Source organism: Thermobia domestica, chromosome 4 (assembly GCF_964235325.1).
Source record: "Thermobia domestica chromosome 4, izTheDome1.hap1.1, whole genome shotgun sequence".
Taxonomy (NCBI): Eukaryota; Metazoa; Arthropoda; class Insecta; order Zygentoma; family Lepismatidae; genus Thermobia; species Thermobia domestica.
In genome coordinates, this window is record NC_137457.1 from 200,633,118 (window position 1) to 200,705,206 (window position 72,089).

Genomic DNA, 72,089 nt, shown 5'->3' on the forward strand with positions numbered 1-72,089 from the left:
GGGGATTTCCCCCTCATCTCCTTTGTAATTCGTACACTGTCAACAGATGTAGACACGAAGCGTCAAGAACATTTATTACACAAGGACTGTCGTAACCAGTGGCGTATTTATTGGGGGCGCTTAAGCCCCCCAGAAATGTTATTTGCTATATTAAAGTAAATGAAATATCTTTGAGAATTTTCACATTTCCAGGACTAAAGTTGGCAAAGCCCCCCCCCCCCGAAATAAAATCGCAAATAAGCCACTGGTCGTAACCATAATATAACTCGTGATATCAGTATATTTACGGAATAGATTAAATTTTGTTTGCCAGTTAACATGGGACATTGAAAGATTTTACAAGTGATTTGAAAACTTCTATTGTTTTATTCATTATAAACTTATGATGAATTAATATTTTACTTACAGTTACAAATGCCTACTTATTGGTTGAAGAAAAAAAAGATGTGTGACTCGAACAGGAATCGAACCCAGGACACTTTACACGTAAGTTATAGATTTTACTCACTCTGCTACACCATCAGTTGGTAAGTTCGTACGTCGTACGATATATGAAGCGAGTAGAAAACTTTAAGACGGTTTTTCTCCGTTATTTTTGGCCATTGCGCTCTCTCAGTTTGTAATATTAACTCTTTAAATGTGCACTACCACCTCGCCAAACATGGCTCCAAACTATTCCGGAGGGGGGGCCATGTCAGAGCTTGTCCGGAAGAAACACTGAGTGAAAGATAACGTGTTAAGTATGAAGCGTTTAAGATCAATCCTTCAAACACTACTGAAGGGGGAGTTCTAACTTAATTTCATACACATATCTTAAAATAAAAGATTTCGACTAAAATTGCCACTTTAAAAACTTCATTTCAGAGAATGACTATGAGAAACAATAAAGTCACTGTAAAATACATTATAAAACACACACACACTCAGGACTCTATCTACCTTCAAAATGACATTTCCAAAAGTTCAGACGCAACTGAATAGGTTTTCCAGACCTGAAAAAGTTAACCATTCTAAAGTTCATGCAAATATTTAATCTTTCTTTCGAAATAAACTCTTTCAAGTCACCTCCGATTGGGATTTCTCCTTGAAGTGAAAACTGTTCCTTCGTGTTTATAAGGTTCACGTACGCCTTTCGACGCAAAAGATCCAGTTCGGATTCTCGGTGAGAGCGCATGTGTTTCGGAACCCACATTAAGCTGTAGATCTTCGTCTGATATAGCCTCAGTGCCCAAAGAGACGACAAACTCAAGATCAGCCATCAAGCCGAAAACTTATTTACGTCGCCTTTTTACACTCATCAAAGAGTACTAAGGGCTTTTTTTTTTTCAAAAATATTACATTTACAATCAAGCAAATTAACTTGGAGTGCTGTCTTTAAAAATATTTAATTTTAATTTCACATATATAATAGACAACTTCGCGTAAAATGATACTCGTAGATCTTCATGTTGACCAACACTACTTTTTAATCGCCAGTAGATATATGTTTTTTTATATTATATTAATTATTTCAACCACATTTACTTATAACTTGCAGTGCATATGTAGAGTAAACAAAGAAAAGCAATCCTATTATGGTCATTTTTACGCAATAAAACATTGAATGATGTTTTTAAAATATTCTGCATTCAATTAGAAGAAATTTTCGATAAAATAATTTTGATACTTTCATACTTGTTTATGTAGTAATGTAACGATTTATCACATCATTGTGCATTGACGTCTCTGGCATGTAAATTTTTTTTTTTGGGGGGGCATTAAAGGAAATGATCTAGTGAGTATCTAAATAAATTAAATTAAAATAAAATATTGAATATTTCGTATTTCAAAATATTGGGGGGACGCGTCCCCCCGTCCCCCGCCAGTGACGCCCATGTCATTGTGTACAAAAGGAATTAACAAATGTAGTTACTTTTTCTAGAATTTTTAAATTAATATGTATTGTAAAATTATACAACAAATACAGTTAGCACTACGTGATGCATAATAAATAGGAAAGTAATGTTTTATTAAAGTTCCGGGTGTGTTGGCTAAACTTTTATTAAAGTTTCATTTTCAGGTTGTGACAATCAAGTTCCTTTTTTTTTTTTTTTATTGAAATCTTGCTAATTGTAATATTTGATAAATATAAAAGTTTGAATTATACTTTGCGCACATATTCAAATTGAATAGCATTAAATTAGTAGACCTAATATTGAGAAATATTTTTTTGGATTAAAAGAGATTGTTGAGTTGAGTTTAACGTCCCGTTCAGCAGTGAGACCATATAAGACGTGAACCTACTGATTAACGTGAAATCCGAACCACATGAGCTCCCGAAGGGAATCGAACCCGGACCTCCCACGCTGGATTAAAAGAGAGTTGTTTAACAAAATATCACTAACAAAATCTAAACATAATAATAAATTAAAAAAAAACAAAACTAGTATACCGGATTTGAATTGCTGATCATCACCACACTTGAACATTCAGTGAATGCACGCTAACTGACTGCTCCACGATTGCTAGCTTATTAAATACATCTTGATAACACATATAAACAAATTATACGAAAAAGGATGGTTGCTTCATTTTTTAGTTTAGTTAAATGGTTTTCTGAACATAATTAGCACTGTCGTTTTGTCAATGTTTTGTTTAAATTTGCATCCTAACGGGGAAATGGAATTTTAAAATTTAACCTATGAATAAAGTATCTCAAAAGTCCCTCATGTTAGATAGATGAAGTTTGATATATAAACTCCTCACTAAAATAAATGGTTCCGTGTAATCGAGTTTTCGAATATTCAGCATCTACAGGAAAAGGTATAAAGGTAATTTATATATTACTTTCTCAACATATAAATATGAATCGAAGTTTTCTGTCTCCTCATCACAGGTAAACGCTGAACTACGTAAAACGAATTTTTGAAAATCAGAATCACTTGGCTAGAGTTGAGTTGATTTTGAGTTTAAAGTCCCTTTCAACTGCGAGGCTATATGAGACGCGACCTACTGATTAATGTGGAATCCGAACCACATGAGCTCCCTCCGGGAATCGAACCCAAGTCTCCTACGCCAAATCATTTGGCTAGAGTCGTGATTTCACCACCTCACTGTCGCCAAAATATATATCCTAAAGCGGAAGGAGATTCAAAATACATTATAAAAATAGTGTATCCTGCGAGTCCGTCATTAGGGACTTGAATCTACTTATATAAATTCGTCAATGAAATAAGTGAAGACTTATCCCAGCGTTTACGATAGCTTGGTTTCTAAAAGGAGAGAGGGCAATTTGTAAAAACTAAGTTGATGTTGATTGCCTCATCACCACGTACTGATGATTTCAGGGGGTAGCACAGGGGCACATTTTCTCCTGGGACCACTGAAATTCTTACCACTCCCATCCAAACTTCCGAAGAAACCAGTATTTTTGCAGTGCTACTTTAACCCTGTGTATTGAAATTCTCCCCTGGGAGAAATAGTTTGTACTCATCACTTTCATTACGGATAATGACTGAATCGTTTGAAATTAAACTTCGAAGGTAGTCGAATCAGTTTTCTTTTTTATCATATTCCTTTCAATAGAATCGGTATCCTAAAGGAGAAATCGGCTCCAAATTTGTGATAAAAATATAGTATCTTCCAAACTCCTTTTGAAAAGGAAGATGGCATTTGTCCTAATAAAGGGGTATGACCCACATGGGAAATTTTTGGCCATCCTCTGTATAGCCATGGTTTAGCCCCTTCGTGATAAAAACGAAAGTATTGTTTTATTAAAATTAATGATATGTTGATTAAGTTTTATTAAAGTTTCATTTTCGCGTTATGACAATGAAGCTGCTACTTTTTATAAAACTCTTGATAATTTTAACACGTTTAAAGGCAAAAATTTGAAATGTTTGCCCATATTTAAATTACTAACCAAATACCTTTTATTAATAGAAGAGAACTGTATAACGAAATTTTAAAAATACTGTAGGCACGGAGCTGGAACTAATGATCATCGAAAAAAAGGGGGGGGCACTAAATCATGCTTTAACAAATCACCCTACTACTTGTTGGAAAATTATAACGAATAGAGAAAACAGGCATTTCTTTTTAAAAAAAACTCTAGGGTATGTGATTTGTACTGATGGTTATGGAAAAATAAAGTATAAAGAGCAAGCGCTAAATAGCTATTCTACAAAGGTAAGCTAAGAGCGGACTACTTGCAGACGCAAATAAGAAAACCACTAACACAAAAGGCATGATCGTTTCGCATATTTTGTAGCTTATTTCTATTTATTCCTTTGTTTACGTGTAAAACGCTTAATATCATTATTAGAGCTACTTTGCATTTTTAACAATTTCTGAACATGAATCTTTGAACCTTATGCGCTCTGAAAGGAGATTCAAGTAGAGATCTTAAAGATAAAACATGTCTAAAATATCAAAAGTGAACTTGACTCCCTCGTGCACTGAATGTGCCAGTTTTCAGTTAAAAATCAATTCACACATTGTGTATCATGCCCATGTCATTCCCTGCTATAATCCGTCCGTGTCACTGCCGTGACCATTCACACATATCATGCCGTTCTGTGACGTGATACTATTTCTTTCTACACCCTTTCCCCTGGTTCGGATCAACTTCGTGTCTCTTCGTGTGCTACGAACAAAGCCGAAGGATCGCGGCCGATACAGTTTCTCATCAAGCTATCGAGTCAGAGTGATTGCATTATGTAATAGTATTTTTTTTTATTTATTTATTTACTAAACAAATTTCCGATACAGCAAAAATACCATTATTTTTGTAAAATGTTTATTATTTCCACGAAGCAGAGAGAATTTTCTACTTGGCTTTAGAACTATCCCTACTAATTTTTAATCGACATCTAATAGTATACGTTCATTATTTCTGTCTATTTCCTACATAATACTTGCAGAAACTATGCGGAGTAAATGTTTTATTTAATTACTGTTTTATGAAAGTTTAGTCATATGTTAATTAAAATTCCACTATTTGTAAGTTTCTCATTTCGGTTATGAAAATGATTATAAATGAAGCTTCCTCTTTTTATAAAATTCTTGACAATTTTAATGTTTTTAAAGACATAATTCTAAATTATTTGGAAATATTCAAATAAACTAGAATGAAGAGCATAATACTAAGGAGCATTATTAGAACAAAACATTGTTCTTTAAGGAATTCACAGAATCAAGCTTTTCTAAAAAGAAAAAAAAACGTTACTATAGGGTATGGGATTCGAAGTGATGATCGTGGAAAAATAAAGTATGTAAAGAGCAAGCTTTAACCGACTACTCTACAAAGGCACGGTAAGGACAGTACCTTGGCAGATGCATATAACGAACCCACTAACACAAAATGCCTGATCGCTTCGCACATTTTGTAGCTTATTTCTCTTTAGTCCTTTGTTTAAATGTAAAATGCTTAATAGTGATGATTGTTAGAGCTGTGCCACATGTATAGTAACTAACCTTATGCCAGATTTACGTTGTATTTCTAACAAAGCATAAAATTCCCTCCCTCTTTGTAAATTTCGCTGCGCGTTTGCCACGTTTACGAAAATGGAACTTAGAATTTTTCGATGAAAGTTTCGGAGATTTCTTTTTTTAATTATAACTTGCTTATTTCTTAATTTTTTATTGAAATATATTTTGGAAATATGTGTTTTGTTTTTCTGCTTATTTCCAAGAAGAAATGTGACATTTTCTATCACAAGAAAGAGAGTTATTTCTGTTTATGTAATTTCTAAAGACATGCGACAACAATTTTGGACATAAGTGTACCTTCGTTGTGGTATTTTTCCCATATGGACTTTCTGAGAGACCAGGAAATGCAATTATCCGGTATTTCGACCTTGGATGAAATAATTGATGTGGAAGAAACACTTTCATTTAATATAAGTAGTGGTAAATTTGTGCATATGTTATGATAGATATTTTCATTTGTGACCTTGTTCTAAAAAAAAAAAAAAAAAAAAAAAAAAAAAAAAAAAAAAAAAAAAAAAAAAAAAAACATAGTCTTTATTCTTCACACCGCACCATTTTAAACGTGCATGTTGGTAACAACAGTCGTTGTGCTGCTAACTTCAATAGTTTCTGGAGTTCGCGCCTTCGCGGCCGTCGGTGGGGCCGAACGGGGGGTGGGATCAACACCGAAGCGCGGGAGTTCCAGCAATGACATGATTGATAATCTGCATGACATCACGTAACAGGCATTTTTCAGCGCCCAACGCCACCGATCATACCTCCACTGAGCATAGCAGCACGCGGAGTTTTGTTGCATTCGTACAAAAGATTTTGTGTTCTGCTTGATAAGATAAAAAAAAAAAATCCTTGACTGAATGACTGCAGACCCATTTTGCAAGCAGCTTGTTACAAACAGTCGCTTTGTCATTTCATCAAGCAATCAGCTCACCAACACCAAGCGACAAATTTCGTCTACTCTAGTATCCAATAACATCTGCCAGGGTGAAAAACTTGGTCAGACAAAGGTCATAAGCTGACATTGCCAGACTAAAGTCTAAATTAGAGCAATCTTACGAAAAAAAAAAAACTGTAGGGTAGGCAGTGGCGGAGCTACTGCCTCTGCAACGGCAGGGAGGCCCAAGATGTAAGGAGGCCCTGATTATATGTGTTTTATTTTAGTCAGACATGAAATCGCAATCAAGAAAAATAATTTTTGTTACTTCCGTTGAAAACTATACGCACTATTTTACCCTAAGATTATTGGTTTTGAGCGGGTATAACACCTGATTTTGTCATTCCTGATGTGATCAAAGTTGGGGAAAAAGATATCTTTATTTTTCTGAGTAAGTTTAGAACTACTTTCGGAACAGTTACAGTCCGTTTGGCTACAAGTCTGAGGTAAATTTAATATATTACAAAATTTATTTGAAATCAAATTAGATTTCACAACAGTATATGCGTATGTAACTCGTAATCAAAAGATCATTAGGGAAATAAGCAACATAATATTTTTGTCACTGTCACTGTCAATCAGCCGTGTACACATACATATCCTCGTTGAATTATAACAGTGTAACAATCATGAAAACTCCATTCACATATATTATATTCAGTTTTAAACAATTAGTAAATAGTCCTAATTCAAAGTAGCGGTAATATTCTGATTATTACATGTAGTTACTCGTGTTTACATGGTGTCATTCATTGCCTGACTTTGAATGTCTGTGCTGGAAAGAAACATGAAATGCTTAAATTGTTTTATAGGTCCTAATAAGTCCTGGCAAGATTTTTCTGTATCTGTGTGTGGGTGGGGGAGAGCTGATTTTGAAGTTCCGCCACTGAGGGTAGGTGTTATTTATATAGCCTACTATACATTAACGTTAAACAAGCTGCTTCAGTGGACATGCTTACGCGATTAAACTCAAAATTGAACTGAAGTTTGTGCAAACAGTTGTATCGTGTGTGGCCGAGTGTTTGCGCAAACACGATGTTTGCACAAACATGATGTTTGCGCAAACCGTGGACCGTGAGTGGGCCCTATTAGATATGTGCCTCTATGGCCGATGTTAAACACGTTTACTAATGTTAAGTGTACGAAATAATCGAATACGACTACAATGTGCACGTGTCCATTGTCATTAGACCGCCAAGCAAAGACACAACATTGTACTCATGGTAGAAATAAGACATGATTGTACTATGGTCTGACGAATCACGATTCTGCAGTCATCACGGTGCTACAACTCGATTTTTTGGAGTTTTTTGCTACGATTTTACCACAGTTTTTCCATTCTGGTTTTATCAAATCTCATTATCGTGAAAATTCATACACACCTGATGTAAAAGGTAAGGGTTGCCAGAACCTTTATTTTTAATCCCTTTTGAATAAGTAGGAGTGTTCTCGCCTTTGGGACGAGAGAGACCTCATTATATTAGTTGCTGAAAAAGAACATTAAGCTTCAAACAAACGAACACAAAACATCATTAATATCACAAGAACTTCATAAATTGATATAATTGCTGAATTTTATCTTTTAACGCAATTCTTAATATTTCCTACTGTTATATAATGTTCTAATTTTCCGTTATGGTATGTGACTAAATAACTGGGTTTTATACTCTCAAGAAGAATTAAGTGGAATAGCTATGTCGTCCAACAGTTATGTCGTATAAGCTAAAGGAGCTCTTGTGATATTATGAGAGCTAATGAGAAATATTGGAATGAAGAAAACGGAAGAACCACGAGAAAACCCACATATGCAGTGTTTGTCTACCACAGAGCTCCCTTGGCGCGGGCTGGGATCGAACCACAACCAATGTACCAGAGCTGAACCTTCTACCATCCACTGCGTCCCCTTGGCAACTTAAGTTACCACAGCAATTTTTCATCATAGCGCAGAAACTCATAGATTGGCATTGCTGGTTTTAACCTTGAAGTAACTTTGAATCTGTTTCGTCATAGCATTGTTGCATTTTCTTTGTATGATATATTGACGCAAGGTTAACACTGTTTTTTAAGGGTACAATGTGTTTTGAGGAGAAAGGCTCAACTGAATTGATTTGAACCTCGCCCATCTTAGCCACAAAATCCAGCCACAAAACCAAGGACGTTCAAGGTCATACACATAACACACAGGGTTGCAAGCACTACAAATTTAAATTTAGAAAAATAAAAATCCCATAGCAAGCTTACTCCACGCTCAAAAGGACCCATGCAATCATCATCCCTATCATCCCTTTACATAATATACAAAATTTTGTGTGCTAAATGCCATGGTATCAATACCACAAGACATAAACGAAATGGTTCAAATTTACAAAAACTTTTGTGGCCAGGGTCGTGCACGTTCACTAGCGGGTCAGGACCCATGCGATCATCATCCCTATCATGACTTTATTTACTATACAAAAATTTGTGCTGTAAAATGTCGTGGTATCAATACCACAACACATAAACGAAATGGTTCAAATTTACAAAAACTTTTGTGGCCAGGGTCGTGCACGTTCACTAGCGGGTCAGGACCCATGCGATCATCATCCCTATCATGACTTTACTTACTATACAAAAATTTGTGCTGTAAAATGTCGTGGTATCAATACCACAACACATAAACGAAATGGTTCAAATTTACAAAAACTTTTGTGGCCAGGGTCGTGCACGTTCACTAGCGGGTCAGGACCCATGCGATCATCATCCCTATCATCCCTTTACTTACTATACAAAAATGTGTGCTGTAAAATGTCGTGGTATCAATACCACAACACATAAACGAAATGGTTCAAATTTACAAAAACTTTTGTGGCCAGGGTCGTGCACGTTCACTAGCGGGTCAGGACCCATGCGATCATCATCCCTATCATGACTTTACTTACTATACAAAAATTTGTGCTGTAAAATGTCGTGGTATCAATACCACAACACATAAACGAAATGGCTCAAATTTACAAAAACTTTTGTGGCCAGGGTCGTGCACGTTCACTAGCGGGTCAGGACCCATGCGATCATCATCCCTATCATCCCTTTACTTACTATACAAAAATTTGTGCTGTAAAATGTCGTGGTATCAATACCAAAACACATAAACGAAATGGTTCAAATTTACAAAAACTTTTGTGGCCAGGGTCGTGCACGTTCACTAGCGGGTCAGGACCCATGCGATCATCATCCCTATCATCCCTTTACTTACTATACAAAAATTTGTGCTGTAAAATGTCGTGGTATCAATACCACAACACATAAACGAAATTTTTGTAAATTTGAACCATTTCGTTTATGTGTTTTGGTATTGATACCACGACATTTTACAGCACAAATTTTTGTATAGTAAGTAAAGGGATGATAGGGATGATGATCGCATGGGTTCTGACCCGCTAGTGAACGTGCACGACCCCGGCCACAAAAGTTTTTTTTAAATTTGAGCCATTTCGTTTATGTGTTGTGGTATTGATACCACGACATTTTACAGCACAAATTTTTGTATAGTAAGTAAAGGGATGATAGGGATGATGATCGCATGGGTCCTGACCCGCTAGTGAACGTGCACGACCCTGGCCACAAAAGTTTTTGTAAATTTGAACCATTTCGTTTATGTGTTGTGGTATTGATACCACGACATTTTACAGCACAAATTTTTGTATAGTAAGTAAAGTCATGATAGGGATGATGATCGCATGGGTCCTGACCCGCTAGTGAACGTGCACGACCCTGGCCACAAAAGTTTTTGTAAATTTGAACCATTTCGTTTATGTGTTGTGGTATTGATACCACGACATTTTACAGCACACATTTTTGTATAGTAAGTAAAGGGATGATAGGGATGATGATCGCATGGGTCCTGACCCGCTAGTGAACGTGCACGACCCTGGCCACAAAAGTTTTTTAAAAAATTTGAACCATTTCGTTTATGTGTTGTGGTATTGATACCACGACATTTTACAGCACAAATTTTTGTATAGTAAGTAAAGTCATGATAGGGATGATGATCGCATGGGTCCTGACCCGTTAGTGAAGGTGCACGACCCTGGCCACAAAAGTTTTTGTAAATTTGAACCATTTCGTTTATGTGTTGTGGTATTGATACCACGACATTTTACAGCACACATTTTTGTATAGTAAGTAAAGGGATGATAGGGATGATGATCGCATGGGTCCTGACCCGCTAGTGAACGTGCACGACCCTGGCCACAAAAGTTTTTGTAAATTTGAACCATTTCGTTTATGTGTTGTGGTATTGATACCACGACATTTTACAGCACAAATTTTTGTATAGTAAGTAAAGTCATGATAGGGATGATGATCGCATGGGTCCTGACCCGCTAGTGAACGTGCACGACCCTGGCCACAAAAGTTTTTGTAAATTTGAACCATTTCGTTTATGTCTTGTGGTATTGATACCATGGCATTTAGCACACAAAATTTTGTATATTATGTAAAGGGATGATAGGGATGATGATTGCATGGGTCCTTTTGAGCGTGGAGTAAGCTTGCTATGGGATTTTTATTTTTCTAAATTTAAATTTGTAGTGCTTGCAACCCTGTGTGTTATGTGTATGACCTTGAACGTCCTTAGTTTTGTGGCTGGATTTTGTGGCTAAGATGGGCGAGGTTTGATTTGAAAGACTCCAGAAGGAAGGATTGAAGGTCTGTAAAGGAAGGATTGATTTGATTTTAATAGTTATGTTTTTGCAGTGTATTTTCTCCATCAAAATTATATCTTTTCAAAATGTTCCCTTTTTGTATATGTATGTGCCTGTTAGCAACTTAAGTTGCCGGGCTAAAAGCTCAGAAGAAAATTAATATTTTTCAAAAATATTCTAATATCTATTTTAGAGTACTATTAGGATCAAATAGGCGAGAAAACTTTACAAAATACCAGTGGGGAATTCTGGGCACTAATGGGTTAAGAAATGTATATTCCATCAGTCGCAAAAATAGAAAAAGTTTCAAGAGCCAATCACAACACAAGTACACGTGTTAACTTACGAAGCTCAAAGCTGATCTCGTACAACCCTTCTGCTAATTCTAACTCGTTTTTAATATCCACACCAGCCTTCCTGTAGATATAACACACAGAGAGAATGCATAATCCCAGAAGAATTAAACAAAGTAATGACTCTAACATCACTTTACATTTGGTTCACTTATCTAGACAGCTGCTATTAGAACATCTACATTCTGTACAAACTGCACGTCGTTTCATCAAGAAAAATATAAATGTGAAATAAAATTCTGCTACTAATTATAGAAAGTTACGTACGAAACTCAGGCTTTTGTGGCATTTTCTCGGATATTCGCAAATTATGAAGTATTGACTGTATCCTATTATCAAGTCTTAGACAGGGTGTTTCAAAAAACACCGACAACGTTTGCGAGGTGATTCCTGACACCAAGACAAGACAAAAAGTATAGACCAACTTATGTCCACAAATGCTTTCTTTCGGAGTATAGGCTGCCGAAAACATAAAAAATTGAACTTTAAAGGTCTATAGCTCCAAAACTGTGGGACCTACGGTAGTCGGATCAAGACTTCACTTAGCAACTAATATGCGCACTATCCAAAATTACGTGTTTCAGAATCCTAAGAGCATTTGCACACGTCCCCGGCAATGCCGGATCCGGCACCGACAATGCCGGAACCGGAACCGGGGCTGCTTTGCACACGCAGCCGGCAAAACCGGAGCCGGCTCCGGCAATGTCGGTGCCGGCGCTGCTTTGCACACACATCCCGGTAATGCCGGTGCCGAAAGTAGTTTGAGTTTGAACGTGAAGGAGAGAACATGAGTCCGTTTTATACATTATATGAAAAGCTGCGTACATATGATTCGAAATTTTTTAATTAATTACTTTCGCATGTCTAAACAAACGTTCGATTTCTTAGTACAACGAATTAGTAATCATATTCAGCGCTGTTCAGTTTTTTTTTTTTTTTTTTTTTTTTTTTTTTTTTTTGCAAGAGCCGTGTAATATTACAGACTGACTTGAATAAATGGAAGGGTCGTTCAATATCTGAGAAATAGCTCAATGCAAAGAACAAGGTTAATTGTATTACGTCAATCAAGTGACGTAGGAGCATTAACGTCTAAATCCCCAAATATCTATTCTTTAGTACACAAAGGTATATTGTAAATTGGTCCGTATATACTCCTAATCAAAAGCATTCGCAGAAAAACATGGCTAAATTAATAATTTTGACAAGTTACAATAGGTAGTAACCCTATACTTAAACCCACAATCCAATAGTGTCAAATTGTCAAGAATTTGCGAAAATTGGTGGCAAATTGTCCGCTTTGTCGAATTTTGGTGGCAAATTGACAGCTGGTAAATTGTCCTTACCCCGAACATCGAAGTGGCCCATTTTTATGTCTTCGATTGTACTGTACATTTTATTTTCATTTATATATAATCTACATTTTATGTATCAACTGTAAGTAAACAGAAAGCGTTTGAGTCACTATTGTTTTATATTATCCTATACATACCTGTCGCTTCTCGTTTCTTTTTGTCCATAGTGTCGAAGTCTTGTGCAAGGTTTGTATATACTTCTTTCCAGGCTTTCTGCTTTTCGACCTTGTCTTTATATGAGTCTGTAGTCTTGTCCCATAGACAAGGTCTCATTTCCACTAATTCAATGAAATTCGAAACATCGTACTGAAACACTTTAGTCATTGTCACTCGATGAACGATGAAATGAATTGTCACTGAAGCAAGACTTCAGTGCACTGCAGAAAACAATCCACTAAATCAAAAAGCTACTTCAAGCGGAAATAAGTAACATACAGCGACACTCACGCAGAAAGTATGGCACTTCAGAATAGTTTCATATAAATGATAAACGTCAGTTTAATCCACCCCTGTCAAATTGACCTACTTCTGTCCTTGATCCCCTGTGGGCTTGCATAGTTGCATACAGATAGACGAATTGAGTACATTCCTGGAATCGAACGGAGGAAACGGAACTAAATTGTAATTTTCTTCAGCATAGGAGGATTTTTTCCAGGGGAGATTTTGTTCTAGATAGGCCTACATATGTAGTATGTCCGATATAACATTCATAGATAACGTTTTGCAATGCATCTTGCATCTTGTAAAACAAAAACATAGGCAATTTCGGCTGTAGCCTGTTGTGTTGATTAAATCAAATCATACTGTTATACAAGATATTCTTCTTTATGAATTCCTTTCCCTCTTTCAACAACCCCACCCCCCTTCCAAATTACGTACTATGATCTTGCAGGAGCCAAGAAAGACAATCCACACAGAAGGAAAATGCTTAGGAGAAACCTAATCCCTATCAATGATTGATGGAAGGAGTCTTGCAAACTATTATTTTTCTATATTTTCCCCTCGGGGGAGACTAAACAGAAGATAAAAAAAAAAAAAAAAAAAGGATATTTGCTCTTTGTGTGTGTGGATGTGTGCGCACGAGGTATATGGCCTTCTTTTGGTTTCTTTCTCTTTTTTTCACTTTTGTTGCCATAATTTTTACATCTATTTAAATTTCTCAAAATTGAAACAGGCTGAGATCAAGCTATTTAAAATAATAATAATAATAATAATAATAATAATAATAATAATAATAATAATAATAATAATAATAATAATAATAATAATAATAAGTTCTGGAAAGGCAACATTGCGGCTACCTATTCACTCAGTATACAATCGTTCTATGGAACAAATACCAGACAAGACAGAGTACATATTTTTATTATGATCTATAAGGTAAAACAGTATGCAACCAGAAGAATAGAAATTTTCTTGTTCTGTTTGTACATTTTCATTTCTTTCTGTAGTTGTGTTGTAGTTTTTATTTACTTTAATTTTATTTATTATACAACCTTTGTTACGCTTGGGAATGCCTACTTCTACGATTATGATGGATATTTATACCGTACATACTGGGTTGCATAATTAACAGGATAAGCACTGGACAACTATCCTAGATTCATAATTTCTTCGTATCTCCATTTTGTTCATTTCCGCCATATTGATTTTTTTAAAATTATGACTTCATATATGCTAAGACATATTCTCTATCAAAACGAATCCAACGACCCCTTTGCTTAAGTCGTTTAAGTAAGTTTCAGCTGTAGAAGATAACAAATTAATATACATACATACATGTGTGAAACTCACTTTCCGCGTTGCCGTAGTTGGATAATTCAAACAAGATCCGAATTTCCCTTGCTGAGAATGTATGTAAATAGCAAGCCGCTATATTTGTGGTACCTCACAGCCATTTTGATTATTTCATTCTTCATTATATATTCATATGATGTGAAAAAAAGAATAATAATAATAAAAAACTGAAGTAAACAAAAAATCCAAATACAGGAAAAGAAACAAGAATACAGAACGCCTTGCCACTCACTCACTGTAGCTAGATTGAAGAAACCTATCAGCAGGCCGGCTCCGTCTTTACCGGCTGCGTGTGCATCTACGCATAAGAAAACATTGCCGCCGACAAAACCGGAGCCGGAGCCGGCACCGACATGTCGGCGGCTAGTCCGGCTGCATTTGCCGGAGCCGGGAGTTCCACCGGCTTTTTTGCCGGGTCGGAAAGCGTGTGCCAGCTACCATTTGATTACATTGCCGCCGACTCCATCGCCGGCATTGTCGGAACCGGATCCGGCATTGCCGGGGACGTGTGCAAACGCTGTAAGGTACCCACGCAACAATTTTTGCAGAGGGAGTTTGACTACGGGCATATAACTTGAAGTACTCACGAACTACCTCTATAAAAACTGTTGCTTAAGTACCGCAGAATTCTTAAACATGGATATTAGAATATATTAGAGTATATATTACTTTTCTTCTGAGTAATGCTTTACATTTACATTCTTCTAAGAACAGTAAAATTAAATGTACTCGTAGTATTTTCCTTCAGTAAATATAGCATTATAAGCTGAATATTTTGAGCAACTGTAGATGGAACATTAAATTTTTTATTCTTGCAGCTAATGAAGTTATTAATCACCGAGGAAAGTTAATTTTAGAGGCAAGTTCATGGTCTATTGGTATCAGTGCTAGATGATTTAGTTTCTCATAACCCAAAGAACTAACGGTAATGCCACTAGTAAAAAGTCCCCATTCTTAGATAAATGTCGTCTTTTTTTTTTTTTTTTTTTTTTTTTTTTTTTTTTTTTTTTTTTTTTTTTTTACTAATTTGAGAACGCTGAATTTAATGAAAATATTTCTAAACATATCTCTTCATAATGTCATGAGAAAAATAATTTCAAGCTTGGGATCTTTGAAGCTCTCGATTCATTCCATTGGTGATCGATATATATATATATATATATATATATATATATATAATGCAACCCGGAGTTTGTGATAGTAGAACTTTTGAACCGGAAGCGGTACACGAATAATGGTTATACCAAAATAAAGTCCTGTTCAAACATATATTTTTAAAGTAGGAAGAAACGATAGAAGTAAATTAGGACCCATCGTCATCTGTATAGTAATATAAAGGTGAAACATTTATGTCGGGTGAACTATCTTGCTCCCTATCCCTATCCCTGCTGCAAAATCTGAAATGACGCTACTGACTAAGACCATGGACCTCTTCCATCTTTATGTATGTTAAGTTAAAGAGCCTCACTGTCGTTAATTTCAGTTATTTTTGGACTGCAGAATGGTCTAAAATTTAACTTCATACATTCAAGAGATTTTCAAACTCGAAAAAATGTAATCTGCCCGTTTACTACTGCTATTCCATCACAGTACAACAGCATTGGCTTTGTGTATTTTGTAAAATTTTTGGTGTAGAACTACCACCGTGAATATGGTAGTTTTTCTGGTATAGGTTTCATTGTCTTAATTAGTGCTCACTCTATCTTGTTTCAAAAAGGCTATGGAAACAAGAGGTTTCTCTCCAGTGTATTTTAATAATATTTGTAATCATCTTCGTGGGCTTGAAAACAGTCGAATAGCAATACAAAAGCCACTAAATTTCTATATCATCAATGAAACAAACTTCATGCTTATCACCAAATGTGTTTAAAAGATTGTTCAATCGGTATATTTAAATCTAATTTTGTTTAATTTTTTATCTAGGAAAGTTATGAAAAATTAAAAGAAAATGTAATTTTTATTACGTTTCCTCCAGAAGGTACAAATCCCTAACGTTTGTCGGGATTGCCACTCCTCTTATAGGTGGTTCTGATATGTCTAGACTCAACGTTGGCTACACATTCAAACATACACAATTTGTACGTAGTATCAATTTTCATACGCATTTGGTAGGTTTCTAAGAACGCAGATCATTACTCGGCTGCTTAAATTCAAATTGAATTAACTGTTACGTTAACAGCTAATTGTGCAATAATCCAATAGCGTGCTTGCAACCATTTGTATGTATTCTGTTTATAAACACGTATAGCGGATTTGACTGTTATAGTGTAGTAATCTGACAACCCTTAGCTTATGAGTGGATTTTGTGTAAATTTTCACAATCATGATAAAAGGTCAATCAGCAAGAACAGTACCGTGGCAAACAACACCAAAATCAAGTTGTGGCACACAAACTATAATATTCTGCCTAGTTATTATATATTTATAACTCGAAAGTTTGATTTTAACTTTTACATCATATAACTGCATGAGACATATTCTTCTAAGAAAAATTAAATTTCACAAGGGTATCACTATCATCTTCACAAGAGAAAAGATAATACTTTTAGTGATGGCTTACTGCACTCAAAGAAATGCAAATGTTCACGATCGTACTTACTTAAATAGAAAAAAGTTAATAACATTTTGGACCTATGAAAAATATCAAATAAAGTCGAATAAGTTTTAGAATGTTCTCTTTTTAAATACTTTTCAACGGAAAAAAGAACACGAACTACATGATATACACGAAAAAGAACAGGAAAACCTTCTGTTTTCCTTATTTGCAACAACTGCTCCTGGGAAGATAAGTCGTTGGTACCTCAGCTGAATTTTAAATCGGTATTTTTCCTTAGACTTGAGACTGTGATAAATATTGCGTTTGGGATAGTTATAATTTGTCATTACAAATTTGTTATTTTTATTTATTTTAAATTATATCTATTGTTTTTATAACCAACGCACCGGTTGTTCATTATTCAAGAAAAGGAAGGAAAATTCCGAGACTTTAAAGATCCCGTTAAACATAAAGCTCCTCCGGGACAAGATGTATAACCCCTGGTTGATCCTGCCCATACCAGAATTAATAACATGATTAGGGGCATTCTGGAATATTATAAGGAATAAAGAAGTGCTCAGCAAAAAGAGGAAATATTATTTGGATGTTAACGTTAATAGATACAATATTGTGAGTACATTCTGTAAGAGATCTAGAATACATAATTAGTTATGAAAGGTAAGTCATATAGTTAATCAGAGGCAACATGTTGCAGGACTAGAATGGCTCGTATGCTGCACACATCAATAAAGAAAAGTTAATTTTCTAGTTTATCTGGTCTATTTTCGAAACTCTACTAAAGGTGAACTACAATATTATATATATTTAAGCAGTCTTGTTAGTAGAGTTAGCTACTCTGATCTCTTGAGGAGAAAAAAAAAAAAAAAAAAACGAATCGATCGCCTAACTGGAAGAACAGAGTGAAGCAGATGTGGCCAGGAGTGCTGGAGCAACTTAGAAACCCTGTTCGCTGAGTGTCTCTCGTAGCACGTTCCTTAAATAAACGAATCAATCAGAGATTGCCAGGAAGGAAATGGGAGGAGTAGTTCGTTAGGACTAACTAGTACCCCTTCCACCAATTCTCCTTTCTTCCCAACCAAATTCAAGCACCGTATTCTCTGGGTTTTCTCTCCATTCTTGAGTATTACCAACTAAGAAGTGACATGTCAAGGCCGCCCGGGAGTCACGTTAAAACGTGCTCCTAGGCCTTTTCCACAGAGAGTGCTAGACAAGTTGGCTGACTTGAGAGCTCTTACACGAAAATAGTTTCTTTCTTTCTTTTTTTAGAGTGTAAAGGGTAAAATCATCTTCTTCAAGCATCATTACTTTGTATATTGTCCTCTTTTAATCATAGGAAATAGTGCCAGTGTTTACAGCGAATTCCTTTTAGGGGTACTTTTCACCTACTAATGAACAGTATGTCAAGTGACAGTAGAAACTGCTTTTACCATTAATGAACTGTCAACATGACTTTATCGTCTAACTTCAAGTATGAACTTCAACAGTTAACAACTGAATATTAACTTGCTTATACGAAAACAATTCTTAGGGTGATTGCACAATGACGAAGCAAACGAATAGAACCAAGTGTAGCGCGTCAATTTTGCTGAATTGAGTTTTGTCGGAAACTAGCTTTACATGCATTCAAATGTAACGGCCGCGCACTGAGCGCGCGTGCACCAGGATCACTTCCAACGCCATATGGAACTTGGAGCAGTGTTGAATTGCTACTCTTTGTTGGATGGCAACATTGCAGGTGCATTCACAGACTGAGACCTGAATTGCCTCTCGTCTGCTGTGTGTATTTTAATGTAGATTTTGTTGCTGTAGATATGCAGCCTACTACTCTGTTAATCTTGATGTGATGCTACTATACACATTGAAGGAGCATAGAGTTTAATTGCTCCGGGCAAGACTGACTTGCAACTCTTGTTTCTAACCTTTTGGTTCTTTAATGTGCGGCAAGCCTTAACGCTGTTTAGACGTGATCGTATTTTTATTCATATTTTGCATAAAAAATTCCATCAAATTACAGACTAAAAATGTACGGCGCTGAAGTATGTAGACGTTTTCAGGCTCCATATAACATTAGATCGCAATATTATATTTAACGTTGATTTCTCTATTAAACAGCTTATTTTCGGCCGTCGATGCTCATTCTGGCAGATTGTTTCAAACGATAGAATTGTTTCATGTTATTGTTTCAAATACATACATAGTTAATGTTACAAAACGAAATGAAACAGTAAAGATTGTAGGCCTTATGCCGAGTCGTTTCGACGTACGATTAGCATCATGCTAAAGGCTTGACTACTGCAGGAAACATACGTTAGTCGAACTCTTTAGTATGGCACTGATCACGCATCAGAACGACTCTGAATAAGGCTCTATATGTCTCAAAGGATGTGCTCTAACTATATTCAATCAATAAGTACATTTTGTATGCATACAGGTAATATCATAGATAGTACCAGACCTGTATGATGTTCATACGCTCTACCTATTATTTGAAACGCTCTTTACTGTTACCGTTTCTGTTCTATGACGATCAACATTAAAACTTGAAATGGATAATTTCTACCGCTTCCAGTTTCAATAGAGAGTTAACGCTTGAAATGGGATCTATTCTCTGTACGCTGAATCGATTCCACAAAATCGTTTCTCGATATCTCTTACTGCTTGTGTTCTCATACACGTCGACAGATGGACATAGCCATTCTACAAGACTTTCAATACTTATGCATAGCATAGTTGTTTGGAAGACTAAAAGCTAGTATTTGTGCCAAAGGTTTCGCTTCGCTGTGCACTATATGTTAAAATCGTCTATAATTAAAAGTTATAATTGTTTATTTAACATTTACTATTATTAGTAGTAGTGGTAGTATTATGAGTAGACACCAACCATATTTTTATATAATTCAACTTCGTTATACATAACAATCCCACAGGTAGCGACACCTATTAGTGTCAGGTGGGAAAATGTTAGCGCACGTAGGGATACCTATTAGCATGATTTGTTACTATTAAGAATTAACGTGACATATGTTAATGTCTATCAAATTTTCTTAAAATCTTAAATTGTGATTTAATGTAATTGATAATAATCTACTTCGCACACATTTTTAAATGTTTTATGTAGATTTGAGGAGTATAAAAATTGAAAGACAATATAAAAGATTTGATTTTTCATGTTACCAAATCAGAGTAATGAATCAAAATGAAAGGACCACTTCTTAAAAAAAAGAAAAGAAACTGGGAGTAAATGTATCCGCTCTGACATCCTCAAGATGGCAAGCACATTGTTAACACAGTATTGCAAGAGTAAACTCAACACGTAAAATATAAATATTAATGAACTTCTTTGGTTGTCCTCACTGTCTTTTGCCAACACCATTGATAAGCTAAACTTTGGTAACTTTAGGAGTAATTTGGATGGAAAGTTAAGTCTCACTTTCATCCTACATTGTTAAAATATTCCTGTTCTAAGCTTCGGATCTATCTTAAAGGAAACTTCCGTTTATGGTTAAAGTTTTTGATAACTTGTATCGAATATAAGCTCAGCGAAAGAATTTCTCTCTCTCTCTTATATATATATATATATATATATATATATATATATATATATATATATATATATATATATATATATATATATATATATATATATAGTGAGTCAAAATGATATTTCCCATTTCGTTCATTTATTATTATTTGAACAGTAATAAGCTTTTCTTGCCAACATTTTTTTTCTGGAATATAGTCTCAAAAAGTTTATTCTCTTTCCATTACAGAGGCGTAGTTACATAGACGTCCAGTAGGAGGCAATTTAGTCAAAGTGGGCAATATGGCTTCTACAAACCACAAAGCGTTCAGTGTGCTTGATTTGCATTACCACACTGACAAAAAATGTATTAGTCCTATGTCCGATCAAAACTGGAATATGCTGCTGTAATCTGGAAACCATCGCGCAACAATACCGACATCTACTGGAAAAAGTCCAATCCAAATTTATCAAATGTTTGGCATACAAAAGAACTGGAATCTATCCATCTTATGAAAACTATCTTACAATTAATAGACAAATTCTGCATTCCTATACTTGAACAAAGGCAAAATATATTAGATCTGATTTTTCTACGTAAAATAATACAAAACGAGTTTAACTATATAGATCTGATATCGACAGTACATTTTCATGTCTCGACACAAAATTCACGTTGACAACTCCAGCCTGTTTTATTACAAAATAAAAAGAAAAAAAAGAAAAGAAAGAAAGAAAAGGAAAGTCAAGAAAAAAAAGCAAGGACCATCGTATTACTGAAGTCACCAAACTGGAGAATATGCTCATCTTGTAACAAATTATGTATCGAGCACAAAGAAATTGACATCTGTAATATATACTATAATATGTTCAGGAAAATTATTGTAAATGGTAATACACCAGCACTATAATTGGGCTTTGCCTATTGCGTTTCTCACAAATAAATAAATAAATAAATTTTTATGCGAGTAAGTCCATTGTGCAAGTTCAACGGCATATCTATGGAAAATTAAATATATTTTTATCGCCACTTCCTACAAATGTGATTGAATTGCGTGAGTGTATCATTGCAGCTGTGGCCGATATCGACCCTGACATGCTAGGAAGTGTTTGACAGGAAGTTAATTATAGACTAGATATGTCGTGTAACTCGTGGATCGTATGGTGAACATTTATAATACGTTACAAAAAAACTTCTGTAACATCAATCACTGTGTCTAACCTCTGTTTACATCTGTGTTATTAAAAACAAATAATAATAATAATTGAAATCGAAAACATTATTTTGACTCACCCTGTATATAATATGAAAGAGAGAGAGAGAGAGAAGGTGAAAGGGAGGAAAATAGTATTGGATGGAAAGGAGAAAAATCGTCATAAATGGTATACTCTCTTCTTCCAAACGTATCCATCTTGCAAAATCTCTGTTTTCTCTTCTTTCCTTTCTCAAAGTCACCTCTCAATTTACTCACCTACTTTATCGTAATTTTTGCCAGTAATTAGCGTTCTCTATTAAACATTTAATCGCAGAAAGTTTTAACTACTTTATGGAAAACGTTTTATGAATCTGTATTACGAAGAAGCTATGATAAATAGTAACTGTAATAATTTACTTGAAAGTGCATTTTATATATGAGTTTGTGCTACTAAATATAAAGTTGAATGTAGTAGATGTAATAAATGGGATGGAAAGGGTAAATTATGAAAAAGAAGTGTCTTATCAGGATACTCTAGGTGTGTTGAGATGTTGGATATGCTGTGCTCTAAGTGCAGTGAGTGATGCTATAAATTACAAGTACCGATTGAAGCATGGGAAAATCCAATGTACAAAGTTTAAATGTTAACCCTGAGCACTATTCAAGTTAATTTTACAAGCACAATAGATATCTAACTATCCAGCGTGATGTGGCGAAAGGACAGGCCGGATAATAAGAACACCGTGTATAATTAATTATTTCTTGCTCAACCCACTTTTTCGTGCCAAAAAAAAGAAAAGAAAATGCTACTACTCAAGTCTTAGTACGGACAAATCTATCTTCTTCATCTTCTTCTATATATAAAAATAAAAGCGACTATGTTTGTAACTTAACAACTCTTCAACACCTGACCGATCTCGATCAAATGTTCAACATAGATGAGGTTCGGGCCTGTCATGGTTTTTATCATTTTGCTTTGACGGTGCATCTTGGGGAAGGGTGGCGAGGAGATAGAGTGGCCCAAAAGTAGATACAGTCCCGTACTGATCTGCTCATTGTATTTCACATTGTTTCTTATTGTTATCAAACAAGTAGACCTAGATTCTTTATTATTTGTTCTTAATACCTTTTTACTTATACCTTACGCTCGAAATATCCGGAGCAAATAAACCCACAAGCTAGAATGTTATACTTGATCAATGCAGGAGTGTATACGTACTTTTGGGCCATCCTGTATAAAAATGATCAAAAGTGACAGATATTAAAGCGCGCTTCAGTAATAGTAGAAAGTGATTGACTAACGGAACATAGATATTACTATTTTTTCTTGTTTTAACCCAGCGAAGCGGGTAATTGACGCTAGTATTTATAAATGTTTTTATATACTGAACTGTGTTTTATGAAAAATATTACAGAAGAAGAAAGTCCAAAAATAAAAAAAAAAATGTATATATTTTAAGATAAACTTTATAATATCAGACACGTCTGCAAAATAAACTGTACTAGGGCCCTCGAGGGCAGATTGAATTTGTTATTGCTATGTTGGTCCCACCTTTTCCAGCTAACCCAATCACGCGTCACTATGTCCAAAACTGTGGCTGCAGTAACGTCTTCCGTGAAAGATATCGATGAAATCTTCCGCCAAGTGCGAGATTCGCAGTGTTATCCGTTATCTGTTTGTGAAGGGAAAAATCTTCGTCTGAAGTTTTTAACGAGATCAAATCAGTTTATGGCGAAGTCGGTTCCATCTGTCTTGAAGTTTGAGAGGTGATTGTGCTAACTTGCTCTGCCTGTTTCAGTGCGTATGTAATATGAGCCACAGCTTGATCAATTTCTTCTATGGTTTGTGGGCGGTCTGTGAGGTTGATCATTGAGTTTAGCTCTTGTCTAAATTTATCCCACTTTGTGTGATAGTTTTTAATAGAGGGGTTGTTATGAATGGTTGTGTGCCAGTGTAAAGAGAACAGGGTCGTAATCTGAGTCTAGTGCTGAGATAACATATGGTTGACTTTGTAGTGGGACGTTCTTGGTTAGTACATCATCAAGAATGTCTGGTTCACCTCCAAATTTGGAGTAATGTATTGGATCTTTTGGGGCACTGATATTAAATTCTGAATTTAACAAGTAGTCATGTAGTGCTTCTCAGTCATCATTTTGAACATGAGAGTTCCATTCTCCATGTTTTGCGTTTAGGTCTCCTGCGAGTACGACTTTTGGACCTAGATTTGCAATGGTAATAATTATTTTTTGTTTATAACTTTTATGAATAAAATGCACAAAGGAATGAATGCAAGTATTTAATTACTTTGAAAGATATACTTATCCTACTCATCAATTTGTTAATTTTGACAATTTTTGTAAGATAAATAATTACACCTTTTTTTTTTTTGCGCAACTAAGGACGGTGAACAGTTTAACTTTTTTTAAACACAGCATACAAAGTATAAAGATTTACTTTGACAATTGTAAAACACGTTTGTTAAACAATTACAAACACCAAAACAAAAAAGAAAACCATAATCAAAACAACATAAACAAATGAAAACAGACAAAGACATTATAAACAGAATATTTAAAAAATGTAGGGGAAAAACTGAACGCTACAACTACACATACATATAATTTTAAAATAAGCAAAACATTAACGTAAAACGTAGACTTAATTCTTAAGTTGGTGATTGAAACTTGTTTTACTGTTCATTGATAAACAATTACACAAATATTTAAAGGTAAGACTAAAATGAACTAAAACTTAGTAAATTTAATTTTTGAAAAAGTCCTTGATAGAAGATTCTTTTTAGGGTCAAAAACACGTTCTTACGAAGACGTTACAAATCGAGTACATCGTTCAGTAAATTATTCCTTATTTTATTATTACGGAGTTGTCTCATTTTTCTCTTTTTCCTTTCTTTTGTAGAATTAAGCCGGATAGTCTTGAGACTGCTGTAGTAAGTGTGTCACTGCTAGAATTATGGGTATCATTATTAAGATATTGATACAATCTTTTATGTGCTTAATAGTATACACCCTATCCTTATAAAAATACATGAACTCACATAAAATGGGGATACTTCCGGTTGACGTGGAAAGTTGAAATTTAGCATGATTCTAGCGCTCTGGGACTAACCCACAGGAAAATTGCCAAAAGTGAATATTTTTAATTATTAGAGGGTCTAGAGGGGCGATAAAGAATTTCCCCATGTTGTTATTATTCCGATGTTATTAGTTATTTACATAACATTTAGGTCCTTTTTTTGGATATATAATGTCATATTTTAGGTACTTGGAACTGGAATAAAAACTTGAAGTTTGGTATGCTTGTACGTTTCCGTTAGCGTTTCCTAAGTAAATCACTAAAAAATAAAAAAAATCCAAATTTAGAGAAGTTTTATAAGGAACTGAAAAATCTTTCCCATGTTATTTATGTGGGACATCTTCTACACTCCAAAATGTTTAAGCACTTCCGGCAAAAATAGAGTGATGAAATTTGGCATGATTGTAGCCTTCCGGGACGAACCTACAAGAAAATTGCCAAAAGTGAATATTTTTAGTTTACAGGGTGTCTAAGGGAGGATGAAGAAATTATTGTAGGTTTAAATGGGCGTTTTCTTGGGATACAAAATCTTAATATTTTAGATAGTTGAAATACAAAAGAAACTTGAAATTTGATAGAATTGTGGGTCCAAGAGACGCGAAGCTCCAGCTGCACCAAATTCACGAAATATTAAGAGCAAATGCACAGAATTTACTCTTGATCCAAAAGCTGATACATAAGAGACGCAAGACCGTAGGCCGAGCAAATGCGGGGATCTGGGGGCGGAGACCCCGCGTAGCTGACGGCTAGTTTTTCGTATACATTATATAAATAAATAATTAGCAAAACACAAAGAATAAACTGGTTCAGACTGGCAACGAGCGAAATATATTTTAGCGGCATAAATTTTCATTGTTACTAATTTCTTGATCTACGAATGAGGAATTGCACACATCGAAATTATTTATTATTCGAAATTATTCGGCTTAATGCATTACTTTAACATGCAGAAAAGTGCGACTGAAAGTCATCGTATTTTGGTGGAAGTGTATGGTGACCATGTTCTAGCTGAGCGAACGTGTCAGAAGTGGTTTGCACGGTTTAGAAGTGGTGATTTCGGCTTGGCAGACCAAGAGCGAGCTGGACAGCCAAAAAAATTTCAAGACGAAGAATTGACAGCATTGCTCGAGCAGGATTCGTGTCAAACGCAGGAACAACTTGCAGCAGCATTACGCGTTGATCAAACAACAGTCTCCAAACGCTTGAAAGCCATGGGAATGATTCAAAAGATGTCACATTGGGTTCCACATGAATTGAAAGACAGAGACGTTGAAAGACGAAAAAACATTTGCGAATTGCTGCTTCAACGACAGAGCAGAAAGGGGTTTCTGCATCGAATTATTACGGGTGATGAGAAGTGGATCCATTACGAGAACCCTAAACGAAAAACGGCCTGGGTGAAACCAGGTGAACCAGGTCCATCACAACCAAAACGAGATATTCACTGTGCAAAGGTTATGCTGTGCATATGGTGGGATATGAAAGGTGTGGTGTACTATGAGCTGCTGCAACCGGGTGAAACTATGAATGGAGAACGTTATCGACGACAATTAATGCGTTTGAAGCAAGCTCTGGCCAGAACACGACCAGAATGGGAGAACAGACATGATAAACTTATTGTTCAACATGATAACGCTCGCCCACATGTCGCAAAACCGGTCAAAACCTATTTAGAAAATGTCGGATGGGAAGTTTTACCCCACCCGCCATATTCACCAGACGTTGCTCCTTCGGACTACTACTTGTTCGATTGCATGAACAACGATTTGATTGGACAGCGGTTTACTTCTTCAGAAGATATCGAAACATGGGTCTCTGACTGGATCGCTTCCAAGGATGAGGACTTCTTTCGCCACGGAATCCGTACATTGCCTGACAGATGGGCGAAAGTGGTGGCTAGCGATGGACAATATTTTTCTTAAGGTATTTATGTATTTTGTGTTTGTACTACAGCTTCAATGTGTGCGTACCAACCGCACGAATTAATTCCTAGACCAAATAATTCGTACGTGTGAGAAACCTTCATCTACTTCCGCGGTTGTTCGAGGTCCTCTTATTTGGATGTTTTTAAAAAAGTACTTTTTAAAGAGAGCACTTTGTTGATTTGGACTCTTGGAAGAGTGGGGCGAAGTGTTTTAGAACTTTACCTGTTTTAGTTTCGTGTCATGTATTACACTAGCAGGGCAGGATTTAGGGCGTGTAATGGTGCACGTGAACCCCCTTCATTGCATATATAATCTACCTAAAGTGAGAAGCTAGCAGTAAAAATAGCAATACTTATCGAAAATTTCTGCTGTCATGTTTCCGTTTGGGCTTAAAAGAAAACGAAGTTTTGCAAAATCAATAGTTTAAGTCAATTTTGTGAAAGTTGATGAAAAAGAATTCACCGAGAACAGACATTTAGCAGTTCCAGAGCAATTCCTCATTTACACCACACATGCCTAAAGGCATTTAAAAAATTCAAATGTACTGGTAGTTATTGGTGCACTCCCTGTCAGAAAATCCTGGACCCGGCCCTGTACACTGGTATAAAATAATGAATTCAGCCCTTTTTGTTTCAATTTGGTACCATTTTCCAGCCCACTCTAGAGCTAGAACTGTGGCAACACTGTTTCTGTTCATAAGCTAACTATTTCGACGTTATTACAAACTCTTTTAGTAGTTGTACCTAGGTAGATGTGTTATCAGTATCGCATATGTAGTAATATGTGAAGATCGCACACAGCTGAAATTCCTCGTTTTGTGAATAATTCGGTTTATTTCTCTGCTTTACTTCGGGATGCGAACGCATACATACGCCTCTATCGACAATTCCACGCGTCTAGAAGAGATTTTGCGCGTTTGTCGTTAACATTAACTGTTAGAATTCTATTTTCAAGAACTACTTTTTTTTTTTTCCTTTTTGTAGTTTTCTTATTTTTCAGCCTTCATGCTGCTTTGATTAATTTAATATTACTTATACTTTCTAATTTAATGTACTTTAAAAAGGATAATATTACTTTCGTTTTATATTCTTCATCACTGAAAAACACGTTAAAATCTTTTTAAAAAATGCATACAATACCATGTTTTGTGGCTACGACGAATATGTTGTATTTATGTTAATTTGAATGGGAAAAATAATTTCGATTTACAAAAGTTTCGGCTTACGAATGGGGTTACGGAACGGATTCAGTTTGTAGCATCAGCATCAGAGTTCACTGTACCTTAAAGATAGGTATTTCCACCATTTATTTAAGTTTAAAAGAACAGCGTGCAGAATAAATAAATATGTATTTCTTATATATCTTCGCAACATTAACGAAAAACGTGGACTTCCTTTAAGCTCTGCCCATTGAAAATGACCCCGCGGCATGTTGATTCAGTAAAATCTTGTATCTTCCCATTTCGTCGCTCATCAAAGTTTAATAGTTAATCGTTGTATTTCGTACCTTAACCTCTTGTTTTATCATCTCGTACTTTACACATGACATTTCGATGATTCATCGGAAAGTCGCTACGCTTGGTCATGCTCCACTGAATATCGAAACTCTCTTCATACGACTCAAGAGTTCCCAAATACTGTATAAGTGATACAAAATTATTATTTTAAAAAAATACTTTTTAATAGAAAGAACTCGTAAATTTACGAATTTCACTGCGAACAAACGAAAGAAAAAATTTAAAGTGTATCTCCTTATTTTAATTTTACAACGTGTTTCTTGAAATAAATTTTGATTATGCTCAACTTATTATAAACCAATAATGACCCGCGGACGTTGCCATTGTTGCAACATTGCAATACAGCTGCTTATATCTATGGCACATAATGATCAGTCATTTATAACCATCAGTCGAATGATAGAACATATGTTAAGCTACGTAAACACTTGTCAATTCCACGTACGTTCATTGAATTAACAAATGTTGACGTAGCTTAACGTATGTTCTATCATTTGACTGATAGTTATAAACGACTGATTGTTATGTGTATGTGTCATAGAAATAACAAAATTTCAAACAATTGCGTCAATTCTCTCATCGAGATTTATGTATATAGTTCAGTCTCTGTGTCAATGGTAGTCAGTGATCGAATTTTAATTTTCTAACACCGCTCATTCTCTAGAGATTTTATAAGCACAAGGATGTTTGTATTAACTTTCTCAATATACCTATTTAATCTATTATGCTAAGCCTTCTACCGGATTATTTGTCCTATCTTTTCTCACAGCAGTCCCAATATCGGATATTATATCATTCTACACTGATTGTTCATTGAAGGAATTTACTTCTATAGTTGGAGGTGATTCCACTGAAATAAACCTTCCTCCACAAATTGTGGTAGTATTTTACGTGCTAACGCAAAACCACAGTCTAGCCACGATCCTGATAGATCACGTTCAAAAAACTCAGTAAAAAACCAAAGCCCTAGTTGTTGCTTTTATCTACTTGCGGAAATATATCCATTAGACTCCCCAGTTCAAAAGCAGCTATGCCTTCTGATCGTAATTGTACCCGTGCCTCTTTTTATAGGATTTCATCTCTGAGCATACTAGTTCAATCAAAAATACTTCTCAGTCACAGTATTAGAGTAAGGAATAAATAGGAACTGATTATTTAGGATCGTACATGCAGCATTAATCACAAGTTCCAGGCAAAGCACGATTCCGAATGTGACCCTATAAAGGAAATCTAAAAATCTGGAATTAGCGGTACTTCAACCAACTACTCACTCATGATAGTAATACTGCGTCAATTATGTAACCACTGGGCTAAGATGCCGAGAGACAGTCCCGAAGAGTTTTATTACTAGCTCAAGTACCGGATTGCAAGTGGTAAGACGACACAAATCTACGATCCGAGTGCACCGGGCATGACTAGTAAATCAGAACTGCTTCGGTAGTAACAAGGAAGTGTGACTATATCAGAAATATAATTGATGAAAAAAAAGTCCGATCAGTAAAAGATCTCGGATACATTCGGAAAAGATATTTTGTTACCTAGAAGTCATGCGATTGGAACATGTCATAAACGAAGTGTACCAGCGGGCAGGGTTGTGTTATAAAGAAATGTACTGCACTGCACCTGCGTAATGATGTGTGGAGCAGAGCAGTGTCTGTTAAACGTTTGTATGCTCACCCAACTCTGAATACTTTCATACGTTTCGTTGTTACAATCGTTATATACAGTATATTGATTATAAACTTAAGTAGAATAGCAAAAATAAATGTTTACCCTCAAAACAAGGACACATGCTATAAAAATATCTCATAAAAATAATTTTGCTTAAAGAACAAATGCAAAATCCAAGATTTAAGATAAACACATGTTTAAACAAATGTAATACCACAAATAATAATAATAATAATAATAATAATAATATCCATTGAAACATGTTTTTCATAGATAGGCTTACAAATCTTTTCAGCGTAGGGGTTATAGCAGGGAAAGATAAACGAAAGAGATACATCAAAATTACAAAGAGAGTTCAAGAAAGGTTAAAGATTTAATGAGCTCTTATGTTGGTTACCAAACTGACTGACTTCAATAGTGGAATTAGAAAAGAACAAAATATTCTTGTAATATTATTTATTAAGAATAATATTATTCAAGAAAGATATTTCGCACGTGCGCTGCATTAAGAATGAAAATAACGAGGTTCTGGCAGGTGAGAAGAAGATAAAGAAGAGGTGGAAGGAGTATTTCCAGAAACTTCTCAAATCCAGAACTAGAAAATCCGAGGGAAATTTGCAAAAATCTATCCACAAATCAGGGATTTGTTCGGCCTGTGACCATGGTAGAGGTAGAAAGTGCCATAAAAAGATAAGTGCCGAAGCACCAGGACCGGATAGTCTCACTGACGTAGCATGTAAAAGTTTAGGCAAAGAAAGAGTGCGGTTCTTTATTCGGCTTTTTAACAGGATAATGGAAACAGGAAATGTTCGAAAAGAATGGAGAAGCAGCTACATTGTACCAGTTTTTAAGAACAAAGGAAATGTGCACCTATATGGCAACTATATAGGAGTGAAACTTATGAGGCAGGCAATGAAGCTCTGGAAGAGAGTGGTAGAAACAAGATTGAAGGAAGAGACCGAAATAACAGAGAACTAATTTGGTTTCATGCCAGGACAATCGACAATGGATGCAATATTTGCATTTAGGTTGCTAATGAAGAAGTACAGAGAATACCAGGACCTTCATATGTTTTTCATCGACCTAGAGAAAGCGAGTGCCACGGAATCTTAGTTAATGGGTACGGAAGAAATGTGTTCCGAGCACACATCTGTATAATTCAAGATATGGATGTAGAACAGGAGTGAAAAGCGCGTGCTGGATAACAGAAGAATTAATTTAAAGTGGGACTTCATCAGAGATTGAGTCTTAGTCCATACGTTTTTTGCAATTGATGCACGAACTTATAAACGATATTCAAGAGTTGACACAAGTATGTTATTTGCGGATGACGTCATGCTGCTGAGAGAGACCAAGGCAGCACTACAGGAGAAAATAGATGCATGGAGAGGAGCGTTGGAGAGCAATGGGATTAGAATTAGTGACAGAAAATATTTACATTGTCCTTCCAGGAAAAATGTAATCGAGAATACAGGAATACGGTTGGACGAAGAAGAGGCGTTAATAACTAGGAAACTCAAGTACTTGGGATCAATACTACAAGAAAATGCAGGAATAGAAGAAGATGTGAACAGCAGAATTAGCAGTGGTTGAACAAAATGGAGAGAAGATATACAGGAGTATTGTGTAACCGTACATTACCAATGCATCCTAAAGGAAACGTTTACAAAGCAGTAGTCAGACCTGCCATATTATACGGAATAGAATGTTGGGCGACGAGAAAGAGAAAGGAACAGAAGTTGCATATTGTGAATATAAAGATGCTGCGGTGGGTGTGTGGAATGACGCGGAAGGAGGGAATTAAGAATGAAGTGATCTGAAAACAGTAGAAGTGAGACCAATAGCAAGAAAACTATGAGAAGACCTTCGGAACACGTAGCTCACAGAGTGGATGGTATAGAAGTGAGTAGGAAAAGAGTTCGAGACCGGCCAAAGAAGAACAGGAAGATTATGTTTAAAACAATATGGTGTGGATCATAGCGGATATAACAAGATAGAAACAGATGGAGGTCAGCGAAGATGGAGGTCCGAAAAGCCGATCCCAGTTAACTAGGAAAAAATGCTTAGTAGAACAAGAATTACAAACGAACGAAAAATGTAAAGGATAAGCGAAAAAATGGTGTCCGATTTGAATTACTACTCTACATTTTCACCATAACACACCTTAAGGTTTCATACTGCCTTCTGTATGTATGCTTTTAGTTGGTAAGGCTCTAGTCACGTGTGCGAAATTTGATCCCGATAGTCATTTGCTTTTTGGCTATTACGGTGTAAACTTGTCCGCTCTGCTAACATTTTGCATCAAGAAGAAACAATAAATAGTTATATGATTTCTTTGGTTGCAGGGTAATGAAGGAGCTAAAATTAATCGTAGATTTCTATCGCAATACGATGACAGTACTTTTCTTTTTTCTTTTACTTAAAAGTGTTTTCTTGTGGATCGAGTGGTTTAAAAGAAGTTGGACGAGTGTAACGTACGAAGAGGAAGCAGGACCTCCATCATCCTCCACCAAGACGATAAGATTCAGTAAGTTAGATATATGGTCCTGTCGAATGGGCAAATTATAGTCGATGAGGTAAAAACATCTTTGAAGATCAGTCATGGTTCTACCCACAGACTAGAGGTGCAGAAAGTGGTGCAAAAGTGGCTTGGCGACTAATCGAGAACCTTCTTCTTAGAAGAAATACGCAAGCATGTGAACCACTGGACAAAGTGCGTTGACAAAAGAGGTAACTATGTAGAAAAGTGTTATATTGGAACATCTGTCTTTGAGTAAATAAATTATAGAACGAAAGGTGTAAGAATGCTCGACTCGATCTCGGGTAATAAATAAACTCAGTGACAATCGGTAAACTTGTTTTCTTCAAGGAATGGGAAATGTCTTTTGCCAAAAAAATACCTGTCACTGAGCACGACGACACGTTTTTGCAGACAGTCTTTTATTCTTCTAGAAACAATTGAAATCTCCGTTACTGCTTGCCAAATCCTCTTTTATTTAACCAAACCTTCAGTTTTGCTTGTTCCACGAAGTTTTATTATTGTACCCTCAACCTTAGTGTTTCTTGAAAAACAAATTACCCTTACTGAAAGAAAAAAAGGAAAACATTATGATAAAAACTCAGGCCCTCATCCTGTGGTAAGCTTTTTAGTACCTTACCTTCTGACTTCTAAAATTTACGTTCAGTTCATAAATTAAAATGCTACTTCGCTTAAAAACCCCGTTAGTTTTTCTTTCTTTCTCCCTCTTTCCTTCTCGGATTTTAAAATGGTTTCGTGAGTCCGCTGGAAAGGTTTCCAACTGTTCTTTCAAAGGAAGTTGTGTACTGGAGTTTTCAGTAGTTTTATGTTTAAAACTAAAGGAAATTGTGATATTAAAACTTTATTTAAATACCTGATTCTGAATTTCAGAAATCTAAAAAGGAAATAAGCACTCAATACAAACTTGAGTTAGCTATTAAAAACATATGTTGTTACTACAATTGCTGTTAACTACTTTAGTTTAAAGAATGTATTTTTATAGATAAAATAATAATAGAAGCTAGTTGATCATATTAACTTGCTATCTCAACTGTGATTCTTCTTTGTTGGTAATAGTCGGGCTCCAACGAAGATTATTGGATTAAAGGTTTCAACATTTTCAAATACTCATTTAAAACACTTTTGTAACAAATTTTTAACCTCTTACATTTAAGTGAACAACCAAACGTTCCTCAAATCATTAAGTCATTAAACACTCAAGTATTTAAACGTTTCGGAAACGTTTAGCTAAAGAAACATCTCACAAATTGGTTCTTTAATTAAACTGTCAAATATTAAGCTAAAGAAAGGTTTCATAAATCGTTAAACTAATTACATTTTCAAAAACTATTTAGTTATAGAAAAGTTTCACAATTCGTTTAGCGATTTCAACTTCCTCAAAATATTTAGCTAATAGGAGTTTCGAAGGACTTGTACCTCATTAAACATTTAGTTAAAAGTTTTTCATAAAAGGTTAAATACGTATTCAATGACTAAATAAGACCTACTTAATCGTCAAGTCTAGCATGACGTAATTCTGGTGACGTTCATTTTTGGTAACTACAAAGAAATATCGTATGGAAATGCAGGACTCACAATATTTGTTTTGTGTTGATGTACACTAACTTAGCAAAACATGTGGGATACCCACCTAATATCTGGTTGAGCTGCTCAGATCTGCGGAAAGCAGCATCGTAGTACGGCATGGAACTGAGTCTGGACATCCCTGGTACACTTATGGAAGCAGTTGACACCACACAGTCTGCAGAGCGGTAACCAATTGCGGTCTGTTCGTGGGTCGATGATTCAATGTGAGAAATCTCAATTCAACGGCATCTATGGTATGCTCAATTGATTCATATCAGTGCTCTGGGGTGGCCAGTTCAGTCACTGGACCTCACCTGCATGCTCCTCGAACTATTCACGGACGACATTGAGGAGATGTTGAGGCCAATGTCCTGTTAAAAAACAGCAATCTCGTTAGGATGTTGAAAGTTCACAAATGAAAGATGATGATCCCCGAGCAGCTAACGATACCACGGAAACGTAGAAGTGTCTTTCAGAACAACGAAGGAACAAATTCCATGGCAGAGAAACCGCTCCACACCATGACTGATACCCCACCGCCATGATGCACCCCTTTTGGCATGGGAGATCCCACACTTCATGTGCTCTGCGCTACACACGGTGTCTCCTATCGGTATGGGACAGTTGATTTTGTGAATCATCGGATCATATGACGTTACGCCACTGTAGCAGTGTCCATTCGCAGTGATTGCTGGTAAGCACACGCCGGAGTGTTGGATGACGTGGGATTAGCAGTAACATCCGTGCAGAGCAAAGGCTTCCATACCCAAGGGCATTCATGTTCCAACAGATTGTCCACTGGGAGACGTTTCTAGCGCGTCCAATGTTGAATTAGGGGCATGCTTTGTTACACTGTTGCTATGCTGTCTCTGTTGACCAATCGCCAGTGTCGTCGGTCTCGGTCATTGAGGGAGGCGGGACGCCCATTATTGTGTCTCTTGTGGCTTGTGATGGCCTCATCCACCCATTCCCTACTTCTTGGATATGGTTGCATGTCGGAAGTCGAATTCCTGCACCGGAAGCCTAACATCCAATGCGTCAGGCACCCACTGTCATACCCCATTAAAGTGCCGTCAATTCATGATGAAGTTGGATTTCACATGAATCTTTCATAGAAACACTTTTCACTACGTATCACACACAGCTCCAGCTGTCACGGAGCCCTACAGGGAGCGAGGAACACAAGTAGATCTGCCTGGAATCAGTGACTATTATTTCATGAGTTTTGTTAGTTCAGTGTATAGTTATTACAATAAAAAATTGTAATTTTTCTCTCAATACGAAACAAGAAACTTTGAAGAATGGATATATCAGAGATAAGAAAGATAAGAAAGCGTGTTGCATGAAAATAAGTGCGAATTTTATATAACGATATGTTTTCTGTCCATAGAAGTAATACTGTTTTGGAATGTAATGTAATGAAAAACCAAGTTTTGGAACACTGTAATCTCATTTTCATTAGAAGTGACAAAACTTATTTTAGTCATCCATAGAGAGCACTAAACTCTGTCTTGAAGTTTAGCAGATACGAATGAATTGGTACCTTTTTAACTATTTAAATGCTGCGGTATACTCTGTGAAATTTCAGGATATCTGGCATCCGAAGGAACGCATAGTGCAATATATCAAGGTACAGACGTTGGACATTTTGATAGCGCTTCTATAGAACTGAAAACATTGCTTACAAAGTCAATTTCCCCAGCTCCCACATTCTAAATTAAAAGATTTTATTATGTCGAAGTTTTGTGTCGGTTTTGCCGCACACTCTGAGATTTGTATAGTAACCAGCTTTTAGTTAAAGTAAAAACAAATTTGTAAAAAAAAAAAAAAAAAAAAAAAAAAGATGGCTGGAGACATGCAGCCCCCACTTTACAAGTTGAAAGTTTTTCCCATGAGAAAGTTTTGTGCTAGTTTTGTGCCGTTTGGTGCCGCAAACCCCGAGTTTTGTTCTCTCACTTTTTATACCCTATCAAATATGATGAAGCCCATGTCCCTAGCCACCCAATAGCTCTATCAAATATGACGAAACCCATGTTCCTAGCCACCCACTTTACAAATTAAAAGTTTCTCCTATACCAAAGTTTAGTTCAAAACCCCGAGTTCTATGCTGCCCCTGTTTTCAAGGTATACGCCTATCAAATATGATTAAAGCCATGTTCCCAATCCCATACTTTACAAATTGAAAGTTTTCTCTATGCTAAAGTTTTGTGCCACAAGCACCGAGTTTTGTGCTGTCCCCGTTTCCAAGATATATCCTATCAAATATGTTGCGGTCTCTGTTCTCATCCCTCACTTTACAAATTTTTTTTCTATGCCAAAGTTTTGTGTCGTTTTGTCCCACAAACCTTGATCTTTTTTGCTGGCACTTTTTCAATGTACACCTCTATTAAATATACTTTGACCCTGTCTCTAGCCTCCAGTTTACAAATTTAAAAAAAAATCTATGTCAAAATTTTGTGTCGTTTTATGCCGCAAACCCGAACTTTTGAGAAGGTCTGGTTTTCACGATATATCCCTATCAAATGTGCTGGGGCTGTGTCCGCAGCCTCCACTTTAGAAATTGGAAGTTTTTTTCTATGCCAAAGTTTTGTGCCGGAAATCTAGAGTTTTGTGCTGCCCCGGTTTCAAGATACACCAATATCAAATATGCTGGGGCTGCACATTAGAAATTAGATGATTTTATTTTTAAAAGTATTATATGTCACAAATTGAAGTACTGTGCTGTTTCAATTTTCGAGATACCTCATTATTAAATACTAGTTGTTCCCCGTTCTTTGCGCGGGGAGAATAGAACCATGGGAAATAATTGAATCTCCTTTCCCTTTAATGCTAGGTTTATATGTTTGTGGCCAATGTCTTTTGACAATGAGATTTCGGAAACTGCAAGTTCTAGAAACATGCTGTTTACATTGGTCTATTTCCAATTGTGTGTACACCTGCCAGTGCTCAATAATAAAAATAATAATAATAATAATAATAATAATAATAATAATAATAATAATAATAATAATAATAATAATAATAATAAGCCATCATTGTTCAGTTCAACATTTTATGGACCCTTGTGTTAGTCAATCAGTAGAAGAGGTAGGTATGGTGGGTTGGCGGGCATTGCTGGCGCTTTGCTTAAACGTATTACATGCAGGCAAAATCTATTGCATGCCGGCAACTTCAAAGACCCTAAGAGCTGCAATGAGGTATATACGGACATATATGGATTTATAAGGAGAAAAAAAAATCAGTTTGACATCCTGTCTCATTTCTCCAAATTTGCTGCAAACTTGACCTAACACCTATACATTAAAATGCTAGGTTTATATGATTGTCTACAGCAATTCATTTTCTTTGTGAGTCGTCCTGTCCTTCACTTGTGTGTGTAAATAAACATTACAGATATAACGAAGAAATGGGAAAGAGATCCATGGTCATATCAGAATGATGCGTTGCGTAGGCAGCGCAGGTTCAGATAGTAATAATAAAAATCCATAAAATACTCTACCTTTGGCATCAATTTTGAAACTTCCAATCCCATAAAATGCGAACTTTAATCGAAGTGATATGATATAAACCCACCTTGAGATCCCTTCAACTTCACTCCTGTAAGAAAATAAGGAACCAACTATAATAAATAATGACAAACAACTCCTTTGGCGTTGCAACTATTGAGAATAAAAAATTTAGTAAAATAGATAACCACGAGCAACTTATTAGGCGTTGGCCCTGTAAATTCCTGAGAAAGGTGCATCCCTATTCTTGCCTGATCTTGGGCTTAAATGTTATTGGAATTGACACACACACAAAAACTATGGATTTGGCGAACACAAAAACTATGGATTCATCAGTAATCTAGGTTATCTTAGACATTTCTGGAGTCTGGACGTTTCATAACAGTACCAGAAGGGTGACAAGTCATCTCAGCAATCCCGACAACTATGAATCGACACTAACATGGATCATTTTATTTTTTACACATTTCATCCTTCCCACACACTCTATTGGTGCTAGGGGGCCTTACCTCCACTGAAGGCTGAGTTTGTACGTAAGTGTTATCGAGACTGGCAACAATTAACTTAGCGACTTCGAAAACTGCTGATTTGACATTAATATCGTTCGATTTTGATAATTTTTTCATTTCATTCTTTCCTCTACAAGGGGTGCTGATGAGTGTGGAACTTGACATTGGGAATGTCATGAGTTACCTCAGTGGCACCAAAAACTATGAACTCGTTGTTACTATCAATCATTTTGATCATTTTTATAGATCTCCCCTTTCCACTCCCTCTGGATGTGCTAGAGAGTCTTACTCTATTGAATTCTTTTTCAGGTTGTAAATATTATGTGTACAAAGTTTGGTTAAAATTGCTCCGGATATTCCAGAGTTATGCTGAAGCATACAGACATATATACATAGCTACATTCATTTTTATGCAGGGTGTATCTGTGATCTGGGGACAGACTTAAAGTGATATAGGCGATAACAAAGAAGTAAAAATGTCTGGATGAGATACAAACAAATGTCTGGAAGTGCATCATTTCGGAGATAGAGACTACCAGAAATTTATCGCAGGGGGACAAAAATCTCCATAACTCAGGAATGAAATGTCGAATTAAGGTAAGGTCAAAGGTAATATACATTCTTTGTACCCGAGATTTCATTATTGTAGAAACTTATTGTAAACAAGAACGGCGCAAGGGTAGCCGTAAAAGATAATACAGGGTGAGTCAAAAGTCCTTGGACACCTGCATAAGTTTGAAACTCGACGGGAAAAGTAAAAAGTGATGATGGGAACAGAGGTTTGAGGAGGGGCCGCAACTTTTGGAGTGTATGTCACTCATGGCCACCATCTTAAAATCCGCCATTTTGGATTCAAGTCATTTTTTTAAAAATGAAAAGGGAGGTATATGACACATCAAATAACACTAGTTTGAGCTCAGGAATTTAGTGGTGTAATTTGTTTTTTCTATCTTGTACAGTTTAGAAGTTATTAATGTTCAAAGGTGGGAAATTACCTTGATACTGAATGCTACACAGTGTTGGGTAAGTTACTTGTAAAAATGTAACGCGTTACAAGTTACTTTACTTTCTCTTAAAATGTAACGCGTTAGTAACGCGTTACTTGCAACAATAAAATAACAGTTACTTTACTTCGAAAGTAACGTGTTACTACCGCGTTACTTTCAGGTCCGAAACTTTAAAAATGTGAAAAAAAAAAAATTATAACTTCAATTTTTCGTACTACTATTACTACCGCTATTATTATTATTATTATTATTATTATTATTATTATTATTATTATTATTATTATTAATTATGACAACACTGTATATAAACATGAAAGATAGGCGGTTTGTATTTGAATACTAAAAAAACTAGTTGATTGCCAACCTCGGTAGTCGTGAAGTCTAGGAGTCAAGGACATTGTTCACTAGCTTCTGTGTTTGGGTTGAGGGTCTATGTTGAGTATTCGGCTCGAGTCAAACACTATTAAAAGTTATAGGGCACTGGCCAAGTATCTTCAAAACTTCTCGGCCCGGATTTAGAATTGTCAATGACTCGAGCAGCTCGGCTCACAGCTCATTCACTATCGACCCGAACCGAGAAGTGAATCGAGCCAACAGTTCACCCAACCGAGCAGATGGCTCATCCCTACCTAGCCAGCTCGAGCCGATGGTTCACCCCAAGTGAGCCGGCTCGAGCCATCTTCTCAGTTGAGCCGAGCCGAGCTGAGCTTGTTATAAAAAATCTCTTGTAGTCTCGCTATCGACTGTTCCCCTCTAATGAGCAACACTAAAAGTATTCCATATTACTGTTTAGCTTACATTTCTCATGGCTTTCGTTTTCCAGTGTAATCATGACATGATTTCAAGACGAATTAAAACGAACGAGCCATTTATCAAACTCGACTGGACTCGAAATTCGACGCGAAAAATTGAATCGGCTCGGAACTCGACTCGAGGATATTACCTTTGACTTGACTCGAAACTTGATTTGAATTCGAGTCGAGTCGAGTTTTAGCTTGGCTCGTACTCATCCCTATGTGTTAGAAAAAATGGTTGCTTATTATTATTCTGCTAAACTAATTATACAGGGTGCGGCACGTAAAACCGGCCCGTCGTAATATTCTGGTATATTGCGTTTTTGGCAACACAAATAATCTACCTTCCTACCAAGAGATGGCGTGGCGAGGTCGGGTCGACTTACGTGACCTGCAGCAGTCACGTGCAGCCACAGCCAGTGAAACTTGTCGAAACCAGTTGAGAAAAAGGCCTCGTTGTGTTAAGCCGGGTGAGTGTCAGTGTGTGATAATGCCGTATTCGATACCCGAGCGTGTTGCCATTGTTGAAGGGTTCATTCTCACTGGATCTTTTGTGAAAACAAAGAATTTGTTTCGGGAGAAATTTCCAGGACGTTCTGTGCCAGCAGAAAGCACCATTCAGGAATTGATTGAGAAATGGCAGCGTACAGGATCGGTTCAAAATGCTCCCAGGAACAGACGACTATTTGTCTGCACACCTGAATTAAAGATGCAGGTGGAGGAGATAATGACAAGAAGTCCTCGAAAGTCAACAGGTTCATGCGAGTGAGAGAAGTTGCAGACGTGTTTTAAGGGGACTGAAGTTAAAACCGTACCGGATAAGTGTTGTGCAAGAACTGAAGGAGCCTGACCTGCAGAAGAGGGTGCATTTCAGTTCATGGCTGTTGAGCAATGTTTCCAGTGGTTTATTGGATCCACTAATGATCATCATGAGTGACGAGGCGTGGTTCTACCTGTCTTGGTACGTAAATTCCCAAAACAACCGGTATTGGTCGACAGAAAATCCACACGCAATCCACCAGGTACCCTTGCATGATGAGAAGATTGGTGTTTGGTGTGCCATTTCCGCCACACGCGTTATTGGGCCCATATTGTTTGAGACGACAGTGAACAGTGACGTGTATATGGGAATCCTGGAGGAGTTTTATACACACTTGACCGAAGAGGAGCGTCAGTTATTTTACTTTCAGCAGGACGGTGCAACATGCCACACATCAGCTGCATCATTGTCCCTTGTGCATCAGATGTTTACACCAGAGAGGACAATCAGCAAAGGCTTGTGGCCTCCCCGGTCACCAGGCTTGTCCACGTGTGACTTTTACTTATGGGGACTGTTAAAAGGAAGAGTATACGAAACAAATCCACACACAATTGAAGATCTCAAGACCAGGATCCAGGATGTCACCAATAGCATTACAACACAAGAAGTGACAAGGGTATATATGAATCTCCTCAATCATGCTCACATGTGTGTTGAAGTGGGCGAAGGACACTTTCAGCACCTACTGTGAAGGTGAGTAGTCATATTCAATACATTACATTTCATTTATGTGTTGTAGTTAATCATATTCAATACATTACATTTCATTTCATGTGTTCACTTTACGGGCCGGTTTTACGTGCCGCACCCTGTATAATAATAACAATGTTATTATGTAAAATTAAAAATACAAAATATAGAGAAACATTATACTAATAAACTAATAAAATGAGAACACATGAACTGGGAGTGAGTCAAAACTTGAAAGTAAGTCTAAAATCGATACATGCTTTTTAAAGCTAGTTTCAAACTGTATAATCAACGGGACTCTAGGATAAGCAAACTGATCTGAAAGAACTCCAATATTACATACCATCAGCAAACTATTTTCTAGTAATAAAGTAGGCCTGCTCATCAGGACATAATTTATTCATATTAACCCCTTACTGTAAATCGTTAATTATTGATAAATATTTAGCGTCGAGGCACTACAGACACATTACTTTTAAATTCTGTCCATCATCATCCTCAGTTCTTAAGAAAAAAGTATTCTTTCAAATGTTCGAACGGTAAAATATTTTCGTTCTCCATCATTATAAAAACAACACCAATCAAAGTAAAATAGACTATCGGTGTCATTGCACTCCTAGTTCACTCACTGAATGTATTGATTTGGAGCTGTCAAAATCTACGACAAAATCTTCCAGGTGCTTGCAATCAGTACACCTATGATTTCCCTGTGGCTGTCCTCATCTTCCAAAAACAGCAAATGGCACTACGAACTTATCTGTTTCTCTGTGTGTCGGTGACTGTCGGTCACTGACATACGTAGTTCATACTCGATTGTTTCATTTTGAGAAATTCACTTACAGGAAAGAAACATTTGTTTTCGAAAAAATATACATATATTGTAGTTACTCATCCGAAATGTAACGCGAAAAAAGTAACGCAAACTAGGTACGTTACTTAAAAATTTGTAACGTGTTACCGTTACAGTTACTTTGGAAAAAATGTAACACGTTACTAGGAAACGTTACTTAAAAAGTAACGCGTTACGAGTAACGCGTTACTTGCGTTACGTTACTTCCCAAGACTGATGCTACAACACATGTTCTACGTGTTGTCCATCCCGTGCAATGCACAACTGTAGTCGCCGCAACCACTCTGACTGCACACGGAGGAGAATATCTCCTGAAATTTGGTCACAGGCTTGTTGGATGCGCTCCTCCAGGTGTCTCAAATCACTGATTGTCTCAGCATACAATATCTGCTTAAGATGTCCCCATAAATAAAAATCAAGGGTCGTTAAGTCAGGGGATCTGGGCAGCCACTCCACAGGACCACGGCGACCAATCCACTTCCCTGGCAGTTGTTCATCCAACCATTCACGGACACCAAGTCCATAGTGTGGAGGGGTTCCATCGTGCTGCAAATAAGATGGGAAAATGCCGTCAGCGTTCAGTATGGTAGGGAACACAAGGTCCTGCAGCAGCATCAGATACTGTGGTGCAGTTAAGGTGTTGTAAATGAAAAATGGCCCGATGATGCGGGTGTCCCATATGCCACACCACACCATCACCTTCGCTGGACTAAGTTCTCGACTCGGGTCAACCCAGTGCGGAATTGCGTCACACCACTATCGACAATTATGTCGATTAACCTCCCCGTTTAAAGTGAAATACGCCTCGTCGCTGAACAGTATGCCCTTGACAAACGTAGGATCCAGTCCGTGTTGTTCAGTAGCCCACATGCAGAACTCCAACCGGCGATCAGGGTCATCCTCGTTCAGTTTATGTTGCATGTGCAGCTTGTAAGCATGCCGCTGATTGGCGTGCAATATCCGGACAACAGAGGATTGGCTTATTGCATATGCTAGGGACACACAACGGGTACTTCGTTCAGGACTTTTCACAAACGACGCAACAACCGCCGTTGCAGTTTCCTCATTGGTGGTAGTCTTTGGTCGCCCACTACGTGCACTATCTTGAACAGAGCCCGTCTCCCGGAATTTGGTGATCACGTGAGCTACCGTACTGTGCGATACCGTTTCTCTGTCTGGGTGCCGTATGTTGTAGTCAGCTGCTGTTGTTCGGTAGCTGCGTTCCCCTGATATAAGGATGATTTCGTTCTTCTGTTCACGTGTCAGACCCATTTTACATCACCTGGAACAAAGAGAGAACTGGGTCAGTATCAAGGTAATTTCCCACTTTTGAACATTAATAACTTCTAAGCTGTACAAGATAGAAAAAAATACACCATTAAATTCCTGAGCTCAAGCTAGTGTTATTTGATGTGTCATACATCCCCCTTCCTCTTATAAAAGAAATGGCTTGAATCCAAAATGGTGGATTTCAAGATGGCGGCCATGGATGACACACACCAAAAGTTGCGGCCCCTCATCAAACCTCTGTTCTCATCGTCACGTTTTACTTTTCCCGTCGATTTTTAAACTTATACAGGTGTCCAAGGACTTTTGACTCACCCTGTATTTCGTACATCTGAAACAAAAAGCAAACGAATAAACGAGAAATCATAAATTGTATTCAATAACATTGTCTCTGAAAGTAAGATGTTCAATACTTGAATCAAATTATGAGAAATAATGAGTCTGCAAGAACATGAGCTACAAATTGAATGGGAACTGTGACCATGGGAAACAGTGATAGGGATGGAGGGCAATCACAAAAAAAGCAAACTGAGATTAGGAACTACAACCGGGACATGAGCCCGTAAAATAATTACATAGTATGAATGTTACGAGAGCAGTAGCAGGGAAGTGTATTACACTAATACATACATCTCGCAAAAGAAAATGATGATTCTGGGAAGCTGGTTCCGTTCAGGTAGATATAAGCAAGAACAGAAATAAAACTGGTCGACAAAGAAAGCCAGGATATAGTAAATAAAAAAGCGAAAATAACTTTGGAAGATAGCACAGAACATACCCGCTAGGAACAACGACGAATAAACTCTACTACGTAAAATAATTTGTAAATTGAAATGTTAAAGAAATATATTTACAGTTTCACAGTAAATGTTCAACCTGGGGTCCCTTTGCGACGAAGTAAACATAAAAGCGTCGTAGAAAGCCTTGTCACACACCTCAAATATCCCTGGTGTCGTTCTGATTACGTATGCCACAGGCGGCTTCTCTTCGTGCATGGAGTTCCACTTTGTTCTATACGAGAGATCCATAGACAAGGATTTGAAGGTAACTCCGCAAGAGCAAGTTAGGTGGGATGAGATCCGGTGAACAACCTTGGCAGGAAACAGGACATACTCATCCGATCCACCTAATGGGCAAGTTTGATCGAGATATACGCAGGAGAAACAGTAGCAAAGTGGGCTGGTCCCTCATGTTGAAACCACATGCTGATGGACACCAAGCGGAGCATCTGCTAATGGTTCTATAAGCCTATTCTGCATGAACACTTTGTACTGGTACAGTTAAATTGGATGAAAGAAAGTAAGAACCTAATAAGTGTCGCCAACGATACCTATCCACATGTTTACTGCAAATGTCTGTTATGGCTCTTCACAATTGTCCTGTAAGGCTTTTCATCGACCCACAAGTGACTATTCCGAGTATTAAATATATAGTTTCTAGCAGATAGGCTTAATTGGTGAACAGAGTACAGAGGTATGAAACTGAGGATCGTCCACACAGTGCTGCATTAGCTATTCAAAAAAGACGACATGGAAGCCAAAGTCAAATTGACTCAAATTTTGTATTCTTTGTAAATTGCAGTGATCTGCTGTTCATGTAGTACTTTCCAGACAATAGTGTGTGCCTCACACATTTCGTATGTTATGACCCTCGTGCTTGCCGAGGGCTGTTCCTCCACACGACGAAGTGCCACTTCTTCGAAGGCAAGAATCCTGATACTTCGTTTCTAAAAGTCAAAATAACATGTTTTGAAAGTACTTGCGATGTTATGCCCCATTGTTTCTCTTTTCATCACTACATATATGCTTGCACTGAGCGACAACTGAGCACAGGGGATCGTATAATAGCCGTCGTTAAAAGTATAATATTTTAGCTACTTAACGTTAGCGCATCTTCAAAGGAATGAAGAACTACAAAATTTGGATAAGTACTTTTACTTTCAAATTTCTATTACTGTATTGACTGCCTATATCTGTTTTTCAAACAAAAGTATGATATGTTGCTTTACTTCTATGCAACATACAGAAGTACAATATACGGGCCTAGGACAAATCTGCCAATGACCAAATGCGCCAATCGTGAAAATGGACAAATCTGCCAATTGACAAATCCGCCAATGGACAAATCTGCCAATTACCAAATGCGCCAAACGCGAAAATGACCAAATGCGCCAATTGTGAAAATGGACAAATCAGCCAATTACCAAATCTGCCAATTACCAAATGCGCCAAACGCAAAAATGACCAAATGCGCCAATTGCGAAAATGGACAAATCAGCCAATTGACAAATCTGCCAATTACCAAATCTGCCAACTACCATATCTGCCAATTACCAAATGCGCCAAACGCGAAAATGACCAAATGCGCCAATCGTGAGAATGGACAAATCTGCCAATTGACAAATTCGCCAATTACCAAATCTGCCAATTACCAAATGCGCCAATTGTGAAAATGGACAAATCTGCCAATTGACAAATCCGCCAATGACCAAATCTGCCAATGGATAAGTCACCGAACTATCATTTTACTTTAGATGTATTGTTCAATCATCGTCCCACAGTATTACAAAGAAGAAGAGGAAGGAGAATTTATGAAAGAGCGGAAAAGGGTATTTTAATTTTAATGTGTGTTACTTTTATAAATTCGCAATTATGTTTCAAAATGAATGTTTACTGATGTTGGTTTTTGGAGTTTAGTATCCCATTGCTGTACTTAGGTTATATGAGACGTGACGTAACACGTTTGAATTTTAATGCCCTATCACTGGGAATCGAACCCGAAAAGATTAATGTTTGTTGTAATTATTGGATAGCCAACAAGCCTATTTGGTCTTTCACTTAAGTAGCTATTGCTTCAATTCTGTTCATCCGATTATCTTGGTTCATATGCCATTCACTTCAGAATAAACCAAGCTTGCAAATGGTACTATGCGCATGTGTACATGATGTATAAGAAGAAGGAAATTCAAGGTAAAATTGGGAATTTCCCGTCCAAAAGTCCCTTTGTTCAAATGTAGCACCCCCTGGTACGGCCCCAACTAAAGGCACCCAAATATAATATACCTTTAAAACTACTGTAGTTTATAAATAATATATGTGCCAGGTTTCATTGTAATACCTACAATAGTTGTGACGGAAAAAATATTTCTCAGTTCTGCTAGACAATACCAAATTTCATATAGAAAGAAAGTGAGATAACTATAAAATCAAATTAGTTCGAACAGTATTATTTATTTGAAATGAAATGAAATCTGAGTTTTACGTCCAACGGTTATGGCGGTAAGGCTAAAGGAGACGGTGATGATGAGTAATGAAAAAATGGTAGAATGAAGAAAGTGGGAGGAAACGGGAGAAACCCGAGGAAACTCACGCACACCGTGTTTGTCCACCACAAAGTTCACTTGGCGGGGACTGGGATCGAACCCGGGACCCCAAGCACCAGAGGTGAACGCTCCACCACTGAGCCACCGCGGCCCTATTATTTATTTGAGTATCATGACTTATACGTCATTCTCTTCAGAATAAAACAGGCTTTCAAATGATATCATGATAATATGTGTGTGTGTGTGTTGTACGAGAAAAGGGGAAATTAGGGTAAAATTGGGAATTTTCCGTCCAACAACAATCGGCAAGAGCAGAGTTGCTCCAGTAGCCCTGATATCGTTTCTCCATCATATATATAACTTGGTAGAAATGTTTCCCATGTTCATCAATGACAGCTCCGCAATTTTCTGGGAAGAAATCTATGTGGGAGTGGAACATATGTATTTTTAGTGATACATTACGCCCTATTGCCTGGCAGAAGGTATTAGGTGCAACTCTACTTTCTTATAATTATGAGACCGCTCGTTTTCCAAAACATTCGTCACCACTTTTTGGAAAGAATCTCATGCAATCCTCTCTTCATTTTCTAACACTGCATCAAATTCAGGATCATTGAGGAGTTGAATTGAGGAGACGAATTTGAGTGCCAATAAGGATTTATATCTGATTTTAGTTTCAGCAATTTGTGGAAGTTTACGCAGAATATATTTGAAGAATGTTTTGATGCGTCTATGAATAACCGCCATTCATTGAGATTATCGTCTATGTTAAGTTTACTCATAAGACCAGTTAGGCCTACATAGTTACAACGTAATATGTCACTTTCCACTGAAAATACTGTTTGGAGATTCTGACCTGTTCAAAACACGAACACTTTTAGATCTTCAGAATCAGCTCCCCACTTCTTGAGTTTGGATGCCAGCAGTTCTGCGCCACTTTTTGAAAACCCCAGGTAATTTAATTCAGGTAGAGTATCATATGGTGTATAGATAATGATATTTTGGTTTTGTGAGGTTAGAATCGTTGGAAGACGATGAATCTGCAGCAGAATTTGACAATGTGGGTCGACATTGTTCACCTTTTGTTCTTCATCGGGTAAAACACTGGAGTAAGGTACGAGAAGTTGTGGAACCTTTAGTTCTTCAGAGTGTAGCTCAGTGATGAACATTTCAAGGAATATTTGAATTGAATAAGTAGCAGTCCACTTTTTTCTTTTTTGGATATACCTTTAATTGGAAGAACTATGCAAAAATAGCAGTTTGAAGTATGACGTGTCTGTTCTCTCCATATCATTGGAACTGCAAATGGCACGCATGGCCTTTTTCCGTGTAGCCAGTCCCGCAAATTTGTACAACAAGTATTACAACATATATGTGGTGCTCAGTTCTTGTCCACATCTCCCACTTTACAGCCAAAGTACAAGTGATAGGCTTTCTTTATGATAGGAGCGAAATACCACTTTCCGCTTCACTTCGTTAAAAACAACAATTTGCTCTTCACTGCAAACACATTTACGCGACATGTTTCTGCTTAGTATAGCCATAGAAAGATAAATAATAATAATAATAATAATAATAATAATAATAATAATAATAATAATAATAATAATAATAATAATAATAATAGCAGCACCCACCCACCCGCCCAATATACGACCACCACTACGTCCGAGATGGCAAATTGTAACTACAAAATAACGTTACACAACATGTTTTCTCTGTCAAACTCTTCAATACAAACTAAACCGTGAAGTGGTTGATATTTCTTTGTCAGCGATGAAGTGCGAGCAATATGAATAGGCAGAGACTACACAGGAATTTATTTCGGGAGGGGCCCTAAGCTTTTCGGGGGTCCAAATACAATTTGAAGCTAAATTATATTAAAATTTGTAAAATTTAACCTGAAATTAGACTAAATTTACAAACAAGGTGGGGTGTCAAGACCCACAGGACTCACCCCTGCGTATGTCCCAGAGGGTAGCAATGAAACTAACCGTCAAACAATGGAAGTTTATTGAAATAAGTAGACAGCTTCTGTTGCTACGAACCCTTAATTTGCGCAGCAGAGCACATCGGATGATAACGTATTTCTTTGAAACCCGAACCAATCTTCAAAAACGAATTTCATATTCGTTATCAGCACCCTAAAATTAGTGAGAATTGATTAGTTTTATCTCCGAAGCATTTTCACTGTTGACCAGTGTTTTCAGAGCAAGTTCCTCTTTATGTAGTTAATACGTTTAATGTGGATTAAATATGATCCAAGATTAGTTGATATAAAAGGAAAATTAGTATAATTGAGTTAACTTTTCATCTATTAGCAAATCCACATTAGCAACTAGTGTTTTGTAACTTGTATGCTTCGTACATAAAATAATTTTGTGATCTTGATAACAGATTCCTAAAGTGAAAAATATTAACTGTTAACAATCGGATTGTACCTTTTGTTGCTTGATTTCTCTTAACACCGACACACATATTTCCAAGAATGATACGCGTAGTCCTAACAGCGGTTATTTTGAAGAAAAGCCTCCTGTGTTTGAAAATTTCCTTTCAAAGATTGTGCAGCATTTTGCGATTTGTGCACAGTTATTGCCGTAACAAGGTGTGTGTGGTGTACACAATGTTTATACATCACACACTTTTTTTTTTTTTTTTTTACTATATATCATTACCGTAAAACGTTTCCCCAATCAATTCATAATTATAACATTTGAGGATATAAGAAGTTCTGACATAGAGTGAAGCGAGGGGACCCACTATAAATAAGTAACCCCTGTCAATTACAGCAGCATTTAATTTTTTTATTTATTAATTTATATTTTCTACTTCATGAATTTATTTCTCCGTAATGAATAATTTTCATTTTGAAGAGTGGACATTTCGATGTAAACATTGGAACTTTTACACCGAACCAGCCTCACACCTAAACGTCCTTACACCGAGACATCCGTGCACCAAAACGTCCTACACCGAAACGTCCTGCACCAAAACGTCTTACATCAAAACATCCTACACCGAAACAGCCGTATCCCCTCAAATACGATATCTGAAATATGTAACTCTTTATTTAATAATAATAATAATAATAATAATAATAATAATAATAATAAACAGAAACATCCCAATTTTGGAGGTCTCTATAATGGGGCGTTTACACAGTCGATTTGCGTTCGATTCAGTTGAATTGACGTCACTTTCAACTTAATCGACCGTGTAAACGGGACTTCAACTTAATCGCTTGTTGATCGAAGGCGACTAATCGACTGGCAACTGAATTAAAAGACGTTCTATTTTCTGTGGTTGAAATAATTGAACACATCCATCGATCTGATTCGGCCTAGTTGCTTCGATTTAGTGGCAAATGCAGCGAGTCGATTTAGTCGTGCGACTAAATCGACCAACTGTAAATGCCCCATAACAGTGATGACGCAAGCGAGACGGATGGTGCATCGCACATCGAAAGCACCTTAATGTCGAATACTATGGTCAGCATATGATGTATTTCTATCAAACAGAAGAAAAAAGCTACAAGGAATTCAAAACTTGACTTCTTGCAAAGGGCTTTATTTCGAAAAAGAGCTGAGATAAGTATCACATCTAATTACGTAGATTATTTTCAAAAGATGTAATGATCATAATGCCGTTTACAGCAATTTGATATTTTACACCGTTTAGGAGATATAATAATGAATGTTAAAGTTGGCAATACTACTAAAAGTCGTGAAATTAGGAGAATATGTGGTAATCACAACTACCAAAAACTGTTGGTCAAGTATCAAAGGTGCGAAAACAAGCAACGATTGCTTTATAAATTTCTTGCAACTGCGTCATTTTAAAAAGTATTGCCAACTGTAACATGTATATATGATGTCTAGTGATGGGTAAATTCCCGGGAAGATATTTTTCCGGAATATTCCCGGGAAGATTCCCCAAAATGGGAATTTTCCGGGAATTTATCTACAATCACAAATAAAATTGCATTCTATTACTATATTATGATTTCAAAGTTAAATTCGTTTCTATATCACAGTATATTATTACTCTTGTTCCCAGCGGAGCCTTTAAACTGTACATTCTGAACGATGTTATTTTATTAATATTTTATTATATTTAGAGAGTACGCATAAATCTATATTTATTTACAATATGTTCTACGAAAGTAAATATGTTTCAAAAATGGTATAGTAAGTCGACATACTTTTAAACCGCTAAAAAGTTTAAATTTACATGTAAGTGGATTATCTGAACTTGACTCTACTACTGATATAAACATATTAAATTTTTAAGTGTTATAAACAAATTAGGTTGGGTAAGTGCCAGAAGACACATGTCCCACCATTTTGTCAACATTTGCGATTGCAAGATACTTTCTTATCTTTATAATTTTGCATGTAATATTGCCATACACGACATTTTTTCCTGCCCATTTCTCGAAATTTCATGCTTTAATTCACATGTAAGAGAAGTCCGAGTACCTCTTCAGAAATTCGAGTCAGAGACAGGAAACAGACCGACGTCTATTACTAACGATGGTTCAGGGTTTATTAATAGTACTTCATCTCTATTTCTACATAATTCTACATTACTTTACAAAATGGATTCTTTTCATCATTTGTAAATTAGTACTTTGCTACTTTTGGCTATTGTTTAGTTTGGTGGGTCCAGATTTTGCACCTACTTTTTTTGCGATATTCTATTCCGATGCGGTTGTTTTATGGTTTCATACGTTAAATTACGTTACCAACATTAAATTCACACAGCATTGCCGAGCGAGAGTTAGCGAGTGAAGGCGGGGTAGAGCCTCGCAGGGCACGTTGTTTTCTATCTTCGTTACCAACAATTCACTTTCTTTTCTCACATAAATCACTTCCACTTACCTTTACGGTTTGTACAAATCCCCTGCTGCCCTAAACAAAATTGTGTTCAATACTTTCTTGACTAATTGAACACCACTATCAACTCATTTGTTCCGTAAATCGTCCTACTTTTTGCTAGTTTTGGGCTCCCAATACTAAACAATTACCCTACCTTTTAGTGCAAATGGAAATGGTACTTAAAAGCTCATATTATTAATTATGTCAAGTACAGTCAAAATTTTTTTTAATTTTTTAACCTCCAAATTCTTTAAAATCTAGAAGTAAATCATAATATATTAAAATAATGTAATTAGTCATACGGTTCTTATAATTTGGAAGATAAAGTAAAGAAATGGATATAAATTCCTTCCCGGGAATTTATAGGCCAGGGAAAAAACCCGGGAATATTCCTATTTTTTTTTAAATCCCTTCCCACTGAGAATATTCCCACTGCCCATCACTAGTAATGTCCAAGAGGTCGGGCGCCCCAAACTATAACCTCAGTCCAGAAAGTGGCCAATCACTTCAGCAAATAACAAAAACATTCATTTTTAACATTTTTAACAGTTCATCGAAATTAACACATAATTACAAGCAAATTATCTCTCATTGCCTTAGAGCATGTACGATTTATTGAACTTTTACATCATATGTCTCTCCGGTCTTCACAAAATAACCAACTTTTTAAACATATAGGGGAGACCGGGGCTGGTTGGCGAACTTTTCATTCTTTATTTTTTTTTATGAGCAGATTGTGCACTGTATTGCAATGTAATGGATGTGTACGGACAGACGAATGTTTCCTCTAATAAATTCCATTTTTGTTTTTGTTTTGTTGCTTACAGTTTTCGAGAAATAATTTTTCTTTCTTTTAAAACGGAGTATGCCAACCGACCCCTACTGAGGGTCTGGTTGGCTGATAGCGTGGGGCTAGTTGGCATTCTTTTTAAATATAGCAAAGCACACAAAAAATTGGATTTATTAGGAATATACGTTATTTTTCTGAATTCTATTATATATATTGCAATGAAGTAGGCTATTTGAAGTTTGAAATTACTTTTATTCACAACATTTAAAAGAATCAGCATTATGAAATATGAAACATTCTTTCTTTTATTCTAGCTTGGTTGTCATGACATTGAAAGCTACAAGATTATCAAACCACATCAGTTTTAATTTGATTTGGTGTAGGTTAATTCTTCATATTATTTCAAAATGTAATTAAAATAACTGAACTATCAAGAAAGGTAGTTTATTTCCCGCTGTTCACAAAGTAACTAAGAGAAACTAAGATATGTTTTAGCTGAATTATCGAGAAATGCAATTTATTTCCTACTTTTCACAAAGAAAGAAAAAGCAATAGCTAGGCCTCTATTTTTGTAACAAAAGAGCACATGCAAAATATTCTTGATCCTGAGAATTAGGCCTATTCAGAAAATTCAGAGTCCGGCATACAGTCTCTTCTCGATTTCTAAATTTTGACAGCCATCCAATATCTGCATGCTATTCTATAACATTGAAGTAAAAGATTGGTAGAACTGTAAACTATATAACAATAAAACAAACAATGTAACAATAAAAATAAAATGAAATAAAATTTCACATGAGGTTGTTTGGCGCACTTGCCAACCAACCCCAAATGCTATACGCCAACTAACCCCAAGCCCATTTTGTGCAACAAAGTCATAATTACTCAGCAATTGTTTGGCATTTACGTTTTATTGTTTGAATATCCATATAAACAAAGTTCAGATCTAACTAATGCTATATTACTTACCTCTATACCCCAAGTAGTGACGATTCTGTGATGTAACAGAGAACTGAAAAAATACTTCAGACTGACAAAAACACTCTTTATCTAATAGACACCATAATCCGCAAGTTACAAATTCCATATAAAGGTGGCAGCTGCATCCATAGATCGCTCTTTTATGACAGTAGCAACAGCTCATTATGTTAATTAATGAAGGAGTTATATGCAGTTCGTCAACCAGCCCCGATCTCCCCCAATAAGTAAATGTTAATGCTATTGTAAATGGTTACCTCGTTCAAATCCTCAAATATTTGGGCGATGATTTGATTACTTTCTCTTAATTACTCTTAGTTTCTTGCTTGTTATTCATAAATACTTTCTTTCTTTATGTTTTTACTAGATTATCCAATTATTTCATGATAATACAAACAGAGTTGGGTGTTTTCCGTTTGGCAGAATTGTCAATTGGAAGATTTGTCCATTTTCACGATTGGCGCATTTGGTAATTGGCAGATTTGGTAATTGGCAGATTTGGTAATTGGCAGGTTTGGTAATTGGCGGATTTGTCAATTGGCAGATTTGTCCATTGGCAGATTTGGTAATTGGCTCATTTGTCCATTCTCACGATTGGCGCATTTGGTCATTTTCGCGTTTGGCGCATTTGGTAATTGGCAGATTTGGTAATTGGCAAATTTGTCAATTGGCAGATTTGTCCATTGGCTGATTTGTCCATTTTCGCAATTGGCACATTTGGTCATTTTCGCGTTTGGCGCATTTGGTAATTGGCGGATTTGTCCGGGTCCCCAATATACAGTATATTGCAAATCTATGTTTTTCAGTTTTAAGAAATATCATTGATATATCATTTGGAGTATCTTTCAGATCTCAATTTAACTATTGTCAAATTTTATGATTTAAACCCCAGACACGCAGCGGAAAAGTTTACATGTTAAAACAATAGGGTAACGGTCGATGATCACCAAAATCTGTGTGTGTGTAGGTGAAACGTTCTGAAAACTTGTTTTTTAAAGTTTAACATCCCACGTTTTTCTCCGAGGCTAAGAGATATGGTGATGATAATGAATGAAATGATTAATTTTCTCTTATAATTACTCTTTTTTAATTTTAAAATACTACTGAAGGAAACGAGAATAGAAGAACAGTAAAATTTTATAGTGAAATAACTTATAAATGGTAATATCCCAGGGATGTAATGGAAGATACACTGCGTATACACATCTATTATTTTATGGCTCAGTTTATAGTCACTTTAAATCAAGGATGTAATACAGAGCAAAAGAATGGGTACACGTTATATTTCTGAAAACGATCGACGTATATTTGCTAATAATTCAAGCAATACATCATGATACCTGTAAAACTCGAGGTTTGCGTCACAAAATCTTCTCACTCAAAACTTTCTATTTGAAAAGTGGACGGGAGCTGGAGACTTGGATCCACTATATTTGATAGTGAGACAATTAGAAACGGTAAGAGCTCTCTGCGCTAGTCTAGTGGCTAGCGCTTGCTCCTTTGATGCACGTGATCGGAAGTTCTATTTCCTGTGCGAAAGCAAAACAATATTCATTTCATAATCATTCGTTTTCATTAATCGTCTCTCTGTTTAAACCTAAAAGGGAATAAAAGGGCAAAAAATTCAGGCTTTGCGGCAGAAAAGACACGAAACTTTAATATAGAAGAAAACTTTCAATACTTTAAACGATTGGATGAAGTCATGGGTTTTCAATATTTGATAATAAAATAACCCCAAAACAACGTTAAGATGAATCTCGGGGTTTGCGACACAAAAAGCAAAAAAAGCACAGTAAAAACATTAAAATTTCCACAGAAGGAACAAAATACATTATGATTGGATTACTGAAAAACAGTAAGAACACAAAAGATGATGATAACAGCACAAAAATTTTACATTAAAAAGAAAAAAAACTTTCAATTCCCAAAGAAAGAAGGTGGAGACCTTGGTCCTCTATATGTGGTAGTAGATATCTCAAGAACTATAAAAGCCCATAATATTTGCAGCAAGAAACGGCAAAAGACCAGCACAAAATTTTGCCATAAGAAAAGCTTTAAATTTCTAAAGTACGGGAACTAGAGACATGAGCCTCCTTAACGTCCTATAAGGCGAGAAGAGAAGATAAATAAAATAAGGTGTAAATTTTTGACGAATTCTCGTCTTGTCTCGGCTCTCGAAGAATTAATTCTCTTCCCGTCTGGATTCTTGGAAATCTTTCCTCGTCTCGTTTCAGTAATTTACTGGTCTCATTTTGTAAATGTGTATATAACATTTATGATATGACTGTCTTCCTAATTTTATCGATTGGTTATGATTCTATGTAGAATCTTTTTATTTAGAAGATTTTACCTAGAATCTTTTCGCACCACGAGAGGTCCATTGATACATTAACATTTAAACTATGTTTGTATTATTCAACTAAATTGTGTAATGACTCCTAAATATTTAAATATTGATAAATGCTCTTCATTGTTTTCGTGTAACAATATATCAATTTGTAGTTTACTATAAATGATATAGGTAATACTAAAACAATGTTCGAGATCTAAGACTTGGCTGAGTAAGTCTTGTCCATGAGACTCGAGAATATTCCAATCTTGTCTCGAGAACTGGATGAGAATTATCATCTTTTCGTTCTCTCCTTGAATTTAGAAAAGCACTTCTTTCTCTATCCTTATTTAGTTTACGAGCTAAGAATCGAGACCTGACTAGAAATTCCTCGACTTTTGGACAATATATGTTCCTATGTTTGATAGTAGGATGACTGAAACTACGAAGAGCACACAACCCGAAGTTGACGTCACGAAACTGTAAAAAATTTGGTATAGAAAGCACATTCAATTTCTAAAGTGGGGGTTGGAGACATGGATCACAGTTAGGGTTTGCAAGATAATTTATTCGTTGCGGTTTTTTTAATATAATTTGCTAGTGGTTTACGTCACGTAGAAAAACAGTTTTTACACATATGCGTAAACAGAACCCAAAAGCAGAACACAGAATACTACTTTTTTTCAAACTTGCTAATTGCGCCAAGTGAAGTGAAGTCTAAACTTTCACAGTTTATATAACAGAGACAGTAGAAAAAACACGCCTAGCGTGTAGGTAATATTTCATACTGTGCAACGGGCAAAGCAATGTAAAATGAAACCGATAAAATAACTGACACCAAATATGAAGTGGAGTGGGGTTTTTTGAGTGCAAAAAGCAGTGAGATTCGGCAACCTCGAAGATGTAAAAGGCAAATATTGTTATTGCATTCCAAAATCGTTCATTATTTCACCATGGCTTCTGTGGGTTAAAACTTGACGACGATAGAGGACTTAAAACGTGAAACGTTATAATATTTTAAAAAAAACTTAATCGTTCGCCTAAATCAGCGTTTCCCAACCTTTTTCAACTTGCGGCACACTTCGGGTGTAATTTGAATTCTCGCGGCACAGTCACGGATATTATTATTATTATTATTATTATTATTATTATTATTATTATTATTTGTAAATATAAAATACCATGGTAATTTTTTTTTCTGTGATTACTGATCTCCTTCTCACAGAGATGAAAGCTCGATCACTGGTTTTCCCCTATGCTTATTTTTTATTCTAATTTTAAAATAGAAAACAATTGCAATGAAATATAGGACTAAGCTTTTTTTTTTTTTTAAAAAAAAAAAACGCTTTTCTTTTCGAAAACTGGATCTAACCTTTCACTAAGAACGAAGATCACTAAATAACGAACGAAAAAACAAATGTCTTGTACTTTTAACTTTGCTGTTTTAACCAAAACCGGCATATTTATTACAATCACACAGCTTGCGATGCGTCGAGGACAAAACACAGCTGTTGAACAAAGTGTTGTTCTGTCATTCACATGCGAATGAGTGTTCTACGAACGTTCACTTGACGCGTACCGTACAAGTGCTTCCATTTCTCGGTGTTAGTATGACTCTCAATTCAAGCGTAACATAGCAACTAACCGTGGAGATGTGTACGAGCCGAAATACTGTCTGCTACACAGTGACAGATGTAGAATAATATATTACAATTATACTAATTTTTTCCATGGTAGAAATTCATAGTAGTGTGAAATACAAAAATATACATTTTTTCCTATGTCTTTCGATTTGGTTCCTATAGATTCAATAATTTTGTTTCGATTTCCTCGCGGCACACTAGCGGTCCATTCGCGGCACACCACTGTGCCGCGGCACACCGGTTGGGAAGCGCTGGCCTAAATCGTAATATTTGTTATTTATAGAGGTATGCTACTTTACAAAGTGAATATGTGAGTTTATAAAATTGCAAAATCCAACGAGACCTCATACGATTTTGGAATTACATATTTAGAGTATTTTTCTTTGTGCCAACCCACAACAGTAACCAGCTTGAATAAACGTTCTATTTTAATTTGTACACTAGTTCCTAACTTTTTACGCACTTTACATATTTTCAGCGATTTTACAAACATTTTGTGCGTAAACCTTTTTAACGTATAATTTCCCTACCCTGGCCCCAGCACACTTGATAGGGGATCTCTTGTAAGCGGAGAGCAGCAAAAGACTTGGAGGGTTTACAGCACAAAATTAACACAACATTTTGGCATAGAACTTTAAATTTGTAGAGTAAAGAGGCTGAGAACATGGGCCCCAGTATATCTTGAAAACGGGGACAGGACAAAACTCCGAGTTTGCAGCACTAAACGGCACGAAACCAGTATACAACTTCAGCATAGAGAAGCCTTTCAATTTTTTAAAATTAGAGGGGCTGGAGACGTGGGCTCCATCGTATTTGATAGGGTATATCGTTGAAAACGAGTGCAGCACAAAACTGAGGGTTTGCGGTACAAACGGCACAAAACTGTCATGGAAAAATTTTTAATTTGTAAAGTGGGAGCTGGATTCATGAGTCTGCTTACACACATGAATTAATGCATTGACATTGAAGGTGTAAGCATTGAACACATACTAAAAATCAGAATATAACATGACTTTTCACCTTACATACACAGACAAGTAACATTTAATATTTATTTTTACCTATATGTAAACTTCAAGAATGTTTCTTAAAGTATCTGATTATCGTGTTTCGGAGAAGTTTGGTAGAGAAACGGCAATCCCACCTCACTATGCTACTAATGCATGCCAATACACATGAATTCTTTAAATTGATTTCAGTTAATTCATTTTGCTCATATAAGATTTCGAATGAAAATCAATAACTGTCTTCCCTTTGTTACTCCCAAGAGAAATACATTTATAATAACTCGCTTTACACTTAATAACAATTATGGAATGTCATAGTTTTACGCAGTTAGTTGAAGTGAAAATTAGTTTACGAAAGTTTGTGTTGTTTTGGTCAAATAACCTAACTGATTGCATTTTCAGTTTGTTTTCGTTTGAATGTCCGTTCGATATAGTTGGTAATTCAAACTGCTGTCACTAGAGAATTTAAATTTCAGTTACTTTCAATAATGCTGGAATTAATATTGCGTTGTTTTTGCTTTATGATAATGGCTTCAAATTGACACACAAATACAGTAATTGCAGTTTTAATTTATTTTCCCAGTCTTCCAGAAAAAATGTATTTAAAAATATTTAACAAGTAATTTAATTATCATGTTGATAGATTAATTAGCAATATGGATTAAACTGAATCATCATTTTGTTACGTCAAAAACTTTCGCTTTCCTTTGCATATTGTTAACCATTAATCTTCTACAATACTATTATTGTTGAATTATATTCTAATATTTCTATGCGACATATTCATTATACGAGGCTCATGTCAAAAAATGGGTTGATATTTTTTAAAGAAGTAAATAATAAGAGAAGAAATTTATTGTGATTGATATATTGTAGAAGTACACATATTGGTTACTTTTTTACTTAGTCGCTACGAACCTCCAGACATTTTTGTTAGGGTGGCACAAGCTTCCATATATCATCTGCGGCCAGTCCAGAGTTAGTCTTGAGCACTTTACTGTCGTTGAAAAGTTGAGATGCAAACCACTTTTTCAGGTGAAGAAAAAAATCAATGAGGACAAGGTCTAGGTTTTAGGGGTATGATTGAATAGTTCCCATCGAAATCATTCAATTGTCTCAACAGTACAAGCAACTGTGTCTGGGCGGGCGTTGTGAAGCATCAGAAGAATTCTTTGGTGAAGCATTCCCTTTCGCCGATTTTGGATGGCACGTCGCAGATTATTCAGTGTTTGGCAATACACCTCTGGTGTAATTGTGCGCCCTGGTTCCAAGAAATCCAAACAGACACACACACACACACAAACTTTTTGGTCCCAAAACATGGTTGCCATTTTGTTAACTGACGATTTTTGTTGGAATTTCTTCGCTGAAGGAGAACCAGAGTGTCGTTATTGTATTGACTGCGCTTCGACTCCCCAGTGGAGTACAAGATCCAGGTTTCATTCTCCTCACTATGTGAGAAAAGAGATCATTCTCATCATCCCCCGTAAGCCAAAAAGTCACGTGCAGCTGTCATTCTTTGCTCTTTGTAAGCGTCTGTTAGTACTGTTGGCACTCACATTGCACACGGTTTGTGCAGTCACAATTCGATGCACTGTTTCAGCAAGAACTTATGGAAACTGTTTGGTGAGTTCAGTTACTGTGAATTGGCGATTGAATCGTACTTTCTCGTTAGCACATTCCACCAGTTTGTTCGTCTGAACATTAGGCCTTCCGCTAGACTCATAATCATGGATATTTGAACGCCTTTTTCGAAATTCTTTACACCATTACCTGACCTTCTTTTCACTCATTACTGTTGGTCCATAAATGGTAACCAATTCCCGATGGTTGACATTTGCATTCTGTTGTTTGACGTTCAGAAATCGTGTGACACATCTCACTTCACATATGGCGGGATTTTGTATTACGTCACTCATTTTTCCTTACTGCTATTCTCACGTATGTAGCTTCACTCGAACGATTCTATTTCTGTTGCAAGCACAAAACACTAGGGCATGCTCCCGCGCATGTTCAACTTCATCAGTGTTGCCAGCGTCGCGTAAAAATAATCTGCCTTTTTTTCTTTTTTTTTTTTTTGACATGCACCTCGCATTGATTACTCATTTACTAGCTAAACATGCCCACTTTCTGAGAAAAATAAAATTCAATTTAGTTTTTGAATAGTATACAGTACAACCTCTCAAATCCGAACCCCGGAAATCCGAAAACCCGGCAAATCTGAACACATTCTCAGGAGAGAAAAAAATAACTATAGCTGGAAAATGAAAAAAAAAAGATTTAATCACACGAATTTAGTTTTTTTAAAGGTTTTAACATTTTTAGACTTAATGCTTATTCAAAATCATTATCTAATTATATTCTTACAAGAAGACAGTTATATACATGCGACAATCATTTTGGACATGAGTGTACACCCGCCAGTCAAGGTCACTGCCCTTTCGACCACTGGGCCACCCTGTCTAACCTCAGTCGTTGTTTTACCGCCAATTCAGTGACGAAATAAGTACGCAATATTATTTCCCGGGTAATCCGAACCCCCCGAAATCCGAACAGGCTTCAGCCCCAATTAGTTCGGATTTGAGGGGTTGTACTGTATAATATTTTCGTCCAGATACTCTTCATGTATGCCTTGTTAGTACAAGGAAGTTAAAAATAATTGATACAGAAAGAAAAATAAACTGTAGCTATTGTAATGATTCTTTATTGAAATACTAATATAACTTGACTTCATGTTTTATTAATTATTAATGACAGATATTCACAAATGTTCAACGTGAGTTCTGTTTTATGATGCCGTATGTGGCTAAACGATAATCCGATGAACACTCAGTGATCTCTTTTTCCCTTGCATATGCAACTTGCCCCTGTTTCAACTACCTTAAGATGGTATGCCGATGTAGAGTTTGTTGACCAAATTTGTCTACAATATGTCTCTGAACGACGATTACTGATGAAGCTCTTAATTATTTGAGCGCACAGTAAACCTTTTCTATTGCTGATGCCACAGTTTTGCATACCAGTCATTAGTAGTGTTGCCAAAATGTTGACACAAGAAGTTTCTAAACGAAAGATGAAACCACTCTAATTTGGAGGAAAAGTCGCTTAAATAATGGATCCATAACACAACCGACGAAACAATATAAAGTGTTTACATTATACGATTTTTTTACAAATAATTTCAGCTTTCAAACTACGTATTACTTAAATAAAAATACTGTAAAATCTGTCCAAAATAAACACGTATTACGAGTATTACTAAGATTATTCATGGCTTTGGATTGATTGTTTTAACAAAATCCTTTAATTTTAAAAATAATTTAAAATAAAGTGGGTTTTAAGCTTTGGTCTGTGTCTCTTTTGTTAAAAGAGTATTACTAATCTGTGTTTTCAGTTTCCGTAAATATCACATATTAGATAACATCTCTTATGAAGACAGTTCCACAAAATATTTCACATACTTACTAAATGCACGTAAATCAGTGTCTACGTCTGTGGTAAGTTTGGTCAAGATCGGATACGTTCCGTTGATCGTGCATAATATATAATTGATTTTTTCTTTCTACGAAAATTTTACTAAGTTTGATGGTCCATAACTCAGGAACCAAGGATGTGCGCAAAAAAAAAAAAAAAAAAAATGTTTATTATATACGCGTTACGCAATGTCTACTTCCATGGCAAATTTGATAAAGATTGGATAAGTTCTGTAGATTGCACAAGCTTTATGACTATTAAAAAAAAATCATTTAAGAATAAAAATTTAGAAAGAAAACCGTATTATATTCACCAAAATTTTATTAAATAAACCTATAAGTATTTTCTTGTAAGTCAGAAATACAGGGACGTAGTTTTTAATTCACTCGTAATCATTGAGGACTGAAATATCAGTACTGGATGAACGATGTTGATATTGTGTTAGTTAATTTAACACTAGTATGTCAATATAAAATTACCTAGTTCCAAAAAGAGTAATTTTGTTCGTTGTTACTAAAATATTTATAATAAAAAAATGAGTTTCGTTTCACAGTACAAAACTATAGTAGACTTTCAAATGCAAATTCAATACTCAAACTTTAAGTAGTACCCCTTTAACTACTGATTTCAAAAGATTAACAAGATCAAAGATATAATCTGTTCCTCGGATGCTGAATCCATATCAAAAGGCCATTACTTGTTACATTTTACTGTTTTTGTTCCATTGCGATAAATGTTGACAAAAGAAAAAGTTAATTTGAACCGCTTCAGGTTTGAATAGAGGTTAACAGAGGAGGTAGTACCTATTCTTGAGAAATGGAATCAATTGCACGAAACAGCGTCCCGTGCTCTATAGAAATCACTATTAAAACCGGACATAGTTGCACACTTAAACTGCTTCCTCTTTTAACAGTGTTGTGGGTTGTGATGATATGTTCTCTTCAGGCCCTAGAGCAATTGCAGAAAACAGTTTACTGGTATCTATTATACGTTTTCTTCTGTGGTGATAAATGTTGAAACCGGAAGTGGTTTAATTTGAACTACTTCTGGTTTGAATAGAGGGTTACTGGAAAAGACGAAACCTATGCCTGGGAAGCCGAATCAATTGCAAACAAATCGAGTCTTGTTGTCTCTTACTGTGTTTGTTAATTGTTCTGTGGACATAACCATTAAAACCGGAAGTAGTAGTGAATTTGAACCACTTCTGGTTTTGCTAGAGTGTTGTGTGTAGTTATATTTGTTCGAGACGCTGGATCATTTGCAAAAAAAAAAAAAAAAAATGCTTTTCGCTGTCTATTACAGTTTCGGTACTGTGACTATAAACATTGAAGCAAGATGATGTTAATTTTAACAACTTCCGGTTTAAATAGAGCTTCGACTTATGAGATGGAACCTATTCTTCAGACGGTGAATCAATTGCAAAATATACATCTTAATGCTGTTTATTACTTTTGCTCTCTGGAGATCAATATTGAAACAAGAAGTAATGACAAATTTGAATCTTTTCCGGTTTTGGTACAGTGATATGGATAGTTGTGATGTGTTGCTTTTAGATGCTGAAGCTTTGCAAAGAACCAGTTCTTGCTATCTGTTACCGTTCCTTTGAATAGCGATGAAAACTCAAACCAAAAATAGCTAATTTGAACCACATCCGGTTCGAATAGAGGGTAAACGGAGGAGATTGAACCTATTCTGAACACGCTGGATCAATTTCAAAAAATATTTTTAAAAAAACACTTCTCGATATATCTTATACCTATCTGGTACCATTTTTATTCTGATACCTATCTATCTAAGGATGGACAAAGCCATTTTATAAGACTTCCGATACTTACGCATAGCACAGTTTGTACGTCTAAAAAATATGGAAAACTTAAGGAAAACTCTTATAAATATCTGAATATTCAAATACACAACATGTCTTCCTAAATTAGTGAAGCGGACGTAAACGTTTTCCATCATTCAACATACATGTATGTCTGTTCCATGATAACTTTATTAATATGGTGGACATTCAAAGAATTGCGATATTTTTGCATCAAGAAACCTTATCAAGATTGGATATATACCGAATTAAGTTCTTTCTGTATCAAGAAAACATTAGCCAAACTTGATATACACTGAATTAAGTTCTCTCTGGATCAAGAACATATTATCCGGATTGGATACAAAAATATGTTTCAACAGAACATTATCTAGAGTGGATATATCAAGAAATTTTTTCCAAATTGAACATACAAATAATTTTACTCTTTTGCATTTACAGAACATTGCATAAAGTGGATATACATACAATTATATTCTTTCTGCATCAAGAAAACTTTATTCAGATTGGGCGTTCAAATAGTGACATTCTTTCTGTATCAAAAAAAAAAAAAAAAAAAAAAAAACTTTATCCATATTGGATATACTCCAATTTAAAGTTTCCATTGGATCATGAAAACTTTACCCAGATTGGACATACGGTATAAATAATTTCACTCTTTCTGCATGAACTAAACAGTATCTACACCAAGAAAACTTTGTTCAGTCTTGAATTAAATTCTTTCCATATCAAGGAAACTTAACACATACTTTAAAAATATAGTAAAAGAATTTTTGACAGTGAAAAAGTATTTGCTCTTTCGAGTGTTCAAAAATCGAGATGTTGTAATTTCTAGGATAAACCGACCGAAGGATCGAAGTGTTTCTGATCTTCACTTACTTTTTACCACAGCAGAAGATTAACTAGGAAAATTCGTATTGCAGTAGAGGCTATAAACAAATACTTCGGGTAAAAGTTTAAGTAAGAAGTATTTCTTGAGTTTCAATAAGAACGGAGAAAACCTATCACCATAAACTTGTATAATACATCTTGCAAAGGCCAATCCTGACCAAGAACTTTAGGAAATAATAGGTTGTGCTTTATATATAATACAGAGAAATAAGCCTCCATGATGGAGATACGCTGCAATAAAGTTTTGAGAGCATCTTCATCCTAGGGGAAGACGTTTTCCACATATATATTGAACATGCTGTGGGTATTGATCATCCTTATCGCTTTTTTCACCTTCTACTATATAGTATACCCCCAGAAACGGTAACAGAGAAAATGAATTGTGCTAGAGCAAGCAGTGAACGATCTTCAGACAGCGAAGAAAAAGAGACTAAAAATAGTTTTTAATCCAACCTTTTCGATTCCAGCTTCCACGTTATTTCTTGTGACAACATCCTTTATGCCAGCATCTCTCTCTCACACATTCACACACACACAAAATAAACTTTCCCTTATATTTTTTTTCCTTTTACACAGAACGTGATCTCCCAACAAGGCATCGCAAACACAGGAGATCTGACTAGATTTCTTTTGCCTGCGACTAGTTCTAAATCCTGGATGCGACACGAATTCTGAGGATCTTCGAGTAGGGGAAGAAGACGAATGCATGGAGAAATATGTAGGTAGAGAGGAGGAGGAGGAGTAACTTTTAGAATGATACGAAGTAATCCTTTCCCGAAGACGTCTTCGAAAGTAAAGAAAGAAGAATAGAAAAGAGCATTTTCTAATATCCTCTTTCCACGATCGTGAGATCAACAAGGTTTTTTTTCTCATAGTGCCTCTGGGTAAACACTACCGTCACCTATTTCTTTGAAATACCTAAATAATGACATTTTTAAAATGTTTTTTCTTATTTTATTTCCAAAACATTCGAATTTGCATTAATAGCACTTATCTCTTACTTGCAGCAATATATTTTCAACTTAATCCATGAACATATGAAGAAATAAGAAGTAAGTTCTTTCCATATCTCCTTATTTATCTGACCTGAAAAATTAAAATGCTTCTTCGTGCTATGTGCCTAATGTGTATATTTACTGATGCGTGACTCTGAGTTCTGGTTCAATATTTGATTTTATTTAAATCAGAACAACGGTGACATTTGTAAGTTGGTTACCTACCTACTGGAAAAGTCGGATTCGATCGCCATTACGAACAAAAAAAAAAAAAAAATCATTCTTCTCTCATTTCAATCCATCTCAGAGGTTCATCCAGTCTTCTTAAAACGTATTGGCTGAATAGTAGGTTAACCAACGTTTTCCCATGAATTTTTCGTAGACATTTACATTGTCCCTTGGTTAATGAACTTTTTGGTAAAAAACGATGAAAAATAGACCGGAGTATTAACTGTGCTAATCCTTAATTGTTTGGCCCGATTCATGAATGAGGATGATGCTTGACTCGATATCTGTGATCCTAAGAAACTGTTTCCTAAATTTATGATACTGAGTTCATTAACCCCTCGTATAAACAACTCTATAATTACGTAGACAAAAGCATATCAGCCAAAGATAAACAAGACTAGCTTATAACTTTCTAGCACTATCAGCTTTCGTGCATATAGCTGCCCATACCACAGTAATCATTCCCAACAGAAACGTGATCTAAAAAAAAAAAAAAAAAAAAAAAAAAAGTACCATATACAGGTTGTCTAAAAAGTATAGCAGATTTGGAGGTCAAAATTGAGAATACATTAATTGTGATTTGAAGGTAACATTTCGAATCTAGTTTTTTTTTTTTTTTTCGAAAAATTCATAATCCCGTCGCTATTGAACATCTGTGGTTTCTGGTGGTAAAAAATATGTGACACGTGGTATTCAGAGGCGTCTTTTGAAATTAAATTAACACTATTCAAGGAGTTCTGCAGAGTCCGAAACAAATCATAATTTGACAGTGCCAGGTCCGAAGTACACAGTGGATGCATTAAAACCTCCCAGCCAAATTCTCTTGATTTCTGACGGTTTATTAAAGATGTATGCGGTTAGGTGTCTGCTAGGTATACGATATCGTTCCTGTTTGGCCAGTTCCGGACGCTTACTTTTGAATTGCTGGATGCACTCGCACTAATTTACAACAGTGCAGGTCGAAGTTCATCGCTTTGCCTGGCAGTATCAGCTAGTGATGTGCCATAGCCTTCCAATTCCACGAAATGCACAACATAACCTTTCTGAGCGCCAGTATGGGCTTTGCTACAAACGATGGAGCTTCTCCAAGCTTCAACCACGATTTTTTCGCACTTTGTTGTTGTAGGCTATTCAGTCTTCATCAGTGTTGATCAACCGCTTTAGAAATGGATCGAGTTCGTCACGTTTCAGTACAGATTCGTAGATAGAAATTCGATCAAGTAAGTGTTTCTGAATCAGATCATGTGTGACCAAAACGTCAAGCTTTTCTTTGTAGTCAGCTTTTACCGAATAGTTTAACACTCTTTGATTATTGATGTTCAGGTCACTGGCGATGTCGTGACTGCTGAAATGCCAGTTTTCCTCGACCTTTGCCAAAATACCTGGTTTAAATTGTCTCCTACAGCAAGGTGCATCCTGGACATCGACATTTTCAGAACGACCTATCTTTCGACTGTTGCTTTTGATAACATATCATGACGATAAGCGATACAGGTTTCTTTATAGACCTGCACTGCATTTTGCCTTTATCGGAATAAAACTGTAAAATGTAGCTCAGTTTTGCGGAAAGTTCAGTCATCTTCACGGAGCAACAAATTATGTCTAATTATAAGAATTCCATTTTTTGCACACTAATATCTGAACTATCACCTGTTAAATGACGTTAGCTCTGACTCGCTGCAAATCATATACCCTGAGATTTAGGACACTAACGCTATCTCGTAGACAAAACTTCGCTAAATTTTAGACTATCTGATACATGTACGTTTGGTGGTTTTTTTCCTCTTCAAAATTAAAACCGATTTTGCTTGTTCAATTTACTGTAAATAAATACATTAGAATTGAAATAGGTACGAAACAAAATAAGGATTTGAACACAAATGGATTATTGTAGTGTTACCCATTAAACTCAGCGGCAAACCTTCCCATACTAAATTCATTTAGCGACTATAGCGACTATACATAGTAAACTCGTTTAGCTTTCAGAGGAAAATGGTTTATTCGATACACACACATATATATATATATACATACATACATACATATATACATATATAATATAATGGGATAGAGGAAAGAATATCCGTTGTATTTTGGCTCCGCTGCTACATGTAAATCGTGTATAATTAGAACTACAAATTTGATATCTCGTTTTGTCATGTCCTGGCTTGGCGCCAGATCTGTTGGTAAGATTAATGAAAAAGATTCTTCCCAAATTGTAATCCAATATTACGTAGGAAAAAAATACTAGACACAGGCGTCAATTAATATTGGCGATAGTTCTCAACGTAAGTTTGGTAATATTATTCTCTTCTACAAAATTTTGTAAGATCCAGATTGAAATTTGTTTCCTACACAATATTATGAAATTCATGTTAATCTCTGATTAACGAAAGAAGAAAAATATTGAAAGCAATCGCAAATATCAATGATTTTTGGAGATATTTTAAACAAAAATCTAGATTATTATTATTATTGAACTCTAATTTCGTGACTGAAGTTTGATTATTGTAAGTTACTTATGAAAAGTTTCAGTTTAACGTCCCATGATTGTGCCCTTTAACCAAGGGCGCCGATCCTGGGGGGCCCCAGGCCCCCCAAAGCTCATGTGGGCTCCCTATTGTATTTATGAATATACAATATTTGACATAATTTAAATGTAATTTCTCTTAAAATCCTCATATATATATACCTTCTGCATCTGAGTGGGCCTCCCGAAATTTACAGAGAAATCGGCGCCCTTGCCTTTAACCTAACGGAGACGATGATAAAGGCAAGTGAATGATGATGGAAGAATTGCTTGAATGAGGTAGTGAGAGGAAATGGTGGTACTCTGAGAAAACCCACAGATACGATGGTGTCCATCACAAACTTACTTGGCCGGGATCGAACCTGGGACTCCACACACCAAAGGTAAGCACTCTATCACTGAGTCTCCGTGCCCCCTGCGCAGAGATTTACTTACATTTGAAAATTTGACCCAGTCAACTGGTTAGCGATACGGAAAATAAATAGCATGCTTTTTAAAAATATATTTATTTCTAAAATATACAAAATATTACACGAAAATTCTTAGAAATAATAAATAGATTCAAGAACTTCTTCATTGCTTACTTTTAAAAATCTTCATGAATCTTTTCCCTATTGTTCTTGATTGATTGATTTGTACTTACAAAGGTATTTCCAAAAGTTTTCGGTCTGATATCGTACTACTGGAAGCTGTTCATGACTGAATCTGAGCTAAGCACTGTAGCATTGGCAACTACAGTTGTTTGGATTTTAGTATGCTATCTCAGCGGACAGCAGACTAATTGAAATGACTACCTTCAATGAATTAACGCAGTTTGATTGTTAAAACTATGTTATTTGTTCCTGATAGCACTATATGCCATGATGACTTATCTATCAGCAGTGGCACTATATCTCAGTGGCAGTTCAGAAATTTTCAGAAATGCCCTCGTATGCCCTCTTGTCAGCAGTCATTCTATATTACATGAGGCCTACTACAATGAGTTCGATGCTCTTCCTCTGAAATTGTAGCCGAGACCTCATGCACTAAAGGGACGTACGCTAGCCACTAGACCAAGAATGAAGGCTAGCTCTCGAGAAGTTTTGCAATAACTGTAGTTATTTCTTCTTATGTAATTTCTTCTTTGTCTATGCTTGTTCCCCTCTTTACCAAGCTTGCCCAAGTGCCCCGTATAAACGTGCCTTTAGAGCTTTCGTCTTCTTTTTAAATTATGCTTAATTTCCTTTCTACTCAACTTTCTTTGTACCGTAACTTGCTAAAACAGTTACGCATTAATATCTCTTTATAAGTTGCATTTATTGTACTTATGAGCAAGTAGGAGTGTTACATGTACACAGCGCAAAGGAACTTAGCTTGTAAGGCGCGACATTATTCTCAATTATATTAAAACCAGAAGCAGCAGCAGTAGTAGTTCACTTCCGCTTTTAGTATAGCGATTAGAGTTGAGATGGAACACCTATATTCTTGACTTAATTATTCCCTAAATTAATTGTAGAAAACCGCTTCTCGTGATTTATTACCGTTTTTACTTTGTAGAGATCAACGTTGAGATTGGAAGCAGTTGATTTCTACCACTTCTGGTGTGGATACGGGTTAAGGGAGGAGATGGTATTTATTCGTAAATGGCGTTTCTCGCTATCCTTTACAGTTTTTGCTATGTAGTTCAATTGTGAAACCGAAAGATGTAGTGGTTTTCTGTTACTCTTTTGTTTTAGTATAAAGCTATGTATGGAGATGAAATGTGTTCTTGGGACACTTAATATGTTGCAGAAAACCACTCTATTGCGTTAACTAACGTTAACATTGTTTAGCAACTCTTTGAAATTTTTAAAAAAACCTTTTATGACAAGTTTTTAAACATACAAGACTTTTGTACATGATTGTACTGAAACGCAAGATAGTTTCAAGACCTACAAACAGGAATTATTTCAGAAAGATATAGGAACCACACTGTAAAAAATCCTTGTGTTATTTCAACGACATGCCTATGTGTTAACACGATTGTGTTAAAATATAACACAAACAAGTGGTTTTACTGTGTAGCAAATAGTAAAGAACCTCAAATTACTCCATAAGGATGTATGACGCGCTAGTTGTTTATAAATGTTTATGTCAGTGAAAGTTTTTAAAACTTGTATATAAATACTTAAGAAAAATGGTAGTCGAGATAGAAAAGTACTACACGCAAAGAGACAGATTACTGATCTTTCGAGAAATGAGAATTTTCGCTGATTTGAATTTTTCATGTGAGTTAACCTTTTGTTATAATTGAATTTGTCTTGTGTATGAGAATGTATTTACAACATTTCTCATGGAGGCCTCCCGCCAGACCTACCTATAATCAGTACACTCATATCTTTGTTCTTGTAAAAAGTAATTTTCAAATAGTCAGGTGAATATTCTTGGAATAGCAGACTTAAAAGGAGCACTTAATTCATATTCATTTAGAATATGTCTGCTGTAATTGTAAGCTATTGTTTTGTCATTTATTAGATGATTTATGATCTAATAAATGTATATCAATTTGAATTTCATTCTTTAGCAAATTAACGTTGATTCGCTTATAAATATGATAAGATACTGGAACTATACTATCACACATATCAAATCTAGAGATTAGCATTCATATTTATCTCTTGCCTCCAGTGATGAAAATTTTCCGATTCATAAAATCATACTCTACTTATTCCTACATCGTTGTTTAGCCGTGATGTGAGGTGGAAATTTTTCTTCTATATTTTCCGGAAAATTTTCCGTTCTAAACAAATATCAGTGATCAAGTAACAATTCCACAGTAATCATAGAATTGAATGAATTCATGTATAGAAATGTTAAAAAGTAAAAGATCGTTTAAAGAATCTGAAAATTTTCTCGGCTCAGACAATTTTCAGTACTATGTAGGAAGAAGAGAAATCATTTTTCATGAATCGAAATATTTTGTCTTCTATGGAAAATTGAACCTTTTATGAGTCGGAAAATTTTCATCATTTTGAAGCAAAACGTAAAACAACTTTTTGTGAATCGGAAAGTTTTATTGCTCTGTAGAAACAAGTGAAAGGCATTTTCATGAATCGGAAAATTTTTATTACGATGGAGAAACAAGTGGAGAAACTTTTCATAAGCCAGACAATTTTGGATATTATGTGTAGTGATGTTGGGTGGAAAATTTTGCACATTAACTGCACATTGAGCTATAAAATTCAATTCCTGTAGAGGAAAGTTAGACAGCAACAAATTATAATTACACAGTGTTTCTCTCTCTCTCTTCCTCTGTGTGTGTGTGTGTGTGTGTGTGTGTGTGTAAAGTGCAGGAAACATACATCGAGTTCGTAGAGAACAAATATCCCATTCTAATATTTAAAATGTAACAAGAAATCGAAAAGAGACCTTTGTGAATTTATCAATTATTTCAAAAAACAGAAAATTCCACTATTTCTTCACATATAGGCATGCCTATGTAATGAAATAACTACATAAAAGTTCCTTATGAAGGTTATTTTTGTAACAGAAAATAAGAAGAAATGCTTTGATTTTGTTATGTTTAATACTCGTAAATCATAACTTCA